At 52.3% G+C, this 69,465-nt stretch overlaps 3 protein-coding genes across 5 annotated transcripts in view; 1 reads left to right on the top strand and 2 right to left on the bottom strand.

Moving 5' to 3' along the window:
* Positions 1–7,254, top strand: part of PI4KA (phosphatidylinositol 4-kinase alpha) — a 113,497-nt gene extending 106,243 nt beyond the window's left edge. The window contains exons 46-55 of the mRNA XM_049619722.1: positions 970–1,042; positions 1,128–1,198; positions 2,254–2,363; positions 2,818–2,922; positions 3,015–3,140; positions 3,580–3,700; positions 4,181–4,340; positions 5,124–5,213; positions 5,665–5,748; positions 6,796–7,254. Coding sequence (XP_049475679.1) covers positions 970–1,042; positions 1,128–1,198; positions 2,254–2,363; positions 2,818–2,922; positions 3,015–3,140; positions 3,580–3,700; positions 4,181–4,340; positions 5,124–5,213; positions 5,665–5,748; positions 6,796–6,847 — 992 coding nt within the window. The 3' untranslated portion in view covers positions 6,848–7,254. The remainder of the gene's footprint in view (positions 1–969; positions 1,043–1,127; positions 1,199–2,253; positions 2,364–2,817; positions 2,923–3,014; positions 3,141–3,579; positions 3,701–4,180; positions 4,341–5,123; positions 5,214–5,664; positions 5,749–6,795) is intronic.
* Positions 7,255–15,098: 7,844 nt separating this feature from the next.
* TMEM191C (transmembrane protein 191C) lies at positions 15,099–18,397 on the bottom strand. Of its 3 annotated transcripts, none has more exons than XM_049620555.1 (10): positions 18,200–18,397; positions 17,769–17,892; positions 17,529–17,579; positions 17,302–17,379; positions 17,112–17,168; positions 16,932–16,991; positions 16,717–16,781; positions 16,561–16,633; positions 16,284–16,324; positions 15,099–15,484 (listed from the first exon to the last, which is right to left on the bottom strand). In XM_049620555.1, exons 1-10 carry the CDS (start codon positions 18,352–18,354, stop codon positions 15,337–15,339), a joined length of 852 nt encoding a protein of 283 aa, XP_049476512.1. In that variant the 5' UTR covers positions 18,355–18,397; the 3' UTR covers positions 15,099–15,336. The 3 variants fall into 3 exon arrangements, with proteins under 3 accessions (XP_049476512.1, XP_049476511.1, XP_049476513.1); XM_049620554.1 differs by lacking the exon at positions 15,099–15,484 and adding an exon at positions 15,958–16,199; XM_049620556.1 differs by lacking the exons at positions 15,099–15,484; positions 17,302–17,379 and adding an exon at positions 15,958–16,199.
* A 10,738-nt stretch (positions 18,398–29,135) lies between these two features.
* On the bottom strand, positions 29,136–56,828 carry HIC2 (HIC ZBTB transcriptional repressor 2). The gene is made up of 3 exons (XM_049620552.1): positions 56,743–56,828; positions 36,520–36,617; positions 29,136–34,797 (listed from the first exon to the last, which is right to left on the bottom strand). The coding sequence occupies exons 2-3, from the start codon at positions 36,543–36,545 to the stop codon at positions 32,973–32,975; spliced, it is 1,851 nt and encodes a 616-aa protein (XP_049476509.1). The 5' UTR covers positions 36,546–36,617; positions 56,743–56,828; the 3' UTR covers positions 29,136–32,972.
* Positions 56,829–69,465: the final 12,637 nt, after the last annotated feature.

Raw genomic sequence — 69,465 nt, 5'->3', positions numbered from 1 at the left:
ACAGGCTGCACAGACTGTGGGCATGGGTGGGAGTGTCACAGGTGTACTGGGCTGAGGGTGCCCACACTGGCTGACCTTTCCTTGACTCTTGTTGAGCCACCTGCCCTGCCCAGTGTAAACAGTAGCTCAGCTCAAAGAAGCTCGACATCCACACAGGCTGCAGTTTCCCTGGTCAGCAGGCTCCCAGACCCCTGCAGCCCATGCTGCCGGGTCTTGTCCTGGAGGCACTGGGGAGCCAGCCAGGACTCCAGGGCAGAGCAGTAGATTGTGCTCCTGGGAGAGAGACCAGAACTGGCCAGAGAAGGATGGTGTGAGGGCATTGAGGGAACAGCATGTTCCTTCTGCCCCTCATTCCCCTGGTGGCAAAGCCCACCTGACCCCACAGCAAGGCCTCGCTTTGCTTCCCAAGAGTCCCAGGACTTCCTGTGTCAGGGCCTCTCCTAGAAGCCCACTCCCTAGCCAGGATCTCTCCCCCGCTTCCTGGGTCTCAGGGAGCACACCCCAGCCCCCCAGGGGAACTGCCAGTTCCTTGACCAGGAATAGGCTTTCTCTTGTCCTCCCTACTTGACATGTGTGCTGAGAGAGGGGAGCTACAGCCAGTGGCTGAGTATAAGAACTGAGGGTGTTCCACGTAAATGGAGGCAGTGTAGAAAGCTCCTGCACATGCCCTGTAAGAGCAGGCAGCTCCCCACCTGGCACTGGTCGGCCAGTCGGGCCCCGAGGAGCAGTGTGCTAAGTCTGTAAAGCTGAGTGTTGGTGTGTCCTCCTGGAGAAGTGTCTCCTGGGAGGTGGCAGCTCCTTTGTTAGATATCAGGAAGGGTCCAGGAAAAGACCACAGATCAGGGAGGATGGACCTGTAATGGCCACAGGATAAAATATCTGTGCCTCAGATGAGGACCTAGAAGCCCCATCTGGGGGCCGGGAGTCATTTTGGGGCTCCCTGTAACTTCGCCCTCTGTCCCTGCACAGGCTGCTACCTGCCCAGCAACCCCGAGGCCATTGTATTGGACATCGACTACAAGTCCGGGACACCCATGCAGAGGTGAGAGGCCGCCTGTCTTCAGGCAGTTCCCTTGCACAAAGTTCTCATTTGCTCCAGCACCCATGTTCCTTCTGTTGTTTTGCAGTGCTGCAAAAGCCCCGTATCTGGCTAAGTTTAAAGTGAAACGATGTGGTGTTAGTGAACTCGAAAAAGAAGGTCAGTGAAGAAACTCTGACACGGTTTGGGATCTAAGTGTTTTCTCTGGATGATGCCAGTTTTAGGGGGCATATTTAGTTTATTACCAGCTCCCTGTGAAAGATGACATCCATCCACGCTGGGTCTGAGCCCTTGTTTAGGAATGGCACAGAGCTTATATACGGTGACAGAGACACCTGGAGACCGGCCCCAGGTCAGCCATTGAGTCCAGGAGGCACCTTCCTGAGGCTGAGTAGCCCAGAGCTTTGGGGGGTGCCGTGCAGGTGACACAGCCTGGGTGGCTTCACCAACAGAAATTTATTCTCTCACAGTTCTGGAGGCCAGAAGTGCCACATTGGGGTGTCGGCCAGGCCGTGCTCCTTCTGAAGATGGGTAGAATCTGTTCCGTGTATTTCTCCCAGCTTCTGGTGGTTGCTGGCAAGTTTGGTGATGCTTGGCATCTTCATCATTCCGACCTCTGCCTCTGTCTTCTCAAGGCTTTCTCCCTGTGTCCCCGTGTCCAGATTTCCCTGATCTGATAAGGGCACCAGTCATTGGATAAGGGCCCACCCTAACCCTCAGTAACTTGACTACATATGCAAAGATACTATTTCCAAAAAAGGTCACATTCTGCAGTTTTGAGTGGGCATGAATTTTAGAATAGGAGGTGTGGTCCCCTGCCAGTATGGGGACATGCCTTCCATGGCCTTCCCTGCACTCTGGCCCCCAGGTCCTCCCAGGCACCCCAGGATGCAGACAGACACACACCTCTACCCTCCAGTTCATAGTGCCCTCTGCTGATCCAAGGCATACCTGGGTCCCCATTTCCAATGAAAAAGGGGCTCTATCTTCAGTTCCATCTAAGCCTAAACATTCTTCAGAAGAGATCCCTGGCCCCGTGGCTCCATCTGCTGACCCCAGTTGTCTCCTGGGCCTCATTTGGCCTCCTTGGGGCTTTGCAGAGACAATCCCCAAGATTCCCAGGGTTCCAGGCAGGTGAGCAGGACTTGCCTTGGCCCTGAGGGCCTCTCCCTGCCTCCAGGCTAACTGGCTTCCTCTCCGCCGCCCACACACAGGTCTTCGGTGCCGCTCAGACTCTGAGGACGAGTGTGGCACACAGGAGGCTGATGGCCAAAAGATCTCATGGCAGGCGGCCATCTTCAAAGTGGGAGATGACTGCCGACAGGTAGTGAGTGGGGCCAGGCCTGCCCTCTTCCCAAGGCTCCGGGTGCATTTAGGGGTCACACCTCACATGCTGAACCACAATCTTTGTTTCCCACATTGGGTTGAGGTGCCACAGAGGAAACCAGGGCTTTCTGCCAAACCCAGGGGTCTCTCCAGCAGCTCCCACCCACTGCCCATCCCCTGGCCGCCCAGAGGGAACTGCCTCGGAGGACAGGCACTCCTGACTTGCATCCCCCACTAGACAGCATGGCCTTAGTCTAGCCTGGTGCCCGGTGGTCAGAGCCCAGCCCAGCATGGTGTGCAGTGAGGCCAGATGCTCCAGACTCCTGCTTGGCCATGGCCTCCCTTTTCTCTCCTTCCCTCTCTCCCTCTTCACTGGCAGGGCTACTAGCAGTCATGTGGACTAGAGCATAGGAGGCGGCCAGCTGACCACCCCTTGTTTCCCTGGTCTCCAGGATATGCTGGCCCTGCAGATTATTGACCTTTTCAAGAACATCTTCCAGCTGGTTGGCCTGGACCTCTTTGTCTTCCCATACCGGGTGGTGGCCACCGCCCCTGGGGTAAGTTCCCAGGAGCCCAGGGGGTGTTCCCGATGCCTTAGGCCAAGACAGGTCCTGCCTGCAGGCCTCAGCACCTGGCCCTTCCTCTCCAGTGCGGAGTGATTGAGTGCATCCCCGACTGTACCTCTCGGGACCAGCTGGGCCGCCAGACGGACTTCGGCATGTATGATTACTTCACGCGCCAGTATGGGGACGAGTCCACCCTGGCCTTCCAGCAGGTGACCAGCGGGGCAGCCCCCAGACCAGAGGTTGCTTGTGCTCTCCATCCCACCATTCCCAGCACTGCTTATGGGCCAGCACCCTGCTTCCCACTTTCCCTGCTTTTCTGAGTGCTTGTACGTTTGGGGGTAAAACAACGGCACCTCATAACCTTCTCTGGGATTCAAAGGAACCTTGAGATGGACTCCCCAGAAGAAAGCAAATTCGTGGGTGTGGGAGGAAGGGGCTAAACCCCTAAACCCCCAGACGCAGTCACTTGTCACTCCTGTTCCCAAGATCTGGCCTGCTGATTTGGGCTCTACCTCTAAGGCTAGAAACAAGAGCCCAGAGAACACCTGTAGGCCCTGGGGTCCCAGGAACAAGGCAGGAAAATGCCCAAAGGTCCTGGGAGGTACAGCCTTAGGGCCATCCGTGAGCACCTGGGCCCTCTCCACACAGGCTCGCTACAACTTTATCCGGAGCATGGCTGCCTACAGCCTCCTGCTGTTCCTGCTGCAGATCAAGGACAGGCACAACGGCAACATCATGCTGGACAAGAAGGGCCACATCATCCACATCGGTCAGCCAGCTCCCAGAGCCACCCTCCTCCTCTCCCTTCACCCCCTAGAGCCCAGGGCAGGATACCAATCCCCATCCCACAGAGGAGCCAAGCATGCTCGGGTCACCCAGCCAGTCAGGGTTCAAGTCCAGCTTTGAGACCAGAGCTGTTGGCCACTAGGCTGTGGGGGCGAGTAGCAGTGGTACCACAGTGCATGGGGCACTCTGGGGTTGAAAACTGGAACCAGGGAGAGCACAGCTCATCTAGCCCCAGGGCCAGTCTCATCTCCGCTCCAGCTTGGCTCCCCACCTCCATAACCTCTTTTCTCTCCTGCCTGCTGTCACCCCCCCGCCCCACTGCCCCTACCATCTCCAAGAAAACATGGCCTGTGGCCAGCTCGTGGGGTATGGGGAGCCTGTGGCTCCAAGCCCTGGCTGAAGCACGCCCGTATCTCTGCCCTGTCATCTGATCTTGTCACGAATGGCTTTGGGGGTTTTGCAGACTTTGGCTTCATGTTTGAAAGCTCACCGGGTGGCAACCTTGGCTGGGAACCAGACATCAAGCTGACCGATGAGATGGTGATGATCATGGGGGGCAAGATGGAGGCCACGCCCTTCAAATGGTTCATGGAGATGTGTGTCCGTGGCTACCTGGCCGTGCGGTGAGCCCCAGGGAGGGGCCAGTGGGGGTACCGAGACAGTGGGGAGGAGGGTGGTCAGGCACCAGTCCTGGGTGCCGCTTGTCTTGCAAGATCCCTCAGAGGTCCCATGGGGCTGTCTCAGGCTCCTTTGTGGATCAAGGGACTGCCGTTCAGAGAGAGCAAGGCAGGTGCGAGAGGATGCCTACTGGTCCAGGCAGCCTGGGCCTTGCTTTCCCATCACCACTCTGCCCACCTGTGCCAGGGTCTCTGTTCTGGGTGTCAGTGCTCCGGGTGTCAGTGTCCCACCACATTTTGTAGTCTCCTGGGTGTGGCCTTGCCTGGCAACACCTTGGGCTCCTCACTGTGAGCACGCCATTCACCCCTTCACCCAAGTGTGAGCATCTGCCACCTCCCAGCTGCACCCTGAAGACTTACTGTCCTGGCTTCAGAGTGTCACAGAGCCAAGGCCACACAGCAGCCTGGACTCCAACCCAGAGTCTGTTGGAGCCTGCGTCACGCCCACTCAGTGCACCTGCCCCACGAGAAAAGGAGGGTCAGGGTATGTTTGCCCTGCACGCCTGCGCTTCCTCAGCCAGGCACAGAAACCATGGCCAGAGGCCTCAGGTGGACAGACCGGGACAGGATGCTCAGCCCATTCAAGGATGTGTGAGCGGCCCCCGCCTGGCAGCTGCAGGGAGGTGGGCTGCTACGTGCAGCTGTTGGGTGGTGGCTGGGCTGCAGGAGTGCAGGCAAGGCCACCCTGCTCAGGCCAGCCTCCTTCCCCTTCCCTCCGTCTCTCCACAGGCCCTACATGGATGCAGTTGTCTCTCTGGTCACTCTCATGTTGGACACCGGCCTGCCTTGCTTCCGTGGCCAGACAATCAAGCTCTTGAAGTAGGTCCTGGGCAGATGCGCAGGCCATTTGGGGGGCAGTTGTCCCCTCAAGGTGGGAGCCTCTCAAGTGCTGGTAAATGTGATCATTATCAAGGCCAAGCATTCTCCTCAGAACCCCAGAGCAGACAGGGTTCCTGGTGAGGCGCTGTCACTGCACCAGGCTGCGGATGTTCCAGGTATCCCTTCATTTCTCAAGGATGCAGTGCCAGGCCCTACCTCCAGCCTGAGGCTGCAGCGGCTTAGCCCTAGGCTCTGCTGGGGAAGGGGACAGGCCCTCCAGAGCCAGCTGGGAACAGTGCCCCTCCCCCTTACAGCTATTCCCAGGAGGGAACAAATTCCCACAAATGCTAAGTGGTCTGTTAGCAAGACCGCATCCCATGGGAGAGTAGCCTAGAGGGAGCAGTTTCCACAGGTGGCAGGGGACAGCCCTGACACAGCCCTCGCCCCCCAGGCACAGGTTCAGCCCCAACATGACCGAGAGAGAGGCTGCGAACTTCATCATGAAGGTCATTCAGAGCTGCTTCCTCAGTAACAGGTGAGTCTCCCCCTTCCACTTTCCCCTCCGGAGCCCGCTGCCACACACCAATGTTCTCCAGGCACCTTGCGTGGGGCCACGCCTGGGCCAAAGTGACGAAGATGCTGCTGTCCCAGGGTACTCTGTACCACAAGTCCTGAAGGGAGCCCTCATGGAGTGACAGGGTACTGGGTTAGAGGGGCCAGGGCTATGCTGAGGGGAACACCCAACAGAGGCCTAAAGGCCAGAAACCATGCCCACTTGGGACCCAGCCTGCGAGGCCAAGCAAGCTGCTGGTGCAAAGGGCATGCAAGGAGGCGAGCACAGCCCAGTGGGCTGGCTGAGGAGCAGAAGAGGCCTCAGCCCCGCCCCTGCTTCCCCACACCTTCCTCACGCTGCTGCCTGGGCAGTGACAGGTGGCCCAGGGTGGAGACAGGCCAATTGGCCATTATGATAGTGGAGCCATGAGAAGAGGTGGGTTCCAGTTCTGAAGGCAGAGCGGCTGAGCACCTGGGCAGTCGGGGAGCCAAGCTTCCCCTCTGGGAGGTGCAGACATGGAATCCGAGGAAGACGGCGAGCCGGCTGGGGTGGGCCTAACAGGAGCAGAGGAACGGGAGGCAGCTCAAGGGCAAGCATGAGGAACATGACAAGAGGGGTGTAAAAGGCAGGACGAGGGAGGTCTCGATTGTTTTGTTGGCAGAGTAGGACGGGCGTGGGTTGCGGGGTGTGACAGGAGGAGAATGAGCTGTCGTTTGCGTGCCACGTGCCAGGCCAGGGGGCAGAGTGTGGGACAGAGTGGTTTTTGGCTGAGGAGGCCCAGGAGGAGACAGCAGAAAGGGGCTCACACAGTCATTGTCACAGGTGGGGAAAGGAGTGTCCCTAGAAGAGAGGCTGGCAGGGAGGCTAGAGGGTCTGCGATTTTGCATTTGCACCTTCAGAGAGGAGAAAAGGGGCACTTCCCAAATGCAGCTCTCCAGGCAGACATGAAGGACGCAGCGGGGAGAGGGACCCAGACCCGAGACAGTCTCCTTACAGCCTCCCTCCATTCTCCCTCCACTCTCCTTCCAGGAGCCGGACCTACGACATGATCCAGTACTATCAGAACGACATCCCCTACTGAGGGTGGAGCTGGACCAGCTATCATGGCTACCCCCCAGCCATCCCACAATCATAGAGCTGAGAGAGCACAGCCCCATCCTGGCTGCTGTGCGTGGTCAAAGGGGGTGAACTGCTGGTGGCCCCATCATTCCATCCACTGGGATTATTTTTATAGGACAAATAGGACAAAAGTCCACCATGCAGAGCCTGGCAATCCATTCCTTCCTAGTGTGACCCACATGTGACATGTGAGGCTGAGATGACTGACAATCCTCTGGCGACACTCTCTGCATGGGTGTGAATAATTCGTTTGCACTGGACACATTCCCAACACATTCCCTAGGTACATGAAGTATTTTCTTGTGTATAAAAAATTATATTCAACTTAAGATTTAACCAATGTGAACAAAATAAAAACCAGCAAAAGTGTGGAGTGCCAGGTGTACCTTCAGCTGAGGGGTGATTCCTGGATATGCTGGGAAGGGAACAGGGCAGTGTTCCCTCTCCCACCCGGAGTGCAGCCCACCGGGAAGCCTCTAGGGGCCCAGGTTAATGCGCTTCACAACTGACTCATCACAGCGCAGATGCACCAACAATCACACTGCATTTTCCTGAACTGCTCTGTTCCGGCTCCTGTTAAAGGCCACCCAACCACCCCATCTGTGTCTCTTGCCAGCACAGGTGTGGCTCCATGTCCTGCCTCTGCTCTAGGACTCAAAAACCTTTGTGCAGCCAGCCCCCAACAGCCACCTACTCCCACCCACTGTGACCCTCTAATTAAGCAGATAGGAAGACCCCAAACTAAAAGAAGAGGATGACACAGGGCAACTGGAAATGTCACTAAAGTTTAAACAGCATTTTTAACTTTAAGCAGTAGATCTAGATGAAGAGAAAACCAGAGAACAATGAAATTACCAAAATAAAGCAAAAGGGGAAGCTGAAGAAGAAGCTCCAGTCAGCTTCCAGTGGGATTCCAGAGTTGGTGATAAACATAAATACTCAGCTTCAGGAAGCACAGTTGAGTCCTGAGCAGTATATTCAAAAAAAATATGGGGTGCCTGGTTGGCTCAGTCAATAGGTAGAGCATGCAACTCTTGATCTCAGGGTTGTGAGTTCAAGCCCTATGTTGGGTGTGGAGCCTACTTAAAAAAGAAAAAAAGAAGTATGAAAAAGCCAATTATGTAAGTTAAAAAATTCAAAAGGGAATGCCCGGATAGATTGGTTAGGCGTCCAACTCTTGATTTTGGCTCATGTCATGATCCTGACAGGCAGGGACACTGTCATGATCATGTCATGATCTCACGGTTCATGCCCCATTCCTCATGCAAAGCCTGTTCAAAAAGCAGTCTACAGGGGCACCTGGGTGGCTCAATCGGTTGAGTGACTTCGACTCAGGTCATGATCTCATAGTCCGTGAGTTCGAGCCCTGTGTCAGACTCTGTGCTGACAGCTCAGAGCCTAGAGCCTGCTTCAGATTCTGTGTCTCCCTCCCTCTTTCTCTGCCCCTCCCCTGCTTGCGCTCTCTAAAATAAACATTTAAAATATTTTTAATAAAAATATAAAAAAAAATTTAAAAAGATACCAGAAAATAGGGTGTAATTTGGAGAAAGATCAACCCGAACATAAGGGTGGGGAGAGCATAGAAAAAGCAGGATATAAACACATTGTAAAATGGTAGAAATATATTCAAACATAGTAGAAATATTTCAAACCACACTCCTTGAAAAGACTTGTCAAATTGGCCTTAAAAAGGAAGTCAAATGCAACATACACGGTTCTGGCATTATGGCAAACTATATATCTTGAAAAATTAGAAATGCTATTTACTGGGCATTCAGGCCCCACTAAATACTGGGCAGAAAATCTAAATCTGTGAGCTGACAAGAAAATAAGGTCTCTTTAGAGACTGAAAACAAATTTAAAAATCTTAACTGGTGGTGGAGGAGAGGGGGCCAAATAAATCTGTTGGTTGAGCATCTGACTCTTAGATTTCAGCTCAGATCATGACCCAGGGTGATGGGATCAAGTCCCACATCAGACTCTGTGCTGAACATGGAGCCCTCTTGGGATTCTCTCCCTCTCTCTCTTCCCCTCTTGCCTATTCTTTTTCTTTAAATAATAATAATCTTAACAGGGGTGCCTGGCTGGTTCAGTCAGTAGAACATGCGATTCTTGACCTCAGGGTTGTGAGTTCAAGCCCCACATTGGGCGTGACGCCTACTTAAAAAATAAGTTAAAAGACCTAAGTTCTATAAATCAGTCTTAAGAACAATAATATCCCTGTTTTGATGACATTGGTGACTAAAGACTAACCCAAGAGCCTGATGCCTCTGAGGAGTTTATTAGGGAAATTTGGTCTACACTTGGGATAGGGTATACTAGAAATAAAGCCATGCCCCGAGGACCAGGAACTTCCTTGATGTGTTTGCAAAAAACCCATCCTGCTTATAGGTGAGCACTGGGTGCCTCTGAGATAAAGAACAAGGTATACACGTGCCTTATACAACCCTATAAGACCTTGTGCTGGAGGCCCTAGTCAGCCCAGTCAAGCAATAAAAGGAAACAGTTTAAGAATCTGGAAAGGAAAAACAAAACTCAGAAGTGGCATTTGTGTACGTGAAAATCCAGATAATAAATATGATCTATAGTCAAGGTGATAGGATACAGATTCATATACAAAAGTCAAGTTGTGTGTGTATGTGTACAACATATATCTCACAACAAAAGAAAACTGTATCATTTAGAGTTGGATCCTAAAACAGCAAATATCAGAAAATAAATCTAATGAAAGAAGAAATACTGAAAAGTACAATTGTTGAGAGAAGACCTAAACGAATAGAGTAACATAGTCATGGATTGGAAGATTCAACATCCCACAGATTATTCTCCCCAAATCGATCTGTAGTTTCACTGCAAATACCAATCAAAATCCCAGAAAGTTTTATGGTGGAAACTGGCACATCTAAAATGTATATGGGAAGGGCGCCTGGGTGGCTCAGTCAAGCGCCCAACTCTTGATTTCAGCTCTGGTCACGATCTCAGGGTTGTGGGATCGAATTCCATGTCGGGCTCGATGCTGGGTCTGGATCCTGCTTGGGATTCTCTCTCTCCCTCTCTACCCTCCCCCTGCTCGTGCTCTCTTCTCTCAAATATTTTTTAAAAATTATATGGGAATACAAAGGTCAAAATACAGCTATTACAATCTTAAAGACCAACAAGCCTAGATATCGAAACTTATCCATAAGCTACAGTAGTTGAGACAATGTGGTTTACAATGGAAGAGAAGTCCAGGAATAGACCCACATACATAAAGACATTGCAGGGCAGTAGGGAAAGAATAGTCTTTTCAATAATGGTGTCACATCAACTGGATATCAGTATAGAAAAACAAATATAATCCTCAGTGCCTGTGTCACATCAGACATAAAAATTCCAGGTGGAATGTAGAGCTGTATGTTCAAGGTAAAGTTTAAGGCTTTTAGGAAAAAATACAGAAGAGAAAATACAGGCTTGATGACTTTGGGACACACAAAGATTTCTTAGAACCAAAACCAGCACTAATCATAAAAGGAAAAAAACTAATTTCAACTATCTGAAAAGGGATGGCAGGGGTGCCTGGCTGGCTCAGTCGGTAGAACATGTGACTGTTGATCTTGGGGTCATGAGTTCAAATCCCACGTGGGGTGTAGAGATTATGCAAACAAATCAGCTTTTAAAAAGTATTAAAAAAAAAAAAACAGCATGCCACAAACCTGGGAAGATGTCTGCAGTACATGTATCTATATTCAAAGGACTTCTATAAGAAACTACTAAAAATCAGTTAAGACACAGACTAGAAAAATGGACAAAGAGCTGAAGAGGCATTTCACAAAACAGATTATCTTGAGCCATTGAATAATAATAAAAGGTGTTCAGCTTAAAATGCAAGTTAAAGCCACAACGTGATACCTACTAACCCACCTGCGTGTCTGAAAAGACAGTATCAGGTGTCGTGAGCATGTGGAGCAACCAGGATGCTCCGAAGCTGCTGGTGGATGTGCAAGCTGCTACAACCACTTTGGAAAACTGACGTGTCCACTAAAGCTGAGAATCTCCTACTCTATGACCCAGTAATTCCATTCCTACATAGGTACCGAACAGGTGCAAAATCTGTACACCGAAAGACACAAATAGGAATGTTCTGAGGTGCACTATTCATAACCAAAAACTGTAACTGACCAAAATGTCCTTCAACAATAGATAAATGGTTATTCGTGTGATAGAATAAAATGCAATAGAAATACAGGAACAGGGCAACTGTCAGTATGGACTACTCTTACTCTTCTAGTATAGCAAACTAGAAAAAAGAAGAAACATCTCCAATTTGATAAAGATCATCTGAGAAAAAAACTCACAGCTAACATGTTAACGATGAAATATTCAAGACGTACCCCCCCCCACCCCAAGGTCTGGAGCAAGACACGAGTGCCCTGCCCGTTACCACTTCTAATAGCATTGTACTGGGGGAGGGTGTGGCCAGTGCAGTAAGGATAGTGGTTGATAGATTGGAAAGGACGAAGGGAAACCATCCTGCTCATGCACAATAACATTGTCTATAAGGTCCTGAAGAATCTACAGAAAAGCTCAGGGAACTAATAAGGGGGTTCAGCAATATCGCAGTACACAAGGTCAATATACAAAGGTCAATTGTATTTCTATATGCTACCAATGAGCAGTTGGAAAATGAAATTTTAAAAAATCTTGACCATTTTTAATAGCATTCAAAAACCTAAAATACTGAGGGGCGCCTGGGTGGCTCAGTCGGTTAAGCGTCTGACTTTGGCTTAGGTCATGATCTCACAATTTGTGGGTTCGAGCCCTGCATTGGGGCTCTGTGCTGACAGCTCAAAGCCTGGAGCCTACTTCAGATGTCTCTCTCTCTCTCTCTCTCTCTCTCCACCCCTCCCCTGCTTGCACTCTCTTTCAAAAATAAACATTTTTAAATTTTTTTTAATTTTTGGGGCATCTGGGTGGCTCAGTTAAGCATCTGACTTCAGCTCAGGTCATGATCTCATGGTTTGTAGTTTTGAACCCTGCATCAGGCTCTGTGCTGACAGCTAGGAGCCTGGAGCCTGTTTCAGATTCCATGTCTCCCTCTCTCTCTATCTTTCCCCTGTTCACTGTCTCTCAAAATAAATATTAAATTTTTAAAATTTTAATTTTTTTTTAATTTTTAAAACAATTTTAAAAAATTAAATATCTAGGGCTAAAAGTAAAGATGTGCGAGACCGTCACACTAAAAAAATACAGATCATTGCTGAGAGAAGTAAAAACTGGACAGAGACATCATGTTTGAAAACTGGAAGACTAAAGTCCCTGCAGACTGATCTCTAAATTCGGTGCATTCACTTCCCAGACATTTTTATGAAAATTGACAAGCCGAGTCTAAAATTTCTACAGACGTGCAAAAGATCCTCACATCATAAACCATAGTTAAGTCTGAAATGGACTGGAGGTTGAAATGTGAACTAAGATACCATGCAAGTGGTGCCTGGCTGGCTCAATCAGAGGAGTGTCTGACTCTTGATCTTAGGGTCATGAGTTCCAGCCCCCACGTTGATCATAGAGATTACTTGAAAAAATAATAATAAAACTATGCAAATGTTAGATGACATGGGTAAGTTTCCTCAATAACCTAGAAGTGAGGAGAACTTTCCTAACCAAAATCCAGAATCAATACAGGCAGGTATGTTGTTACAACCAGTGTATGGATAGCAAAAGAAACACCATGAAGGAAGTAAAAGACAAACAGAAAAGATCTCAAAGTGAAAATGCCAACCGAGGAAGAAGAAAACCCTACAATCCTACATTTTTCAGATATGCAAATGATATGAGTAGTTTACAGAAAAAGAAAGGTAACTGGCACTTAAATATAAAAATATCCGGGGCGCCTGGGTGGCTCAGTCGGTTAAGCGTCCGACTTCAGCTCAGGTCACGATCTCGCAGTCTGTGAGTTCGAGCCCTGCGTCGGGCTCTGGGCTGATGGCTCAGAGCCTGGAGCCTGCTTCCGATTCTGTGTCTCCCTCTCTCTCTGCCCCTCCCCCGTTCATGCTCTGTCTCTGTCTCAAAAAGAAATAAAACGTTAAAAAAATTTAAAAAAAAATATCCTTAACTTTGGGTGCCTGGGTGGCTCAGTTGGTTAAGCGTCTGACTCTTGATCTCAGCTAAGGTCTTGGATCTCAGGGTCGTGAGTTTGAGCCCCACACAGGGCTCCTTAACCTTGATCATAAGGTAAATGCATATTAAAACTGCACTGAAGTGCCATTTCTCACCTCTCTGACAAAAATCCCCACTGTGATAACAGGGGACATATCCAGTGATTGTGGGAATGGAAAGGGCAGGTCTCCAGCACTATCCTGTATGGAGCCAGCCTTGACCCACAATCCCATTTTTAGGAATCTATCTCAAAGACGATCTGGAAAAATACAGAAAAGTGTTAGCAGAAGGCTCCTCATTGAGTTATTGATGTGATATAGCAAATCATGGGAATCCACCCATGTCATTGCAGTTCAGTAAAGGACACAACTTCTCTGACACTGCTCAGAGCCAGGTGCTAAAAGAGGAGCAGAGAAGTCCATGTGTTCACCTAAGAAGGGAACAGGTTGTGACTGGGAAGAGGGAAGAGGTTGTGACTGGATATATTTCACTTAGCTAAGGGGAAAAAAGAAAAGTCCATTAAAACAATCAAATGTTTCCTCTAAGGGAATGCAGGCAAGAGGGTAGAGGGCACAGGGATAAAAGCTAGACTTCCCCAAAACATCTTCTTTCATGGATTTGATTCTGTAATTATAAACTATAAAAAATAAAGACAAATATAAATAAAAAACTTGGAAGAAAAAAAATAACGCAATGCCTAAAAACTGAAAGCAAAAGAAAATCACACTCATGAAGATGGCTATTTTTAATTTTTTAAAGTTTATTTATTTAGAGAGAGAGAAAGCATGAGTGCGGGAGAAGGAGAGAAACAGAATCCCAAGCAGGCTCCGAACTGTCAGCCTAGAGCCCTATGTGGGGCTCCACCTCACGCGAGATCATGACCTGAATGGAAGTTGGATCCTCAACCAACTAAGGCACGCATTTTTCCTTATTTTTAAAACTTCAACCAATGTTGGTGAGGATGTGGAGAAATCGGAACCCTTGTGATCTGCTGGTGGAAATGTAAAGTGCAGCAAGCACTGTGGAACAGAGTAGAGCAGGTCCTCAGAAAATCAAACACAGAAGCACTAATCCAGCAATTCCACTTCTGTGTACACACCCAAAAGAAGTGAAAGCAGAGACTCAAATATTTGTTCACAGAAGCATTATTTACCACAACCACAGGGTGGAAACAACCCAAATGGCCATCTATGCATGAATGAATAAACAAAATGGTTAGCAACAAAATGTTATAATGAATGGCTAAACAAAATGTTTACACCAATTAAAAGTATTAAAGCGGGGGGGGGGGGGGGGGGGGGGGGGGCACCTGGGTGGCTCAGTCCGTTAAGCGTTGGACTCGATTTCTTGCCATGATCTCAAGGTTAGTGGGTTTGAGTATGCGTTGGGCTCTGTGCTGACAGTGTGGAGCCTGCTTGGGATTCTCTCTCTCTGCCCCTCCCCCACGCGCGCGCGCACGCTCTCTCTCTCTCTTTCTCTCTCTCCCTCTCTCTCTCAAAATAAAATTCTTTTATTTTTTTTAACGTTTATTTATTTTTGAGACAGAGAGAGACAGAGCATGAACGGGGGAGGGTCAGAGAGAGGGAGACACAGAATCTGAAACAGGCTTCAGGCTCTGAGCTGTCAGCACAGAGCCTGACGTGGGGCTCGAACTCACGGACCGCGAGATCATGACCTGAGCCGAAGTCTGGCCGCTTAACCGACTGAGCCACCCAGGCGCCCCAAAATAAAATTCTTTTAAAAGTAAGGTATGAGAGGGGCACCTGGTTGGCTGAGTTAAGCACAGGACTCTTGATTTAAGCTAACATCATCCGTAGTCTCACAGTTGGTGAGTTTGAGCCCTGTGACTGGCTGTGTGTTGACTGTGCAGAGCCTGCTTGGAATTCTCTCTCTCTCTCTCTCTCTCTCTCTCTCTCTCTCTAAAAATAGATAAATAAATTTAAAAATTAAAAATAAATTTAAAAAAAATAAACCATCGTATGAGAATATCTTTACAACTCCTAGGCAAGGGTCAAACACAACCAAGCCACCCAGGCACCCCAAGAATGAAATCCATTTAGGACACAGCACGTTAAGTCTTAAATTTGATAGAATTTTATACACAGGATTACATAAACAAATTTAACTCCCAAAAGACTAAAAAAAACACCAACAAATCAATTAGAAAACGATTATTTGGAGGCCACAGCAAAAACCTGTGTGCCGCGCCGGCAACAAGGAGATACACGGAACAATTTTACTACCAAAAAATGTAACGGGTAAAAGTAGGGCAGTATTTGTAACAGGCAAAATGGAACTCAAGGTTCATCATTTCCACTAAGCACAGCATTTCACATGAGTAAAAAGACGAGTCCTCACAAAGACTGCAGTGGTGAGTGTGCACTGCCAGCAGGGCTGGGACTCCCCGAAAGCGGGGCGGACCACAGGAGAGGAATGCCTGGACCGGCACCGGGAAGAACCGACCCTGAAAAAATACAAGAGGTGCTGTGGGGAACTAAATCACCCCCACGCAGCCGGGCCAGAGGAACCACGGATCTCCACGGAGAGGACTTGACCGGCCTGCTCCCCCAACCCCCAGGCTCACTAGCAGGGAAAAAGCAAGTTTAGCAAAAGATACTGGCCAACTTCCGAGTTGGCTCAGGCGTGGCAGCAGGGGCTGTAGGAAAGGGGACCCCTCCCGGAAGCTCCTTGGTGCGAGCCAGCCCAAGGCGCCGGTGTCAGACGAGGACGCACCCTGCTCACTCCCGAGTCGCGGGCTCCGCCGCCGAGAAGCGCCCGGGACAGCCTCTGCAAACTTAAGCACCGCCTGGAAGGCCCAACACCCTCTGCGCCGGAGGTGCCAGGGCCGCTGGGCCGAGGGACACATTACACCCCCCACCCCAGGAGTCTCCCCTCGGCCTCCCCCCAGGCGCCCAGAAACCACACGGAAGACAGAAGTGCTTAGTGCTTGTGGCCACGGCCGGCATGATGCGCGTTAGGCGGGCAGAAGGCCGCGCGCGCGCAGTTGGAGCAGCGGGGACAGAGTGTAGCGCAAACCGCGGAAGGCTGCGTCCGAGTCGAAGCGCGGGAGCCCCCCGCGGAGGGCGGAGGGGTTCACCAGCATCAGGCAGAGCATAGGCAGCGCCAGGAAACCGAGCGGGAGCAACAGCAGCGTCTGCAGCGCGCCCAGAGCCCACAGCCTGCGGACCCAAGGACGGACGGACGGACAGACGGGCAGTGGCGGGCAAGACGCCCAGCGCGCCCGCCGCCTGCCACTGGCTCACCTGAGGCCCGCCCCGCCGGTGCCGCCGAAAAGCCGCCTCTCCTACGGAAAGACGGAGCAGCGTCTAGCTCAGCGCCGGAGCGGAGGGCGCCGCGAGGTCCGAGTCTCTCAAGGAGCAGGAGGGAATCGTAGGGGACCAGTCTCCCGCAGGGCGGGTACGGGGGTTGCGATTCCGTCGGGGGGCGGGCCCTCGAGGGGAGGTGGGACCCCGTGGGTGTGGGTATCTCCCATGTGTTGGGTCCCGACTCCAGCGCGCCCCGCCCAGGGCCCGCGCTCACACAGTCGGCCTTAGCCACCTCTTCCATGAGCGAGCCCGCGCAGTCCTGCATCCGTCGAAGCTGGGAGTCGCACCTGCCAGGAAGCGCATCGAGGTGGACGATCTGCCTCGGTTCCACAGCCACCCCACCTTACCCCCACAGTCCTGAACCCCTTACAGTTCCGGGCCGCCCCTCGAGGCGTCCAGCGCAGCCGCCGCCTCCATCACCTTTCCCTGCAGCTCCTGGAGGGGGAGGGAGTAAGGCGCCAGGACTCGCAGAGGAGATCTCGGGGGTGGGGTGGGGCGGGGAGGGAGAGGAGCAGCTCTGGGGGTGGAGGAGTGGAAGCCACAGTGGAGTCGGAGGTGAGCTGCTCTTGGGACTGAGGGTCGTACCTGCAGGACTCCGCTCTGCTCCTGAAAGCTGGCCCAAGCCTCCTCCGTCCGCTGCACGCCCTGGGATGTGGGGGGCCCTGATGAGACTTGGGATAATAACCCCTCTCCATCCTGCACCTGCCCAGGCTCCACCCACACTCGAAACCGACACTCTCCCTCAAACCCCAGCTCCACTCGCACCTGCCGCAGGCCCTCGGCCTGCTTGGCGTGCTTGGCCTCCACCATCTCCAGTTGTTTCTTCCGACGGATCCAAGGAATGTCAGGAGACCAGCACTCCCGGAACCCCACCCACGCATCCGCTCGGCCCACCCCCGCCCCTCAGGGAGCTGCTCGCACCGCCGCTCCGGCATTGGGGGCCCCACCCAAACACCTGCAACGCCATCAGTTGGGTCCCGAGTTGCTGTTCTGCGCGCTGTTGACTCAGTTGTTCCCCTCCGTAGTAGAAGAGCTAGGGATGGGTCTTGTGAGGACGGGGTTTGCGGGGCTTCAAGGGGCAGGGGATGTCCTTAATGGCCGGGACAGGGTAAAAACCGGGGCGAGGACTACAACGGGACTTCCTAGGGGAAGCTAGAGACTAAGGCCGCCTCCTGACTGTACCTGACTTGACAGCTCCTCCCACTGCTCCTGCAGCTGCCGGTTGTGTTGCTCCTGTGGATAGGGTTGAGGGGGGCAGTCTGGGCCTCTCAGAGACCCCAGGCTCAGCTGCTGGCCCTACCCCAGGCGGGGCGGGGTCCCCAGCAACGGAACGGCCCCACACTGGGTCCCGACCCTGCCCGGGTCCTATTTAGGGCCCCGCCCTCTCCGCAGGCATAGCCCCAGTCGAGGCCCAGGCCCCACCAAGTCTTGCTTGTGCTGCTCCGCCGCTTCCAGCAGCGCGCGCGCGCGCTCCGCGCGCCCCCGCGCTGCCTCGCGCGCCTCCCCTCTCTGGGCCCGCGCCGCCTGGCTTCGCTTCCGCTGTAGGCTGCAGAGGGGAAACTGAGGCGGTGCCACCGAGGGAGGCGGCGGGTGTTCAGACTCCCGCAACCGCCGGGAAAGGCCAGTTACTAGTGAGGCCGAGGAAGCCCGCGCCGGCTCGCCGCACCCTCCCCTTCGTGGGTCCCCTGAGTAGATCTTCCAGGTCCCGCCGGCTTAGAGCGGAGGTTCGGGCCCTGCGGGGAGGCGTAACCGACGGGCCGGCCAGCCGCTCTGCCCAGGCCTAGGTGCCACCACCCGTAGTACTGACCCTCGCGCGCCCGCCTCGTCCCCATCGAGCCCCGCTTCCCGCGCACCTGCGCTCACGCTCCCGCAGGTCCTGCAGGCGCCCGGTGAGGCTCTCGCTCTCGGCCTCAAGCCCCCGCACTAGCTCCTCCAGCTCCTGCTTCCGTAGTCGCCCGTCGCGGTTGTCCTTCTGCAGCTGCAGCAGCAGCTCTTGTGACTCGGCCATGGTGGTTTAGGGGCTCTGCCCCGCCGCCGCCTCCGCCGCTCGCCTAGGGAATCCGGCACGCGGCTGGCGTCACAATGGGCGACAGGGGGCGCCCGAGCACAGCGCACCCTCCAACGCCCCCCACCCCACCCCCCACCCCCGCCCCGCCCAGAGCCGCGGTAGACTAGGGTCAGGCAGGATCGCGCTTCGTCCCTCACGCAAAAAATGTTATGCAAGAGCCAAGATCGGATCAGTAAGGTTAATAAAATACTAATACCTAATGCAGATTGGTTCCCCAATTGAAGATGGAACTTGCAAACTGGTCAGTTTTTCCTGTGGAAAAGACTTCGAAATATATATCAGGATCCATACATATGTTCAGATCTTTTGACCCAATTATTCCACTCCTGAAAATTTGGGGAATAATTAAAAAAGAAAAACAAAACACTAGGCATTAAATGGTTCGTTAAAGGCTTTACAGTAATCACAAAAAGGAAACTTGTAATCATTAGTGTTCTGTTTAAAAATTAAGTGTCATGTCTGGAGATATCTCATCTAGTGAAAAAATATGATTTAGGACTTATGCTAAAATAACTATGATTACCAGGTAAATGGGCAAGATCTTTAAAGGAAGAAGGAGAAGATGTTCTTTAAAGGAAGAAGGTTGAAGTTCCAACTCTTGATTTTGGGTTCAGGTCGTGATCCCAGGGTCATGGGGTAGAGGCCTGTGTTGGGCTCCACGCCGAGTGTGGAGCCTACTTGGGATTCTCTCTCTCTCCTTTTGCCCCTCTCCCCTGCTCGTTTGTGCTCTAACATAAAATTAAAACAAATTTTTTTAGGGGCGCCTGGGTGGCTCAGTCGGTTGAGCATCTGACTTCAGCTCAGGTCATGATCTCACAGCTTGTGAGTTCGAGCCCCGTGTAGGGCTCTGTGCTGACAGCTTGGAGCCTGATTCAATTCTGTGTCTCCCTCTCTCTCTGCCCCTAACTCACTCGCATCCTGTCTCTGTCCCTCTCAAAAGTAAACAAACATTAAAAAAATAATAATTTTTTTTAACTTTTAAAAATGTAAAAGAATACAAAATCAAAAGTTCTTTTGCATGGCGTACAAAGTCTCAGGACAGGTGCTGGAGAAGAGAGCCGAGTCTCAGGTGCTGTTCGAAGGCACCTGGCCACCAGTTCTGACCAGTGCCAACCTGCCCTATAACTCGCTTGCCAGGAAAGGCCTCCAAGACTCTCCTGAAGCCAGGCTCATTCAAGGGGAGGGGAATGGCCCATGATCCCAAGGACTCACCCAAGGGAAGCAGGTCTTGGCTTCCTGGTTAAAGCCCCTTCCCTGCACCGGGTTCCCTCATCTCCGGCCCCTCTCACTACAGCTGTTCCTCTTCCATCCCCTCTCTCCCTCGGAGATGTCACACAGTGTCCTGCAGTTGAGCCCTCCCCATGTGGTGATGCCCATTTGCCACCCTGAGGGGTGACCCCGTCCCCATGCACCCTCACCGGGAGGTTCACCCCCAACACTGCTCCCATGGCCCCCCCAGGTAGTCCTTCCCCCTCTCCTCCAGCTGTTGTCCTAGAAACCTTGAAGTTCTTGATGTCCTAGAAACCTGATTCGTTGACCTCTCTCACCCTCCCTCCAGCCTGTCCCCAAATCCTGGGGCCTGCTGCATGGCAAATTACTGCCCTGTCCCTCCACTTCCACTGTGAGGGGAGAAGCCACCTACCTCATCAGTGCTGTTATGAAGAATAAAGAAGCTGATGTTTGCAAAGCCCTTAGAACACATCTGGCACTAGTAAGTGACACAGAAACCCTTGTTAAATAAGTTTAAATAAAAAACAAGTTTCCAATTTCTGACCTCTTTTAAACATGTTCAATGCTATTCCTCCAGACCAGATCATTCCAAAACTTCCTAAGTAGTCAGCCTGCTCCCACCTCATCTACCCACAGCAACCAGGGGTCAACTGCTCCCCCACTGCCTCCAACACACACATACACACACACTCTCAGCTTTCTGGCAGCTTCCCACAAGTCCATGCCCTCACGCTGCTCAGCCCAGCCTGTTCTTCCAGGCAACCGGCCTCAGAGCCCAGGAATCTGTCCCCTACTGCTCCTTAGACTCACCTACCTGCCACAGGGCCTTTGCACCTGCTCTTCCCCCTGCCCAGCCCTTTCCTCATGTCCTTCAACCCTCCCCGCAATTCCAGCTTCTTAAGAAAGCCTTTCTTGGAGACCCCACCCCAAATCACAACCTCCTATGGCACTTTTCCTGTATCTACCCAGCATGGGTACCCACCTACAATCTGTACTGTGTCCTGCACTGGAATAGGAGCACAGCTAGGACAGGGCCTGGCACACAGAGTTGTTGAATGGGCATGTGGACAGGCCGTCTCCACTGCAGAGATGTGGCATCTTGTCCAAGAGCGTAGGCCACAAACCAGCCATGACCCAGAAGAGCTGTGGCACCAAACCACGTCCTTCCTCTGACCCCACAGCCTGCCCCTTGCTCATTTGCCAAAACCTGCCACACCCATAGGCCTGCCTCTGCCTCCTTGAAAGGACACCCCTGGACCCTGGTGCCCCTGCCATTTTCCCGACCTGGCTAGGTCAGCTGCCTGGCACTGCAGCAGAGCAATAGCCCCAGCAGTACCTTGTGTCTCCTACCAAAGGACAGAGGCTAGTGAGCAGCTGCCTCCCTTGAGCTGCTCTTGAATGCTGCCGTCTGTGTTCCCCTAAGTGGACAGGCTATGTAGGGACATGGGAAGGTGAGATCCCAGGGGTTTTGCTGACAGTCCACTGGCATGAGCCAAGAAAGGGGACTGAAGACAGCGACGTTCACCTCCAGAGGCACGCAGCCTGGAGACTTCCACTGCGGGCCTGCCTGGGTTTCTGGGAACTCACCAACTGGGCTCCTGGTGCCTCCTGTCACCCCAAGATGGAAGCCACCACTTCTCCCTCACCCCCTCCATGGCTACCGCAGGCCCCTGGTGGCCACAACCAACTGTTCCACACACCTCTGCAGTAGCCTGTGGCCAAGGCGACAGTGCAATATGGACATGCGACAAGAAAGCTTGATGAGGAAGGCGGGGTGAGGGCAGGGAAGGCAGCCACCAAAGGGCCCCAGGACGGAGCCTCACCAGCTCCCCAAGTGGCCTGCTGTGGATGAGACGCCTTCACTGCAGGACACAGGGGCCCAGCAGGTGCCTGCTGAGGGCAGAGAGGATCTGAGTGAGCAAGGGCACTGGGCTTACTGCCCGCAGAAGGAAAGGCAGACACTGAGGCCAGGAGGCCAAGCTTGCAGAGCCTGTGGTGTGGACAGAGGGCTGCCTGGCACCTTTGCGGCCACCTAAAGCTGCACATGGCACACCTCTGTTATGGGTTGAGTTATGTCCCCCAGAATCCCTAAGCTTGGAAGACCCAGCACCTCAGAATGTGACTGTATTTGGAGATGGAGGTCTTTAGAGGGGTAATTAGGTTAACATGAGGCTGTTAGGGTGTCCCCTAAGCCAATCTGACTGGGATCCTTATAAGAGGAAACGTGGACACAGACACTCACAGAGGGAGGACAGCCATCTACAAGCCAAGGAGAGAGGCCTCAGGAGAAACCAACTCCGTTGAGACATGGATTCAGGCCTCCAGCCTCCAGGACCGTGAGAAATTACTGTTCAGCTCTGGTTTCTGCGGTGCTCTATTATGACAACCTGAGCATGCGCATACACCCCTTTCCCTCTCCTGAGGATGGGCCAGGCCCACCAGTGGACAGAATGCTGGGGGTGGCCCCCCAAGTGCAGGGCCCACTTGGGGAGGCAATGGCAATGGTGGGAAGGTACACATTGCCGCAACACCCTAGGATCAGCCCAACTGTTTGATTTGGCTTTGGAGGTCCTTCCCCGCCTGGCTAGAGTCTGGGTGCCACCCTCCCCCACCACACACATCTCTCTGGCCACAAGGAAATTGCTTCAGTTCCAAAAATACACCGACTCCTCCTCCTGGCCTTCGTATATACTGTTGTGTCTGCCTGGGACACTCCCCCTAGCCCCCCACTGCCATTGCTTCTGGTTGCAGTCCCCTTCCAGGTGGCCTGACCCTCTCGAGAGCTACAGAAGCCTCCTGTGGACACCGTCCCCCTCCCTTGTGAGTTCTGGGACGTGTTTCATCTCAGGTGATCCAGGGGCAGTACTACCATTTACCCCCAGGGTTGAGTTAACGCAAGAGCTAGTGCTGCTGAGCACTTGGTACAGTGCTGGCTATGGAGGACTTGGGTTAGCATTAGTTTTTATCTGCCTGTTGCCTTCACATGACTCAAGGATCCAAGAGGTCAGGGGCCACGTCCATGCACCGTCAATGAACCCAGCACTCTGGGCCCAACACACAGTCTACTGTCCTGGGCTCCTCAGATGTCACATGGATGCACACCCACCTGACAGAGAGAAGCCAATGGTGACATTCCGTTGGTGCTGGCCCTGATCTCACACCAGGGATGCCTGCAGGTGGCAACCAGCTTTGTCGCCTGTGGCCAGAAAGAAGGGCTGAACATGAAATAGGTTAACACCAAGACTGTTTGTTGACATTTCCTAAACTCACTGGTCAGTGGCATTAGCAGAGACCAGTGCAGTGGGGAGGGGAGCTGCTTGCTCTCCTCCCAGAAGGCCAAGTGCCCAGGACAGGGGGTTCTTTATGGCTGGGCAGTAACTGGTAAGACTTCCAGCAACCCTGCCTCCTACACTGCCTGATGCTGAGGAAGACAGCCTGGGCCCCGAGGGTGGGCCAGCCTCCTATGCTGATGCCAAGGCCTGCCCAGCTTGCCTTTCCCAAGAATCAGACCTTTTCTCTCTGCCTATCTGGTTTCTACAGCATAGAGGCCATCTTTCAGCTTGTTGTGGGCAGAGGACAATCTGGGGCACGTGGCTACCTGTTCTCCCAGGGAGACTGTGCTGACCACACTCCTCCAGCCAGCTGCTAGGTGACTGCCCTCCTTAGCGTGAGGTTTGTACAGGTTCCAGGTTTAGGAAGGGTCCCCCATTGCCTCCCAGCAGGCTCCTTCCTCTTCAAGGCCCAGGACTGTAGGAGGGCAGAGGCCAGCCTGTGCCAAGGGGGTGGTCAGAGCAGATTGGGTGCCAGGCCACTTTAGTGTAGGTCTCACACGTTCTCGTTCAGAGTGGATGTGCATATTACCTGCAGAGGACATGCAGAAGCACAGGTGGCACTTTGGAATCACCAACAGTAACATTTCACAGCACACCTGAGACTAATGACACACCCTGGCTTTTACCAGGTTTGAAGAATGAACCATTCAAAAGTTTCCTGTACATTTGGTGTACAACTTAGCAAATGCTCTCGTAGAAGGTCTTGTGGGAAACATTTCTTGAAATATTTAGCATCCAGGATACTTCCTCATGCACGAAAGTGGAAACAGCCTCTAGTTCACTCTTCCTGACCTTTTCCCCTCCCTCTTGGCACACAGAGCCAACTAGCACGCTCAGTCACATCTTCTGGCCTAATGGCAACAGAGTAGTTTTTCCTCCCTCTTTGTTCCTTTTTTCGGCTCATTCTCAACTACATAGAATTCCTTCACTGCCATCTACCTCAAATGGCTTTTGAAAAGAGGCATGTTTTAAAGCAAACACTCCAGGGGCTCCTGGGTGGCTCAGTCAGTTAAGCGTCCGATTCAGCTCAGGTCATGATCTCACAGTCTGTGGGTTCGAGCCCTGTGTCAGGCTCTGTGCTGATAGCTCAGAGCCTGGAGCCTGCTTCGGATTCTGTGTCTCCCTCTTTCTCTGCCCCTCCCATGCTCATACTCTGTCTCTGTCTCTCAATAATAAATAAAAGTAAAAAATAAAAAAGTTTAAAAACATGTTTTAAAAAAATAATAAACCAAACACTTCATGGAAGGGAACAGTGGTACCTACAGCTCAGAACCTGTCTTTGATCTCTAACCATGGAATGACTCCCCAGCCTGGCCCTGATTTAGAGTCTGCCTGCAATAGAGTATTTCGTCTCACCTTTCACCATTCTCTAGAATGTTCTTCAAGCCCCTAGCGCTAAGAATCTCCAGTTTGGCAGAAGGCTCTGTCAGAAGTGCCACTGCCAGCTCAGTACAGGCAAAAACAGTGTCTCATCTCCCTCCATTCCACACATCTTAGGTAACTATTGGATTGATTCCAAGATGCTTTTTAGGGTTTCATTTTTTTAAATGTTTATTTATTTTTGAGAGAGAGACAGAATCTGAGGCAGGCTCCAGGCTCTTAGCTGTCAGCACAGAGTCCGATAAGGGGCTTGAACTCATGGACCATGAGATCATGACCTCAGCTGAAGTCGGATGCTCAAATGACTGAGCCACCCAGGCACCCCTAGGGTCTCATTCTTGAATATCAGAGCCTGCTAAGGTCACCCAACATTTGAAGAAAGCCTTTAAAATTACATTTTTTAAGTATAAAAACTAACCTAAAGTGGTGATCTAAAAAGGAACTAGACACTATGCAAGGAACAGAAGAAAATGTCAAAAAAATTAAATTTTCCTTAGAGATTACATCTATGAAAAGAGAACAAAATGCAATAAGCAAAGCACAAACACAAGAAAGGAAATTCAAAATAATTGCTGACACGTTTTAAAAATGAGTAAGTTTACTGAAGGGAATGGGTCTCCAGAATGAAACCAATCCACCAAGTGCCCAACCCAATGAATGAACAAACCACCTAGAATAAAGAGACAATACTAGAAGTTTCCAGAGAAGGTTACATACAAAGGGAACTGGACTTCTCATCACACTGGAAGGTAGAAGCCAATGAAGCAACACTTGCAAATTCAACAGGAAAATGAAATCCAACCTACAATTCTATTCCCAGCCAAACTATCAATTCTGAGTCGTTTAAAAGCATTTTCAACATTCAGCTTCAAAAACCTACCTCCCATGTGTTCCTTCTCAGGATGTACCAGATAAAACATCCTATCTACACAAGGAGGTAACCTGAGAAAACAACACATGGGATCCAGAAAAGTGGGCTTCCAGTGCAGGAAAAAAAGCAAGAGAACTCCTGCCAAATTGGTGCAGGAAAACATCAGGTTCCAGAAGGATGTCCCTTGAGGGAAAAAGAATAGACAGCATCTGATTCTGTGGAAAGCTGTACTGGGAAGCATTTCAGAGTTAAAGGGTGGAGGAAGATAGAGACACAAATCAATCTAAGTAACTGAAAACATAATTAACCTCAAGAAGAACAAAATATTGTACAAAAAGATGCACTACACCACTTGGTTCAGCAATAAACAAATACATAGTGATAATGACAAGTATGGATTCAGAAATTGCACACTGAACCAGTTTTATTATTTATTTATTTATTTATTTATTTATTTATTTATAAGAAAGAGAGAGAGAGAGAATGGGGGAGGGGCAGAGAGAGGGGGAGACACAGAACTTGAAGTGGGCTCCAAGCTCTGAGCTTTCAGCACAGAGCCCAACGTGGGGCTCAAGCTCATGAACCATGAGATCATGACCTGAGCTGAAGTCAGATGCTTAACTGACTGAGCCACCCAGGCGCCCCTGCACCAGTTCTTATAAATGAAGTTAAATGAAACTTAGCCATGCCCACCTCCTTATGTTGTTAGTGGGAGCTTTTGCAGTGACAGCAGGGTTGAGAAGTCATTGTAGAGACTGTATGGCCCACAAAGGCTAAAATAGTTACTATCTGGCTGCTTTACAGAAGTTTGCCAACCCCTAGATTAAACTAAACTATCTGGGGGAATTTAAGGGAAGAGGAAGAGGGTATAAATGCACTAAGCTGAACTAAAATCCCCATCTATAGGTCCCAACTCTGAAAAGGATGAGTTAAGACAGCAGTGTAAGCCTACTATTTAGAAATGTGGAGATAAATGCATAAACAATGCTACAAATTAAAAGTGGGGGTCTGCATACATTGTGATGGGGTTAAGGGAACAAAAGACTATTTTTTGTTTTAAGCCTTTTTCTTTTTTTTTTAGTAATCTCTACACCCAACATGGGGCTCAAACTCACAATCCCGAGATCATGAGTCACATGCTCTTCCAACTGAGCCAGCCCAGGCACCCGTGTTAAGCCTTTTAAAGAAGCTTTTGATTATTTAAACTATGTTCAGTTAGTACTCGGAAAAAAACAAAAACAAATTTTATTTTATTTATTTTTATTTATTTTATTTTATTTTGTTTTATTTTATTTATTTTATTTTGTTTATGGGGCACCTGGGTAACTCAGTCGGTTAAGCATCTGACTTCGGCTCAGGTCATGATCTCACCGCTCCTGAGTTCAAGTCCCAAGTGGGGCTCTGTGATGACAGCTCAGAGCCTGGAGCCTACTTAGGATTCTATGTTTCCATCTCTCTCTGCCCCTCCCCTGCTCATGCTCTTTCTCAAAAATAAACAAACATTAAAGAAAATAACAAAATTTGGGGTTCCTGGGTGGCTCAGTTGGTTAAGCATCCAACTTCAGCTCAGGTCATGATCTCACAGTTCGTGAGTTCAAGCCCCACGTCCGGCTCTGTGCTGACAGCTCAGAGCCTGGAGTCTGCTTCAGATTCTGTGTCTCCCTCTCTCTCTCTCAAAAATAAATAAAGATTTTAAACAATTAAAAATAAATAAAATAATAAAGTTTATTTAGAGAGTGTACACGTGCACAAGCAGGGGAGGGGCAAGAGAAGACACAGAATCCCAAGCAGGCTCCATACCATCAGCACAGAGCCCATTCTGGGGCTTGAACCCACGAACTGTGAGACCATGACCTGAGCCAAGATCAAGAGTTGGCACTTAACCAACTGAGCCACCCAGGTGCCCCATGAATTTTAAAAGAATTGAACAGTTGGCACCGCCTGGCTCAGTCGGTAGAACATTCATCTCTTGATCTCAGGGTTAAGTTCGAGCCCTATGTTGGGTGTAGAGATTACTTAAAAACAAATGTAAAAAAACACACTTGAAAGAAGAAATAAAAATAATTCAATGGAGCTTACCATGGTTTAGAGCAGCAATGTCCATATTCTTCTGGAGTTTTGGGGTCTGAGGTCATCCGCTGCTGACCTAGAGCCACTTGAACATCTAAAGTCCAATCAGGGGTCTAAGCTGGCTGACCACCTTCCTGGCCCCAGCCCTGCCCCTTCTACTGGATCTTCACTCATTCTGGGATTCCCCTCTGGTAGCTGGGACAGTCCACCAGGGAACTGGAACCACTGTCTCTGCCCCTGGAAACTTAAGACTATCTTTTCCTTCCTCCCCCCTTTACCCTAAGCAGGAATCAGGAGCAGTGTGCAGTAGAGAGCCCTTGTCTTGCCCTAGCATGACTCTGCTGCTCCAACAGGTGGTCCTGGGCCCAAGCCAGACCTCCCTTCATCTAGGCCACCAGGTCCCTGTCCCTATCTACATATCCACTGCTTCCTGAACAGGCTAACTCAGGCCAACACTGCCCAAAAGGATGTTGACCCTAGGGTGCTGGTTCCCTGGTCCACAGCCCAACCCCAGGATGCACACACATGGCCAAGTGAGATTCCAGACCCTGGGGCCATTTCACCTGAAACCCGCCCTTAGGACAATAGTGTGCAGATGGCTCATCCCAGCTCCCACCCTCCTACGTCTTGCAAGTGCTGGACACAGGAAAGCAGTGTGTCATTTAGCAGAAGAGAACAGGCACAGAACACAGAGGCCCCATACAAGATAGTTTTCAATCAAGCTTTTAATGAAAAGATCATAAAATAACAGTTTCTCATCACTGTACATTAAGACTGCACGCTTCTGAATGGAGAGATCAGTCGTCGGTGAATTGCTTTTTCTATGACACTTGTGGGCTGCGTACCTGCAGCTCTGACCTGAATTTATCCATACTCTCAAAGGAAGTGAACTCGATGCGAAGACGGATAGCGGCGGTGGCCAGTACAGGAGTGCGATCACGGTGCCCCTCCCCCTTCCGGGAAGGAAATAAGAGTAGGACGTGATCCCGCTTCTCCGATTAAACAAAACGGCTATAACCCCATCCCTCCCCCTCCCCCTCGAGGTATTTGCGAATGGGCGGGTGCCCAACCTGGGGTCCCCCAAGGGGGGAGGGGGAAAACAAGTGATGGGTGGGATACAGAGAGGCTCCCCTCAGCACCTGGCCCCACGGGGCCCCACCAAGTGGAGGGGGGGAGCCCTGGGGAACCTCCCTGCCCCAAGTGAGGTCTGTTATGCAGCATTTTTGAGGTCAATAAATTACAGCAATAAATAGCAAGGTGAGGTAGGGGGAGGGGTTCCCGGTAGAAAAATTAAAGTGGGTGACTGAAGCTGGCGGGGGAGAGGGGTCCTAGGAAGGGGGGCCTGGGCAGCCTCCATTCCCACAGCGAACCTCCACCCCCTGATCTGGAATGTCACACTGAGGCTGAGTAGGTCCCTCTCTCCATCCTAGCACTCCTGGCATCAGTTCACAGGTTCAGTAATGTCTGCCCCAACGTGACTCTGGCGAAGAGCAAGGGCCTTGGTCCCTTCTAGGGGTACAACAGGGCTGAGATCCCTGGTCTGTTCTCTGGAGGCCCGGTGCCTCTGCTTTCCTCCCCAAGCCAAGGGGGTGGACGGATGCAGCCCCCCCCCCCTCTTCCCTGAGCCCTGCCCTCCTGGCTGCCCAGGCCTCCCCCACTCAGGACGGCTGTGGGGAGGGCGGTAGGGTCTGCCTGCCCAGCCAGCCCGGCCCAGATCGCACTCCTGCACGCGGTCCAGTCCAGTGAATACTGACGGGGTGGGGGTGGGAGCATAGCGGGGCAGCCCAGCGCCCCCGAGTGGTGACGAACGGGAAATACACACACAAGGCTGCGTGAGGTTCCAAGTCAGTCTGGGTCCGAATTGTTCATTTCACAGGCTGAGGTGTATGGCTATGCTGCGAGTCTCTGAGATTCTTCTTTGCTTAAAGGTTCATCTTCTCTTTTTTACCTTTTTTGCAATCCTGGAGGAGCCCTTGCGATGGCTCGGTCTGGTGGGAGCGAGCGGTGGCGGAGCCGGCCGCTCACTCGCCCCAAGTCTGAGAAATAAATACATTCATCACTGCACAAACATATTGATACAAAAACAACACTGTTCAGAGTGTTTGCACCGTCTGTGTTGGTAAGGACCAGCCCAGGAAGCACCCCCCCAACTGCCGGGGGTGGGAGTGTCCCCTGGGGGTGGGGACCCACTGGAGTTAACGGAGCTGTGCAAAGATCCCGGCTTTTTGGCTTGAGAGGGACCCTCACATCAACCCACCACGAGGGTCACGGGCAGAGTGGGGGACCCTCCATCCTGGGGCCCAAGCCCAGACTCGGGTCCTGTGGCCAGAGTTGACGGCCACCCCCTGCTGTGCCAGCTAGCCAGGACCTCTGAGGTCTGGCCAGGAGGCCTGGGGGGCAGTCAGCATCGGCCCAAGCTCTTTGGTGCCAGCTGGGCTTTGAGAGGCCTCAGGCTGGGAAGGAGGGCTCAGGTGAATCTGGGGGGCCTCCAGGCCTGCCCCTCTGCCCGTGAGCCAACTCAGAAGGGCCTCCAGCAGAAGGTGGGGATTCACTGGGACTGGCCTTACAGCTGCTGAGGTCTGAAACTGTAAAAGTTTATGTAAACAATGAGATAAATATATTAGTATCTTTTTTTTTTTTCTGAGCCCATTGAGGTTCCATACTCATTCAAAATGTGCTTTGGTTTAAAAAATAGGTTTTGTGAATTTGGGTATGAGCTTTTTTTTTTTTTTTTTGTTTGTTTGTTTGTTTATCCTCTCTTTCCTACATGACATCTGCTATTTTCTGTTTCCTGTTTCTCCGAAACATTCAGGAATTAAGTGACTAAAGCAGAGAACTGTAAGCCGCCCTTGGCCTCCAACGGCCTAATTTCCTTGTGAGGCTCTTAACACATTTCCACGCACACATTCGCAAGCACACACTCCACATGAAATCAAAGGAAAAAGAAAACAAAACCAAGTGTTGTGTTAGTCCCACCCCACCCCACAAACCCTTAAAATCTTAAATAGGAAACTAGTGTTTTGCTTTCTTGTTAAAATACAGAAAAGGCTCGATACAATACTCAGGTGGGTACAATACTATGTCGCACGAACGTCGTTGAGTGAGGGGCCTTTGCGCCCAGTCCCTGAAGCTCTGCAAATGAATTACCTACTCTCACGGGTCACCTCATGGATGCGGCTGCCCACGGCCCGAGAGGCCACACACAGGCCAGGCGCACATAAAATTCCCGTGTGGTACAGACTTTGTGTCGTGTGGCTTAAGTGCTGACGGAGTGGGGTGGGGTCGGGAGGGCAGAGGGGCCTGGAAAGCACCGTGCCTCCTCACCTGACTTGTGGGATCACAAGACCCTAGGTCTAGTGCTCTGTTTCCCACCCATAGGGAAGAAGATCCAGCTTGGGGCTGGGGGTGCCTTGAGATGGGCTCAGCCAGAAGCCCTCACTTGCAAAACACACCCTTCACCATTCGGGTCCCTGAACTCAGGCTGTTTTCAGCTGGAGGGTCTCTGGAGGGGTGAGGGTGGAGGATGACTCTGGAATTTTTTGGTCTGAACGTAAAGTAGAAAGGAAAAAAAAAGAAAAGCATGAAGCAAAATGAAGATAAAGCTGCTGGCCTAATCCTGTGGCTCCAGTCAGCTGAGGACAGTGGGACCAACCACGGCGACCTTGGTCTGGCCTTGTGAGCCCGACTCCCAGCCCATGGAGGGGTCCTGTGGCTGGTAGAGAAACCCCAAGGTGAGGGTTGAGGGGTAAAGGGTGGGACTCCAGACAGAGCTGAGCCAATGGGTGGCAGCCAGCCTCTTGCCAGAGCAGCCAGGACTGCTCAGAGAAGGTGCCAAAGCAGGGTAGGTCCCCTCTCCCTGTCCCCCAGGAGGGTATATACATCACTTTGGCCAGTGCCTCCCTAAGCCTCTGCACTGGCTGGGAGGGGTTGCTGCTCTCCCAAGTCCCAGCTCTTGCAGGCCCAGGAGACAGGATGGAGGGGGGGGCTCACTTCCACCTCATCCTGGCCCTGGCAGGGAACTGCAGGGAGCTGGCTCCAGGCCCCGATCTCCCATGGGGCTGGAGCACTCACCTGCCTCACCCAGCCCCAGATCAGAGGCACACACGCAGGCTCCCTGACGCTTCACAACGGACTCAGAACACCCACAGGGTGGACACAGCTAGCCGCATGCTCTGGGGGTAAAGACACATGCGAGCTGACTCAGCTGCTGCAGGAGCTCCCCTCTAAGAGCACTGGGGGTGGAGGGCCCAGTAGGGCCACCTGGGCCAGGCAGAGCCTGGCTCACTCAAACGCGCGTCTTCCTATGCACACTAACAGGAGGAAAACAAGTGTCACGGCCTCAACTGCCAGTCACCAACGTACTGTTCTCATGAATTCAAGAGGTAGCAAAAGGTCAGAAGTCTCTCCACCTTGATTGGGAAGGAAGGAAGGAAAGCGCAATTATCTGTCCACACGCACCGAGCACACTACATACACACACACACACACACACACACACACACACACACACACACACACACACACACACACACACACACACACACACACACACACACACACACACACACACACACACACACACACACACACACACACACACACACACACACACACAGAAAATGAAAAAGAAGAGTACCGACGGCTCTGGCATTGAGTCCAGCCTCCCCCCTCCCCCCACAAGTCCCAGACCTTCCAGTTCAAACATTCACATAAACATTACACTGGTTTTTCTCTTAATAAAAAAGAAGTACCTCTAAACAAAGAATATTCCTCGGAAACTATAGGTAAATCACTCTCTCTCCTGAGGCAGCCGAGGCGGGGCTCGGGGCCCAGGGAAGCCTTTGGCCTAGAAGGGCTTCTGGGGCCTGGAGGGGTGGGCGCCCCTCAGCTGGGGCGGGGGCAGGAGGACAGCTGCCCCTGTACATTCAGTCTGCAGACCCAGGCTCAGCCCCGAGGGGCCGGGAGGAAAATAAACTCTTGTTAGTTTTGGTTTAAAAAACAAAATTCAAAAAGAAAAAAGGAACAGATCAGTAGGAATAACAGCAACCTAGGCCCAGAGGGCTCTTTAGCTGTGGAGAGGTAGGCGGTGGGGGGCCCCCTGACTGTCCCAGCGCCAGTGAGCAGTGACCCCTGGCTCCAGGAAGGAGGGCTCTGTCCCCTCCCCTCCAGCACCATTCCCCGAAGAGCCAGGGTGGCCCGCACACAGACAAGCACTCGTGCATGCACACAGACACCGCCCCTGGCCACGGGGCAGCCCTGCTCCTCCCCAGCAGAGGGAGGCCCCCACTGCCCCCTGCTCTGACCCAGCCTGCGGGAAAGGGGCCAGATGCCAGCAAGACCCCCATGACCCACTCCCATGGGCCCCGCAGTGGCCGTCTCGGGGAGCCAGAGGCCTGGGCGGAATCGGGAGGTAGACTGCACACCAGCAATGCACATGCGGAGCTTGGGCCCATCGGCTTCTCTCCTCTCTCTTCCCTTGGTACAGACTGTCCATTAAAGCTCTGGGTGTGGGGGGGCTGGCTGGAGGTGCCACCAGGAGCTACCCCTGTGGGACCTGGGGGTCCTGGCCCCTCCCGCCTGGCCTCCGTGCTTCTTTCTTCCTTCCGTTGGCTCCCGAGGGCGAGTCTGCAGAGGGCACCCTTGGGCCGGGGAGAAGGGTCTTTGGCTTCTAGGAGCTAGGAGGGGGAAGTATGCATGCGCAAGTGGCTGATGAGGTTGCGCTGCTGGGTGAACTTGCCTCCGCAGAGCTGGCACTCATAGGGCTTCTCGCCCGAGTGCACGCGCATGTGCTCAGTGAGGCGGTACTGGCGGGTGAAGCGCATGCCACACTCATCGCAGGCAAAGGGCTTCAGGCCCAGGTGGCTCCGCATGTGACGTGTCATGGTGCCGCGCTGGGTGAACATTTTGCCGCAGATGTTGCAGGGGAAGGGCCGAGTCAGCCAGTGTGTCTTCTCGTGCTGCCGCAACGTGGCAGGGTCCTTGTAGGTCTTCTCGCAGACGGAGCACTTGAAGGGCCGGGGCTCAGCAGCATAGGCCGCGCTGGGTGCCGACAGGTCCTCAGCCTCCTCCTCGGCGCCCCCGCTGCCTGTCTCGTAAGCACCCTCCTCCTTGATGAACAGCTCCTCCTCTGTGTGTGTCTCCACGTGGGCATTGAGCTGCTCAGAGCTGGGGAAGCCTTTGGCGCAGGGGATGCACACATACAGGTTGTCCCCATAGGACACCGTCTCATAGCCCTCCTGCCGGTACATGTAGTGGGTACCGGCGTGGCCGCTGCCCCCCTCGCTCCCACTCTGCCCGCTGTCCTCACTTCCATCCTTGCCATTCTCCTCCTCCTCCTTGCAGGAGTACGGGGGCTCCGTGTAAGGCCCACTGGGGCCACCCCCCGCAACGGTGCTGGCCAGGATGCCATTGGGAACCCTGTCCCCTAGCCCCTCGCCCTCTTCCCCCGGGCAAGGGCCCTTGGGCCCTGCTTCCCTCCGCTCAAAGGGGGACCCAACCATAGGCTCCTTCTTGCTCCATTCCTTCTTGCGGGCTGAGTGCCGCAGGCTCTTCCGGGGCTGCCCACCAGGCCCCTCCAGCAGACTCAGGTGGTTATCCTCAGACCCCTCCAGATCCATGGGCTCATTGGGGGTGCCCCCCAGCTCAGCATAAGAGGCACTGTTGGCAACAGGAGGGGCAGAGGCTGAGAGGGGCGAGCCGTGCTGACTGTCACTCAGCTGGGCAGGGTCTTCCGGGGTCAGGGGGGGACCGGGGGTGGCAGGGGGCAGGGGAGGGCTCTTCTTGGACAGGTCCAGGCCCAGCTCCTGCTCGCAGCCCCCACTGCTCCCATTGGTGCTGCAGCTGCCCAGGCCAGCCTCCCCACTGGCGGGACAGACGGCCCGGCTCAGGCCATGCACGCCTTCCTGGCTTGAGCCTCCGAGGAAGAGCTCGTCATCTGAGCCTTTGGCCTGGGGGAGCTCCTGGGGGGTGTGGGCCCCCTTGCGTCCGTCCATGAGCCCCGGATACCGTGCCTGGATGACAGAGGCTGTGGACAGCCGCTGGCTGCGGGGAGGCCTCCCCATGCCGGTGGCACTCACCCGTCCGGAGCCAAAGGGCTTGCCGGCTCGCTTGAGTTTACGACGGCAGAGGGCTGCCAACTCGGGCAGCTGGAGGTAGCTGGCGGCAGTGAGGAGAGTGCTGAAATTGGGCTCAGCTGGCTGGTCGCTGGGCAGCAGCTTGCCCGTGTAGATGAAGTCCAGGATCTGCTGGAACACCGTGGAGCTGACCATGTCCGTGTCCAGGTTGATGAGGTTATCGTGCAGGACTAGGGACTTGAAGTAGATGCTGCTGGCAGCCAGAACATTCTTGTGGGCCCGAAAGATGGAGTTCTCCACCATGATGATGACATCACACAGAAAGCCCTTTGTCCTCTGCTGGTTCAGCTGCAACAAGAGCTGCTTGGAGTGGCTGGGCAGCTCCATGTCGGGCCCCATGTCCCCTCGCCCTGCCCACGCGTACCACCTGTGGGCAAGAACACATGGGGCATTAACCACCTGGGAGCCTCATCCAAGGGCTTGGAGACAATGTGGGGTTGCAGTGGTGCTCAGGGGGCCTCACTGGCACAGTACCCAAGCAAGGAACTCACACTACCCATCGGGGCTCATGCTGCCTGAAAAGAGACACTGGCACTGGCCCCATTTGCACCAATGAGAAAAACAGAAACAGAGGACAATGAGCGTCACGTGATGCTAAGCAGAGACAATCGGATGTGAATTTGGTTCCACAACCCAGGGTACCGTCTCCACACTCAAGTCGACCACATGCCCACAGGGGACTTAAAAATGACCAGCAGGGGACTGTGAGGTACTGGGAGGCAGTGCAGTGGGGAATGAGATGAGCAGAAGCTCCCGGGCAGGCTCACTTCCCACATGGGCATATAACTTCCTAGTTTTTAGGGCAAACTAGAAATTAAGTTTGTCAGGCTGAACCTCCCAATGTCAAATAAAGGTTCTTTCTCCTATGCAGCCGCCACCTGTGACCTCTGCTCTGCCCTGAGTGCCTCTCAAACAACCCTAGTGGCTTCCCAAATTTACAGGTTTGTCAACATCACATTCCTGCCTTCAGACACTGCAGCCCAGCCAGAGTCCCTTGCCAATGCCTGCTCCCAGCTCAGGAGGGCCCTGAGCACCCCAGCCTGGGTCGCTAGGTGCTGAGCAGAAAAGGTGGCCTGGCCAAGCCTCTGGCACCATTGGGGCCCTGGGAACGGCAGCCAGCTGGCCTTGTCAGCCTGGTACAGTCACTCATTAAGTAATAGACATACAGAAACCTCTGACCTCCCCGAGAATCCTGCAGGTGGGCTTTGTAAGAGCATGCACATGGTCTCTGGGAGCAGTAATGCTCTGACCATGCACCCTCCCAAATGAGCAGCAGGATCCAAGGCACAAAGTGTGGCTCCATGCTCCCTCTGGCCCCTCACACAGGCAACTCTGTGCCATGCAGTTGACAAATGTGCTTTCACGTCTCCAAAAGTAACTGACTGCTCTGAGCCTCACCCTACCCAGGACCTCCCAGCTTCTACCAGTGTACCCAACCCAGTTCTGCCTCCCTTAGGGCAGAGCCTGAAGGGATCACGCCCATGCTGGCTTTCTGTAACACAAACACTTCCCACTCCCAGTTACCCCACACCTGCTCTGATAGACGGAAACTCTAATAACCATGCACATCCCAAAGAAGGCCTTGGAACTCACCATGAACACACATGGGTAGACAGAGCCACAAGCTAGCACTCAGGGCCTGATAGGAGGCAGCAAGCACGGGCTCAGCCAACCCAGCCAACCCAGCCTTATAAGACCGTTCAGCTGGGGCTCAGAGGCTAGAGCCCAGGTCCCAAGGGAACCTACCCTCTGTCACTCCCTGCTCCTCAGCCAGCCAGTCAGGGACAAAGAGCCCAAGGCACAGCTTCCACACTGGCAGGGACACCCAGCCCCAGGATGCCTGGTGCTCCCAGACTGGCAAGGGGCAGGCCAAGGGCAGGAGGTCCCGTCCTCCAAGAGCCTGTGAGCCACAGCAGCCCCTCCTCTGCAGGCTGAGAACAGTGGGCCCCAACCTCCCCTCCATGCACCCCAGCACTGCATACACACAAAGAACCAGGCTGAGAACTGCAAGACTGTGTGGGCCGCCCAGAAAGCCTTCCCCCATGTCTCCCCCTCCCTCCATCCTGCCAGTTCCCTGTCCCCAGCCTACCGTAGTGCCAGGGGCCCAGAAACCATGTGAGCAGCAGCCAGCGGGGGTGGCCTCCTTGAGCGCGTGGCCTCCCTGGGGGTGCATCAATGCCTGGTCACCTGGGGAGGAGAAGATGGACAGGGTCACCCAAATATACACCAGCAAGGGAGGGAAGGAGGGACAGTGAAGGAGAAGGCACCTGGTGGCCCTGGAGCCCTTATTCCCAGGAAAGTCTGGGGTCTCTCTGGGTGGGACGTGAGGGGCAGCCAGGCAGAGGACGGAGGCCACAGTGCCCAGCAGTCAGGCCTGGTGGCAGGGAAGGTCACAGGTCTGGAGAGCTCACCAGGGCTGCACCCTCCTCCCACCCAAGAGATTTAGGGTACTCTAAGGGGCCACCTAGGCCTGTCAGGGAGCTGGTGGCAGGCTAATTCCTCTGTAATTCCAGGCGGGCAGGCGTGGTGGCAGGAGGCCTGGGCAAGGCCCTTCCCAGGCTGGCCACATTTACATAACAAAAGGTCAAAATTGGAGGCCCTAGTGCAATGGGCTATTTATAAGAACCAGTCTCAACCGCTTCTGGCTCTCCTGCCTCCTTCCCTTCCTGATCTGTTCTTGCCACCCACCCCCCCACCCCCCCACCCCCCAGAGGGCCCAGCCCCCTCCTGCCCAGCCCAGCCTGACCACATGGCCTCCCCTTGCAGGAGTTTCTGCAAGACAGGCCTTTCAATACCAGCCCGCCAAAGCAGCTGGCAGCTGCAGCCAGATGCGGAGGGGCTCCCGCTCCCCACTCCCACCCACCAGAGCTGCAGATCCCTAGGATCCTGAGGTTCTGGCTTTTTGCACCCAACTCAGGCAGGTCTGGGCTCCCTTGGAATGGAGCCAGGGGTGGGGGTGGAGGCCTGCAGCAGCCCTAGGCCCATCCCTGCCTGCCCTTCCCCCACCCCCAGGGCCAGGGAGGCTCAGCAGGTCCCTCAGGAATGTGACCAGACCCGGGGTGCGGGGTGGCTGGGAGGCCTCAGCTCCAGCCTACCAGCTGTCTCTCTGGCCCCTAGCACAGCTCCCCTCTCATGGGGTAGCCCAGGGGTGTGGGGGAAGTGGAGGGGGGGGGGATGGTTGGTCCAGGAACCTACCCATGGCCCAGAGGGCAGCAGAACCAGCTCCGTAGGTCCAGAGGCCTGAGGGCATCTACATTTAATGAAGGTGGCCTGGGCCCCTTGCCTGTGTAAAGAGTTCAGGCTCCCCTGCTGGGTGTTACCAGAAATGGCCAGCACAGAATAGAGCCCAGCCTTGAGAAGAGGGCAGAGACCACCTGGGCGCTGGTGAGAGCAGCCCTGAAAAATGGACAGGGAGCCACACCAATATGTTCGAGCCAACCAGACACCCACCATACAGCCTTGTGCCACTGCCTGCTCCCCACCAGATCTCAGGGCAACCCAAGCCCTGCTGAGGCATCCACACAGTGGCCTCCGCTTCACTATGTGCCAGGCCCTGCAACTAGGGATTACTTGCCCTTGTGGGAGATCAGTCCAACTACAGAAAACCAGGCAGAGAGCAGGCAGCAAAACAGAACTTGAGGGCTTCCACAGGTACCCATCGCTCTAGCCGTGCCAGCCACTTCACAGCCCCGGGAAGGCACATTGACTGACCAAGTCCTCCCAGGCTGGGTCAGACAGGACTCTTCTTGAGCCCAAACTTCCCCACAGGACTGAGTAGGCTTCGCTGCACCCTCCACTGGGTGGGGCCCCGGTGGAGCTGCCTGCTGGGAATTCACAGCCAGCATAGTGGGCCGCCACTATGTCTGTGAGGAGGTGACCCCTGCTGCAGGGCCAAGACCCCTGCAAGGCGTTGCTTCTTTTCTTCCCAGCAAAAAACAGAGTCCTCTGCCCTACTGTTCAACACAGGGTGTGGGAGCAGCAAGCACCTAAGCTAGAGAGGACACAGCGCCGGGGAGGCGGCGGGCCGGGGGGTGGGGGGTGGCAGGTAACTAGAAACGTGGCTGTGGGGACTGGCCCAGTAAGCCGGCAGTGCAACACCCCACTGGGTACATGGGCTGGTGCTCAGCCCTGGCAGGAGCCTGCAGGCTGGGATGAGGATACCTCTTGGCACCAGCTCCTGGCACCCAGCAGCCCCCTGGCAGCAGGCCCAGGCAGCGTGCCTATCAGCCCCAAGGATCCACACCCAGCTCAAAACCGTTGCCTGCCAGAGCACTGGCTCCAGGAAACCCAGGATCTGGGGCAGTGGGATGGGTTTGGGGTGTAGTGTGGAGAATCCCTGGCTAGGCTGACCCCAGCAGGTAAGGGCAGGAAAAACACAGTCCCTGGGGAAAGCCAGCTCTGCCTCCTTCCTTCTTATGAACACAAAAGCTGAGGGTGGGGTAGGGGTGGTAATGAACAGAAAGACCTGGCTGTAACAGCTGGATTACCTTCCCAGGTCCCGGTTTACAAAATGGTCAACATCCACCTACCTAGTTGGGCTGTAACATTTTCTTTCCTTCCCCTCCAAGTCCCTGCCATGGAAAAGCCAAAGGCAATCCCCACATACACACAGTGAGGACAAGTCTAGGGCCCAGACATCCGAGACTTTTAAAAGACACACCCACCTAAGGCAAGGTCAGGCCAATAGAGCTGAGCCAGGGGGAGCTCCCCGCACCTGTCTGCTGCTTCTTCCTGTCTACCCTCCTCAACCAAGGCATGAAAGGCCCAACCAGGCAATGCCATCCAGTAAAGAAACATCTTGGGGGCATGAACACCCAACCAATAAACAAGATTATCTTGGGGCGGGGCGGGGGGGGGGGCGGATGGAAGTACAGGAAAACTATAGCTTCTGTTATGTTCATTTCTATAATATTCAAAATTTAAAATAAGTGTGTATTACTTTTTAAGTTCTAAAAAAAAAAACAAAACCGATGTACGAACATGCATAAGTCTCAAAATCATGATGTTGAGTGAAGGAAACCTTGCAAAAAGAGTACAGACTGCAAAATTCCATTTAAATTAAGTTCTAGAACAGGCAGAACTAATCATGGTAGAAACAAAATCAGAAGAGCCTGTAGAAGGTTTGGTGAGCACTGTTTGGGAAGGTACATGAGGGACTTTCTAGGCCCAGGGTGGCTCTATATCTGGGTTTAGGTTTGGGTTAAGGTTAATGAACTCACTGGTCAAAACTCAAGGGCTCACCAGAAATTTGGGTCCCATGTTATATGTCAATTTTACCTCATATTGAAAAAAAAAATCCCAACAAAGAGTGAAAGAACAGAGGCTTCCAAAGGACATGCCCTTCTCAGCAGCCCACTACCACCTAACATTCACTCATCCTGGGCACACAAGTAGCCCATGAGGGTAGAGTGGTAATGGCAAGAACAGATCCCTGTCCCTCCTGATTCCATCCTGGCTAGGCAGCCATCACAGGTTCTTGGTAGGTATTCAAAGCCCTAGGTCAAGGATACTGACCTGAGATCTCCTACCCTGCATCCCATCAAACACATACTAGACAAAAAGCCAATGAGGATGGCAGGAGGCAGGGCCCATGGCCTCCTGACCCTTGGAGCAGCACGCCATTAGGAACCCCACTTGCCCATGATCCCAGGCAGTCTACATGGCCTCAGGAGCTCATGGGGAGGCTAGAATAGGGTCACCTCCAGGCCTCTTTTCCTAGCATTCTACAAAATGCAGAAGAGCATGCACTAGTCCAGCCTTTCAGAGGCCATGAGAAGTTTTAAAGTGATCTTTGGTTAAGCACAGAGCACAGGAGAACAATTCCAACCACCTATCTCATGGGAACTGCCTAACTCAGCCTGGACACCCATTGTGTCCAAGCCTGGGGTCCAGGAGACCTGGGCATTCAGAACTGCTCTGGTCTGGGATGCCTGGCTGGCTCAGTTGGAAGAGCATACAACTCTTGATCTTGGGGTCATGAGTTCAAGTCCCACGTTGGATGTAGAGATCACTTAAAAATCAAGAAAGAAAAAAAAAAAAAAAAAAAAAAAAGAACTGTCCTGGTCATTCAACCTCCAGTGGTGTGGTGCCCTCTGGAGACCAGGCTGGCAGCCTCACTTCCCTGGGGCCTGGCAGCAGGCGCTGCGTCCCTCCTGGAGAAAGTGGAGCACACCCCATACCCATTTCCAGCCCCACAGATAGGGGGCAAACCCAGGGAGTGTTTCACACCTGGCACTCCTGACCCTCATGAGCAGTATGCCCCAGAAAAATGCTATCTGTTCTACTCAATGTCTGACCTCCTGCAGGCAGGAACAAACCCCCCCCCCCCCCCCCCCCACGCCGCCCCTACTCCAGACACCACTGTGGGCACCTTGACTGAAGGCCTCCAGATTTCAGAAAACTTCTCCACCTTCCTTCCCTGGGCCGGCCTCTTTGCCCAGATCTCCTGGAAACTTTGTCATCCCACCTCCCTCTCTTGTGACCCTCCTTCACTTCCTCAAGTGGTACTTCTCACAGGAGTCTTGGGGCTATGCTGGAGGATAGCCCATCCCAAAGCACCCAACAGGAGACCATCTTTTCTCTTTAACCACACCTGGCCAGAAGTAACAGAGATACAGGAATCTTCCAGCCCCTCATCGCCCACCCAGAGTTCCACTGACAGGTAGGAGGCACAAAGAGTGCCAAGCAGAGGGGCACAGCTGGGCAAGGTACAGCCAGCCACAAGGCAGCTTCCACACCTACAGGGGTTTAGCTCTTCTGTGTCAGAGAGGGCACCAAATATGCTGGCTACTGTCCCCAAGCCTGAATCTGAGGTCAGCACTGGCCTCAGTCACAGCTGACCTGCACTGGTCACCTGGTGCTCAAACAAGTGCCTCTTCCCTGAAGGCCTGGCCCCACCCATGCTGCAAGAGAGCAGCTTGAGGGCATGGTGGAGACAACCTGGAAGGTACAAGCAGTTCAGGATCCACAAAAGCCAAGGCCCCACCCCCAACCCACCAACCAGTCCAGCAGACCAGAAGCCCAGGACTACATTCTCCTGTCCCCATGGCCTGGAATCCTCCTCCACACCCCTCTTCTCTGTATTCCTCCATGAAGTCTCTTCCATCCACTTCACCCGCAGCCTCTCTCCCCTTCTCCACCCACCCAGACAGCACCTTGACCTACCTCAGTCTGCCCCACAGGAGACGGCAGCCTGCCTGTGGGGAAGACTAAGGAATTATCTCTACCTCCAGGGACAGATAAGGTTCTGGGGGTTGAGGAACTTGTACAGAGTCACAAGAGCAAGCAGGTGGCAGAATAAGGGCTCAAAGCCTGATCTAGAGCCGCTGTCAGACTTTCCTTACCCCATGGACAGAGAGCATGCACTTCCCATTGCCAGGCAGGAGTGCCACGTACAGGAACACCACCTTCCATGCAGAGCCAGAAGGAAGGATTTTGGTCTGCACCTCCACCATCACCTTCCCCTGCCCACCACCACCCACCTCCCCATCACAGCAGGGCCTCACTTGGGCTGCATTCTCCTGACCTCATGTATAAGGTCAGTCCAATTCCTTTACTACCTGAGGCCAGTGAGAAGCTTCTGGCTAGAAGCGACAAGGTGGGACCCCGTTCACACAGCCTGCTTTGGGTGCCCAGGCTGTGCATGCTGCTTTTCTGGGAACACCCCTGGCCTCCATGACCTCTCTGGCCTGTTCCTCCAGGCATGGGCTGGTGGTGGGTGGGACTCAGTGCTCTGGGCAAGCCCAGCCGTGTAATCTAGCCCAGCCCTGGATGCCAGCCAGCAGCTCCTGGCTCTTCTCCCAGACCATCCTCCTGGAAAGCAACAGGCTCTGCGAATGCCAGGAGCCCAGCCCTCCCTCCAACGCGGCTTCTACGAAATAAACATTTGGGTTCCATTGAGTGCATTGGTAGCACAATGATCAGGGACCCAGTGCTGGCATCCTTCTCTGCCCCTCAGGCCAGCCCTGTTACCCACCCACCAGCTCACCCTGAACAGCAAGGCAAGTGGCATCCACCTCAGCTGGACTTTGAGTCTGTCCTGAAATTCCCTTAGGCCCTACTGAAGACCCCGTGCTGCCTGTGATGGGCCAAGTCCTGCCTGGGCCCTGACCACCTTCGTCTCCGTGCACTCCCATCTAAGAGGTGGGCCAGCTCCTGGCTAACAACACGGTGAGGAAAAGGCTAGAAAGTGCTAGTGTGAGGAGAGGCCTGGCAGGAAGCTCCACACTGCACAGGCCCCACAGCCTTCAAACCTTGCTTCTCCAAGACAGCCTTGGGTCTTCTTCCTCCTTCCTCCAGGCCTACAACCTCCCATTGCTCCTGGCTTTAAAGCCAACCAGAAGCAAGGCCAGGATGGTCTTGGGGGCCTGCAACTGAATTTCCTCTGCTGGCTCTGACACAATTGGCTAGCTGGCACCAGGAAAGGCAAAGGACAGGGTCCCACTGGAGGGCCAGGTCTAGCAGTGTACCAAGCCAGGCCACAACATTAAGTGCCACCGAGGAGAGGCAGGTGAGCACTGATCGAAGAAGGGGAAGAGCAGTTTAAGATCATGATTATTCGTACAAAAGCTACACTCACCTCCAGGCTCTCTCCCCCACTGCATTCCCTTCAGGAGGGGCCTGAACTGTTGGTGAAAGGCTCACTGGCAGCAACAGAGCAGGAGCCTGGAGGCATGGAGCGCCCATGGGGTGGGCTGGCCAACAGGACAGCAGAGCAGGGAGAGGACATCTGCCATCTCCATCAGGCAAGGAACAAGTGAAAATCCAAGAGCTACTTCAGTCAAGAGGCAGAGAGGCCCCAGTGCACTGGTTTCTGTGGCCCCAGCCCCATTTACCAGCAGCAGCACCACCCAGGGTCTCACAAGAAATGCTGCTGCTCAGACCTCACTGCATAACTTGCATCTGAACCTCATGGGACTCACATGCACATTTCAAGTCTGGGAAGCACTGAGGTGGGTTATAAGTTTTCTACCTCCAGGAAAGCCCAATGCTCTGTAAACGCTAAGTAGTAAACGCTCAGCCGTTGGGGGTCGAGAGGAAGAAGATAGCTCCCAAAGGGAAGACATGATTTCCCAGGTAAATAAGCCCAGAGAGTGATTAATAAAAATGGTGGGCTTGGAACACAAGACAGCGAGGTAGAGCCTAGTCACCAGGCATCTATGGAGGCAGGGCACGGCCAAGGGTAGGGGCTGCCGGGCCTGAGTGGTAGGCAGAGACCTCAACCTCAAGGGAGGAGAGGAGCAGGACAGCACAGTGGTAAATAGGTGGAAATTCCACATGTGAGGAGCTAAAGAGCACCCAGAAAGCCTGGGCAGCCCTACTGTAAAAGACTATCACAGTCGTCTCACCTGGCCCAGCGACACCCTTCAGATGAGGTAACTGAGCCCCAGAGCAAGAGACACAGCTGAGTCACACAGCAGGAGCTGCCGAGCCCATTACTCACTCCACAATTTCAAAACCAATCCTGGTAGTCATAAGAATAACAATTCTTATGCCCACCAAGGACTCTGAAAGAATTAAAGCTAAACAAAGCAAACCCAAACTCCTACCATCTTCTACTTCACATGTCAGACAAGAAAATATTTCATGATCAAAAAGGAGGAGAAACCACCTCTCAATGTAGAGGAGCCCTTCCCTAGAAAGGGTGGTTGACAACCCTTCACCCCCATGGTCATTGTGGGTTGGTCAGAACTCTTGAGGCAAGCTGGCATCGAGGCAGCGCTGCCCTGCCCCATGACACGGCAGGCCAGGATGACAAAGAAATCGCACCCTAAAGGAGAATTAGAAAAAACAAAACCTGATACCAGACAGTAATGATGGGACTTTAATTGGCCGGGCAAAGACTAGAATACTTCCTGAGGAAAAAGAGAAAGGTATTATTTTAGAAATAAGACCAAGGATGAAAACATGCAAGCCCTATGGTCCAGAAGTGCACTCCAAGGTATACACGAACAGAAACCTACCCACCTGCTCACCAAAACCCGGGCAAGCATGTGCACAGCAGCCCTGTTCACAGGAGCCCGACACCTACACGACAGGGGGTAGCCAAAGGTATAGGGACGGTTACCCAGCCATGCACAGGACTGAACATTTACACATACAGGTGTGCTTTTTATAGGTTAAAAATGTTGGTGATGTCACACGGTTTGATTTACGTGCACATACATGAGTCTCTTGAGCATTCTGTTGACCGAAGAAGCCAGACTCAAAACAGACTGTGGTGTGATTCCATTCACGTAAATTGGAAAGCAGGCAACACGGATCCAGGGATGAGGGGAGAGTGGGGAGGGGGAAGGGGTGACTCAAAGGACTCACGAGGGGCTTCTGGGGCTGTGTTTCTCATTCTGGATGCTGGTTACATAAGTATGTCCATCTGTGAAGAACCCTCGGAGCAGTCATTCACAACTACACATATTTCCTACGTACGATATACTTGAATACAATACAGTGCACAGAAACCTTCAGGATGGGAAGCAAGGCCCAGTCTTGGTCCTGATTAGCAAGTAGATCCAAGCCAGGAAATAACCTCCCTGAACCACTAATAACAACAATCACAAGACAAGAAAGAGAGAACTGACAGGACAGAGTGGCCACATCCAGGGCAGAATATCCGTCTTGGAAGAGAGAACCCTACAGACCAGCCAGGAAGCTAGAGGAAATCTAGAAACCACCATAAAATCATGGTTGCCATTCAAAGTAACAACAATGTGATGACATTTTTTAATCCTAGCATCTAGCTGATATTTCAACAGATAGGAAGAACTCCACTCAGGCAAGCCCAGGAGAGGAAATTCAGAGCTGCAGGTGAGGTACAAACAGTATACCTTCCACCAAGGCCCAAGTGGGTCCCTGAGCAGCTAGCTGGATGCATAGGAAGCCAGGAAGAAAGTAGTTGTAGCCTCCACTATAGGGGGTCAAAGGGAGCCACTATGCAGAAGGAAACAAATGACTCAAGGAGCTACAGCCAAAGATCAAAGATTAGGTTGTTTTAATCCAAAAAAAAAAAAAAAAAAAAAAATCAAGTAGAGATACCATAGGCACCTGCTAAAGTTTTTAAAAAGGCCTTTTTAATGGTAAAATTGGTGAACTTCTATAGAGAATCTCACACTCTTTGGTCCTGTGCCCAAGGCTTTTTAAAGCCTCCAGGTGTGGTACTTTACAGAAGAGGTCTCACCCATCCAGCAGTCATCTTGAAGGGTCTGACACAGGAGAGGCCAACAGCTCAGAAAGGGAATCGGACAGAGACCAACTCAGACTTGAAAAAAAACACACACAGTGTCATTCTACTTTTAAAATGGAGTCTCAGTGGTGCTGGAAGGATTGTTTAGCATTAAGAAACTGGGTTTACAGATGGAAAAAAAAGAAAGGAAGGAAGGAAGGAAGGGAAAAGAGGTATTTATCTTCCTGGAGAAGTAGAGCCAGGGGGTGAGGTGAAAACAGGGCTACTTAGGAGGTAACAAAAACTCTGCCCTAAAAACACCCGGAACCCCCACTGGCAGGGGGTAGGATGAAATGTAGGACAGCGCCACCTTGGAACACTCCAAGTAGGGACAGGAACACAGAAACCACAGCTACACCCGACACTTCAGTGAATCTCAAAATAGAGATTAGTGCCTGGCTCTGAGTACACAAAGAGCAAACCCAGTGAACCGCTGTTCAAGGATCCAGACAAGCCCAAGGAAGCTACAAAGAAAAGCTAGGGAACAGTTAACCCACAATCTAAAAGAGTGGTGATTTCTGGGGGGAAGCAGGGATAAGCTGGGGAGCAACACAGGTGGGTGTCCAGGGGCTATTTCTTACATGGGTGGGGGAAGCAAGGGTGTGTGTTGCTCACTAGTTATACCTATATGTGTGCATGTGTAATTTACACCCTCCCATTAACACTTTTGTAAATAACCTGGAGCATAATCTTCAAGTCAATTGAGGAAGCTGGCATGCTCTGTGCAGAAGTCCCAAAAGAAAGGGGAGCAGGACAAAACCTTCTAGAATTCTTCTTTCTTTTCCTTCCTTCCTTCCTTCCTTCCTTCCTCCCTCCCTCCCTCCCCCCACCCACCCCCTCTCTTTCTTTCTGGAACTCAAAACCCTGAGGATCAAGACCTGAGCTGAGATCAAGAGTTGGACCCTCAATCAACGGAGCCACCCAGACACCCCTGGACAAGACCTTCTAGATTCAAGGAGGAGCCAGAGACTACAGCTGTGTGATACTCGCTGAGCACATCACTTGACCCAGGACCCCACACTGCAGAGCCACATGGCTGGGCAAATATGGCAACAATGTGCCAACAAGGGCTTCAGAGAGCTCCATCCCACTGGAGATGCCCAGAAAGTACCACTCGGTCCTAAATAGAAAGCAGGGCCTCCATACCTGGGAGGCCAAGTGTGCCTTACCCAACAGGATGGAAATCCCAGGAACCCTCCCAAGGAATGGAGGGCCAGAGGGCAGTTAACGCCACTCTAATCGAAAATATCAAAGTCTAGCATACATCTCCCCTCTGCAGCCTCTGCCCCCTCCAATTCGGAGTCCAATCAACCCTGAGTTATCTTTCTCAAACACCGATCTCATCCAGTCACTCCCCTGCTTAAAGCTTTCAATGAATTCCCGATGCCTGGATAAAGTCCACACTCCAGCCCGGCCTGCAGGGTGCTTCCCCAGAGAGGACCTGGCCCACCTCTCAGCTTGGTTGGTCCACAGACATGCCTGAGTGCCCCTCTGCGAAGCCAGCCCTGCATTTCTCCTGGAACCTATGTCAGCACTAGCCGCCCAGCTGCTTCCCTCTGTGCACCCACCCTGTGCTCATGTCCTCCCCCCCAGACCCCCTACCCACCCCAAGCAGGCTCCCAAGGTGAGGGACCCTGGGTCCCACTAGCCCAGCAGCCACAGCTACACTGTGCATGAAGGAGACCCTCATAAAGGTTTATTAGGTGAGCAAATGCTGGTCAGAAAGGTTTAGTGTTAAAAGAGTGAAATAATACGTGAGAGAAGACAAGGAGGCGGTGAGAAGGGGGCAACAAGAAAGGAGAGAAGGCTGCTCAGCGCCCTCCCATGTCAGCAGTTCCAAAACTATTGTTTACATTCTTCAAAATTAGGACTCCCAAAGAACCAAAGAACTTTCATGTGGTTTACATGTTACTGTAGTTGGTGCTACTGTTCTACATTTACTGTATTAAAAAAACTGGTAATTAACACAAATACTTGACTCAGAATATCAATAAAATACACGTTAACATAAATGCCACGACGTTAACATAAATACATTAAAAATGCTTCTTTATGAAAAAAAAAAAGATTCCAAAATTTAAAAAAATTAATTAGTGAAAAGAGTACTACTGTTTTATATTTGGCATTTGTTTTACGTTTTAAATCTCTTTTAACATCTGGCTTAAAAGTAGCCAGATTCTCATATCTGTTTCTACACTTAGTCCATTAGGATAATTGGTTTTGATTAAAGTCTATCAAGAAATGTGACTTCACACAGATAAAAGAGAGGAGTATTTTAATAATCCTTTCAGCTAACTGTGGCTATTCTTCACTGACATCACACTAAAACCCGACAAGCAGAGGTTTCTTTTTTTTTTTTTCAACGTTTTTTTTTTTTTTTTTTAATTAATTTTGGGACAGAGAGAGACAGAGCATGAACGGGGGAGGGGCAGAGAGAGAGGGAGACACAGAATCGGAAACAGGCTCCAGGCTCCGAGCCATCAGCCCAGAGCCTGACGCGGGGCTCGAACTCACAGACCGCGAGATCGTGACCTGGCTGAAGTCGGACGCTTAACCGACTGCGCCACCCAGGCGCCCCAAGCAGAGGTTTCTTAAAAGCTGCAATGGAGACTCTGAAATCGTATCTGTGACTATCTCAAATTCGGTTACGCAAAAATCCATTGGTTTACACTGCACTCATATTCACGCAGGATTTTGCAACATCAAGCACTGGTCATTTGGTTCACTGAGTGAATCAGATCTTCCAAATGTCACATTTCATTATACAACACCAAAAAAATCCATGTGTTAATATCACCGCTGATCTTATCAGTGAAGTCTAAGTCAGGCTCACCGTATGAATAGTTTTCCAAAACTCTCATTTTCCCTTAAGGGTTCTAGCTCTGGCAACAAATATCATCAGTTGTTTTCCTTAAAGTGGCAAAGCTCACTTTGTTCATTTGAGAAAATATCTGCACAAATTCTCCAAGTCTGAGTAACCACACCTTGTCTGTCGGTTCTTCTTTCAAGTAAAAACAATATTTCATGAGGAAAAAGCACCTAGTTCAGGGCTCAGCCCAAGCAAATGCAAAGTATGTTTCTGGAGACAACAGTTGTACTCCACAGTAGTCACACATACTCCGCATTTTATCACACGGAATACTAAAGACGTGTGTACCCCAGAGTCTAGATTTACTACTCAGTCATCTGTACTGTCTCCCCCAGTCACTCGTAAGACAGAATGTCTCAGTCTGGAGCACCAACAGTGGAGAACACAACTCTGGGCAACACGTACACCCACCACAGCTTTGCACAGGACAAAGGCCAGTAACTTCTAAGAATTATGAAAAGGGTCTTGGGGAATCCAAGGGGTCTGCAAACCACTCTGAGAACAGCTGACATGCATTAGCTCAAATATTTCTAACAACCCATTTTACAGGCAAGGAAAATGAGTCACAGAGAGGCACTCTTCTCAAAACCACACTTGTTCACCAAATACTCTAAAAGGCAGGGCTGACAGAAACTCCAAACAGGTCTCCAGAGGCCTGCTTACTCAGAGCTGGCAATGCTTTGGGAGCAAGCTGGGCCTTTGCATGCCGCGGGCCCTCCAGAGGCAGTGGTCACAGGTGGTCAGAGAGGGAGGAGGGGGAGGGGTGCTACAGGAAGCAGGATGTGCAAGCTCCGCTGCCTGCTGGGGGCATGAAGTCAAAGTCCCCTCCTGCCGAAAGCAGCTAAGCCAGCCCTGCTGCCCTTATCAGCGTCAACACATGCATGGAATGTGGGACTTTGGAAACAGTCCTTCCTCTCCCCTTTGCCTGCACCCCTCTGGCGCTCAGGTTCATCTACCACAGCCAAAGGACAACCCAAGCCCAGCGTTCAACCCACCTGCACCTGGAGCCTCATGGCAGGTGAGAAAGGCACCTGCTGGAGGTGGCCCAGGGCACCTGAAGAGGCTATGGCTTGGCCTCTCCCCTCATCACCAAGATCACCCATCTACCAAGAAAGAGCCTCACATTGCTGAGAGAGAGGTCACCCTGCCCAATGTCACACAACACAGCACCGCTGGCCCAAGCACCTCTCATTCACTGACACAGTGAGAATACCAAGAGAAGGAAAGGAGCCCAGCTCTGAGTTCCCAGGAACCCCCAAAGCCTCCCTCTCAAGGCTCTTCTGGAAGTGGTTAGCAAAGGCCAAAGTTTCCATAGGACAGAAGAGTCCCATGTGCCAGAAGGGAAGGAGTTGAGACTGGTAGAATAAGGATGACCCAGAGAGTCCCCTCTGTCCCCCAGCTCCTGGAGGGAGGTGGGGAATGGACCCGCTCACCAAGCTTGTAGTGGTCCCTCCGCAGTTATCAAGGGACTACCAGCCACCTCCAGGCTTTGTCCAAGACAGTCATCCTGCCACCCCACTCCAAACGAAAACCTTGACTGTCTCCAGGCCGAGGCACTGCTCAGAGGAAGCCCACAAATACACGTGTTCAAGGCTGCCACACATGTGTGATTGTGTTTACCTGACCCTTAGAAATTCTCTACCCACCTCCTAGCTGTGTGACTTGAAAATAATTGCCTAACCTCTCTAAGTCACTTATACAGTGAAGATTGATAAAATGATTGGCACTGCACGGGTTATGTTCCAAGGATTAAACTCCGAATGCCTCCCACAAGGGCTAGCATGGGGTAAGAGCCTAAAAGTGAGCACCCAACCATCTTCTGCCACACTTTCCTAGCATTCTGTCAGGAATTCTCCCAGTTTTCAGGCAAAGCTAAAGTAGCACCTGTCAGACAGAAACCATCAGCCACCTTCTACTAGAGAGAAGGGCAGGGAAGTCCTGCGGCATGGTAGGAGGAAGAGGCAAAAAGAGCTGAGGCAGGAACCCAGACCCCAGGACCACTCACTCTCAAGACACAACCCGAGTCCACCTACCATGATGTGTACAGGTGGAAAAGAACAGAGAGGGAGGACATGTTGCCTGTGCTCCCAATACCACCTGCTTCTTCCTCAACTACCAGCCACGACTTCTTGATCCCCTCTCCTTCACAGCCACAGCCCAGGCTGGTCTTCCTTCCCTAAAAAACAGCACTTCCTACCCAAGACAACAACCAGAACCACACCAGACTCAAGACACTTGCTCACCTCATTCTGTAAGCTGCCCAGAGCAGGCAGGGTTGTCTTATGTTCCATCTGCCCGCAGATATGCACTAAGCGCCGGGACAGTTCATTGTTCTATTCCAGCAAAGGGAGCTGGGCCAGGCCAGCCAGGTCTTACCTGAAGCTCTGCCTCTCACAGCCACCCCCCACACTGTTTCCTGGCCCCTTATACATACACCTTACCCAGATAACAACCCAGAAAAGCAACCTCAGGGATCAATCTCTCTCCCCCAGGGACCTTGAGGTCAGAGAGAAAAACAGGGGCTCAGGTTCCAGGGATCCCCAGCTATGGCCACAGTGGACTCATGAGGGAGCCACAAGGATCCCAAATGTCACTATGTCAGGCCCTGCCAGGGCACACAGAGGCCAACCAGGGCCCAAGAACACCACCACAAAACCAGAACAGGTAAACTCTGAAAGCCAAGCAGGACCAAGAGTTCTGGAGTCAAGGGCAACAGGCAGCTCCCCAGGGACCTCTGAGGAGCTGTCCCCTTGGTGCACACCAGCCTGTGGTCCCTCCCACTGCCACCAAGAGAAACCATGAAAAGAGCGAGCCCCAGGGGTATCTGGGTGGCTCAGTTGGTTAAGCATCTGACTTCCACTCAGGTCTCACAGCTCGTGAGCTCAAGCCCCATGTCCGGCTCTGTGCTGACAGCTCAGAGCCTGGACCCTGCTTCAAATTCTGTGTGTGTGTGTCTCTCCCTCTGCCCCTCCCCTGCTCATGCTCTGTCTCTCTCAAAAAAAAAAAAAAAAAAAAGAGTGAGCCCCTTCTGTGTCTGGTGCTTCTCCAAGACCCTAGTAACTAACAGAATCAACCTAACTAGTTTTGCAAATAAATTCAATCCCACTGGGCCATTAGAGTAAAGCAGTTCATGACCACCCCAGGTCATAATGCACTGGTCGATTTGGACTCACCACTTGCTTGATTCTACTACCAACAAAGGTTCTTTAAAGCAGTGGTTCTCGATCTTGGCTGCACACCAAATTCATTTCCAAGTCTTAGGAAACATGGACGTTAGAAATAGTCTAGGCTGGGCTGGCCTCTACCAGCTCCCAGATGATCCTGAGGTCCAGAGCTGAGAACCAGGGCACCAGCAGGCAGGCCTCTTCCAGGAAGCAAGGGTAACAGCACACACTCATCACAAGGTAAGTTCCATGATGTCCACAGAGGGTCAGGCCACTGAGGCTCCGGGTCCCACTTTCCTAGCCATCAACCCTACTGTCGCTTCTCATTCATTTCTGGTACGAGAATTCACCAAGATCTGATAAACTTCCAAAGCAGCACAGGTGAGGGAACTGCAAAGGCCATGGGGCAGTTTTTCTCCTTGAAGGACCTATAACCAGGCTGATGAAGAGGCCAAGGGAGCTCAGACTCCAGTGTGTGATGGGAGCAGCACCTCTACTCCGTGGGGGTGGGGGAGTTACTGTTCTCAAAGCACTGGAGTGGCCCCTCCCCACACTCACCTGAGAGAACCCACCCACCCACAGGTGTTGCTGGGAAAGAAGCCTGAGGCCGCAGCAGCAGCAGCCTGGAACGCATGGGACAAGTCTGCACAGCGGCCACACCCGTGCCAGAGCCAACAGCCCTTCCATCTCCACAAGAGGCCAACTCCCCACCTGGAAGCAACCCCCCAGCCAAGCCCAAACACCACCTTTCCTTAGTGGCCCTTAGAATTGCCACGGAATGGATGGAGAGAGCTGGAAGTACAGCACTGGAAGACTGGGCCACCTGCCTTTCCATACCGCACTCTCCCCCCTCATTCATACCCCATGTGCTCACAGGGGTGGCTTACCCTCAAACAGGAAACAGACACCTACTATGCACTATGTATCTCAGAGGCAGCAACAGATGGCTGCCCTGTCCCCTCTCACCCACAGAAGGACCTGCTCTAACTTTAAGGCCACACTCGCCCTCCTCTGCACCCACATGGGACACTACCATGAAAAACATGAAAACCGAGCAGTCTGAAGGAGGGGCTCTGAACCCCTTCCCAAATGTCCCAGGCAGGCTCTTAGAGTCACTCACTCCACTCAGTCCAGCCACACCCTCCCTCAGCAGAGGCACCCCAGCCCGGGCCCTTCCCTCCTAGACTGTGGTGGGCCTGGAGTCACCTCCCGGCTTTCCCTTCCTTATCAAGCTCACTAGGGGCCCACACACAACCCCAACCCCCACGGCTTCTCTGGCTTTGCCACTCCAGACTGCAGCTCTGAGACCTCCCCCAGCCCAGGTCCCTATCCCTCAGGGCAAGGCCCCTCCCAGCAGGAAGCACAGGCTGGCCGTGCCAGGCAGAGTCAAACTGGCCTGGCTTGTTTGGAAGCCCCTAAACCGGAGGTAGGATCCTCTTGGGGAGCGGGCTGTCTGCTGGCCTCTCCCTGCTTGGAGCTCAGACCTCTCCAGACTCCACACTACATGGGCCACAAAGCCTTGGAGTTAAAGGCATTTACCCTCCAGCCCTAGCCTGACCAGTTGCTTGCTTGCAGCCCCAGCAAATTATGTAACCTCCCAGTTGAGTCTCATTTACCAGTCCGTGTAAGAGGAGACTAAGTGGTGGTGTGCTGACCTGGAAGGATTTGGAGAAAACTTAAGTGTGCCCCTATCTCCCGTCCCGAGGTTGACCACTTGTTGGCAAGGCTGTGAGTGCCAGAGGGCAGAGACCAGCATGATCCAGCCTAGCCACAGGAGTTGGGTGCTGCACCCTTGTGTCGTCCTCAGAAAATCTTGTCAAATAAATAAAAAGCTTGTGAAAGAGCCTCTCAGGTGCCTTGCCCGCAGTGGGTGCTCTGGTGCTAGCTTCTCTAACACACAGCATCTGCAGGTTCACGTTCTTGCCTCATTGCTCTCCAGTCTCCCCTGCCACACTCCACACTGCCACGGTCTTCCTGTGAACTCCCCATTAACTCTTCTACGACCAACTTCAACTCAGCATGGCATTCATGGATCTCCTCCACCCCAGAGCTGGGCCCTTCCTCCGTGCCTGGAAGCTACAGCCACCATCCCCGTGGTGCCCTCTACACTCCATACAGCACAGTGCCAGACCTTATCACCCCATCTTAACAATCATTTGTTTGTCCGTCTTCCCCAGGCTGAGTGAGCTCTGGAGGGCAGCGATATGTATATGTAAACTCAAGTTCTGCTCCCATTTTAGACACAGGGACACCAAAGCTCAGAGAGTCAATCACTGTCCAAGGTCACACGGAGAGTAAACGGCAAAGCCTGCATCACGCTCCAGACTTTCTAACTAAGCCCAGTTCCCTCACTGCGCTCTGAGTCCCTCCTCAGCCAGGCTCCAAGAGCCAGGAGGACAAGAACCTGATTTGTTGTTTCTTCTCAATGGTGAAAGCTGCTCCCAGGTGGCAGATACAAGAGCCCCCACCCTCTTAGTGATCAGGTCCTGGGGGCAGTGGCTCTCAGCCCCAGTGGGCAAATCGAGCAACCTTTTGGGTGGGGCTGACAGCTTGAGGCCAACAGGCCAGCAAAGGGGCAACACCACAGGTCCCCTGGGTAAACTGAACTTTATTCCTTCCTCACTCCTCTGACTCTCCAGAACTGCCCAGCCAGCCCTTCTCTGGGGGGCTAGCTGCTGATTAAAAGGCACTGCCCCCGCCCCCAGATCTGACCCTGACAGACAATAAGGACACCGGGAAGGCAGCAGGCCTGTCAGCTCAATAATGCAAAACCCTGTTGCTCCAAGTCCACGACAGCTGACTTCAAGTGGATCGGAGGCTGTGCTTATTAACAAAATGAGAAATCTGATCTACGGAAAGAAAACACTACGTGAGGATTAATCCAGGACTGCAGCTTGTGGAGAAGGCTGGGCTGCCGGCCAAGACCAGGGAATGAAGACAGGATCGTGCCTACCTGTCCCCAGAGCAGGTACTGCGCAGCAGGACAGGACGTATCGCCTCTGCCCCACCTGCGCCTCTTCTTCTCCTTCCAGCAATTGAAGCAATCATTTCAGTTTTGCTTTAATTACAGACCTGGCTCCCTCGGGCTGCTTCTTCCCCTAAGCAGAGCCAGCAACCAGAGGGAGATTTTTCTTTTCAGGAATTGCTTGTAAAAGCTGAGTGACTAATCTACAAGTCCTAACAACTGGCAGGAAAACACTGCAGGGAAAATTCTGGGCACACACCAGCACTCTGAGTCAAACGGCCAGAGAAGCTGGGCAAGAGGCACTCAGCAACTCCCCAAAACTGGTCTGCAGAAAGCCAGAAGCCAAAGGAAGGCAGACCAACCTGGGAGTTCCGACCCTTGAAGCAGGCAGTCAGGTGGGGAGCCCCTCCCAGCCTTCTGAGTCTACTGCCTGCCCATGGGACCCAGAGATTTTCATAACCCCAACTGTACAGGACCAAAGGTTCCCTGGAATGCAGGGTGACCTACTCCTGGGCCAAAAGACTCAGTTCAACCCCCAAGTATCAGCTTCCCATCCCCCCCTCTTGGTGCTAAGAGCCCGCTAAACCAGCAATCTCACCACACAGCTTTGTCTCTAGAGGCCAGCCTGAGGCCGGCCCATCTGCTTTTTTTCAGACCACTTCAGCAACCCTGTTCTAAGTGTACAGTCTCTCCTTGAGCCAGGGCTACAGACCAGCCACATGGCCTGTGCTACTGAAAACGTCTGCAGAAAGGGCCAAGGAGTCCAGGGTTGGCAGATGGGAATGGAGGGGAAGAAGTAAAGCCAGGAGCCAGGAAGCAATAAATGCTACAGCTCCAGAAAGGTCCTGGGTTTGAGTGACCTAGCTCCATCCCTCCAGCCAAAGTCCCTGGACAACAGGCCCAAGTTCAGCCTAGAAGCTCTGGAGGCACCTCCACTACCTGCCAGCTCTCCTTCCCCCCCCCCCCCCCCCCAGGACAAGAGGCACAGCAATCCCCACATCAGTCAACAATCCACCGCCACAGGATTCCTATGGGCAAAGCGCTGCCCCTCCCCCCCCACCACATATGTCAGAGGGGTGGCCTCCCCGGGTTACACCCCTCCTTGCTGTTGGGGCGGTGGGTGGGGGGCGCGGGAACCTAGCTTTCCAGATGTGCTTGGCAACTCCTACTAGAAAAAGACACTGGGGGTGGAGGGGATAGAAGGCATGGATAAATAACTTCAAAAACGTTCCAACCCATCTGGATCAGCACTGGGCTCCCTTCTCCAGGCAGTCCCACGCTGTTCTGGGTGGGGCCGCTGGGCGCATTATCTGACCTCGTTCCCTGCTCTCCAGAAGTCACTGCCCCCCAGGGAGAGGCATCCCTGCCTCCCCCCCTACCCCCACCCCCAACCAACTAGGTCTACGTGAATATGAACCATCTTAGTAGATAAACAGAATGACAAGCTGGGGCCCTTCAGCCCCCTTCCTCTGCCAGCCGGTCCCCTCCCCCTGCCAGCCGACCCCCTCCCCCAAGCCCATCTCTCTTCCTGCCAAGTGGCTGCCTACAGGAGAGGTCTGGGGGCAGGGCAGCGAGCCCACCAGCCGCAGGGCCTGGTCCTCTGGGAGCGGCTCCTCCAAGGCCAACCCTGCCCCTGCCCAGGCCGGTCTTCCCGCAGGGAGGGGGCAAGAAAAGGGGACCGCAGGCAGAGGAGCACCGCAGTTCTGGAAATAGCAAAATCCCCTATGAGGGGCGGCCGCAGGCGCTGGGCCGTTTGCATAATGGAAGCCCGCCCGCCTGTCAGGCAGCGCAGCTCTCCCGACGCTGTTCGGATTAGATTGCTAATGAAAAGGCACAAAGAGCCAGCGCCCGCTCGCCCGCCGACCCCCGCTCCGCAGACCCGCGCCCGGCCTGGCGCGGCCCCGGGGCTTTGTGCCCGGGGTCCCCCGCCGCTCGCGCCCTGCCGGGCACTGGGACCACAAAGCCCCGGCGGGCTGGGTCCAGCCAGCGGTCCCGCGTGCGCCCCCGCCCAGACCCGGCGGGCGCGCGCCCGCCCACGCCCCTCTCCCCGGGGGCGCGCCCGCCCGCGCCCCCCGTTGCCCCTGACCGCCTCTCACCTCGTGTGCGTCGGCGGCGGCGCTCCGCCCGCCGGCCGGCCGGCCCTGCCCGCGGCCCCTTGTCCTCGGCGCCCGGCTTGCGCCGCCTGCGCCCGCCCCGTCCGCCCGCCGCCGGCCCGGCTCGGCTCCCCGCCCAGCGCGCCCCGAGCGCCGCTCACAGCCGCCCGCCCGGCGCCATCTTGGAAGCTTGTGACGTCGGCGCCGCCCGCTCACCCCTGACCCACATCTGAATGGGCGAGCGGCGGGGCGGGGCCGGGGGCGGTTTGGGGCGGGGTCTCGTTGTGGGCGGGGCAATGGGGGGCGGGGCGGAGCCGGCGAGAGGTCCGAACACTGGGCAGGGCGGGGCGGTGGGCCTGCTGGACTGCGCCGTGGGGGGAGGGGCGCGCAGGAGGCACCCGGGACCCAGACGGTGGGCGCCCCGCCTGACCCAGACCCCAGGTGCAGGGGTAGGACCGCGACCTCACCCCGAAACAACCGGACCGCCCAACCCCCTGGGATGGGGACTCTGGACCCCCACATGCCCACGCCCAGCCCACACACGCAGAGTTGATCCCCTTTGAGCCTGACCCTGACCCCTTTGAAGCCCCCCCAACCCCTAGCGACCTGCGCCCCACCTCCAGGACACTTTCGCGCCCTGGCTCCGTGCCCCCCGCAGGGACCTCGCCGTCAAAGGCGCAGCCCCCGGGGACTGCAGGTGGCGTGATCTGGGCTCCCAAGGAGGCCCAAGTTATTTGTGTCCTGTAGGGAAAGGGACTCCACCCCCACCCCTGACCCCCGCGACCCCTCGGGTCCCCGCTCTCGCAGCCCCCCGGGCTGGCCCTACCTGCTCAGAGGACGTGGAGGTCTCGAGCACTCGGTGTTCAGCCAGCCCCTTCCGGTGACCACAAACCCTCACTGGCCCCTGGGGTCAAGCGACGCGCCTAAGCTGGCCCGCCTGGACCCAAGCTCGTGGCCCGATGGCCTGCTGAGGGACTGGAGCTGGCCCCGAGCGTGGCCGCTTCTCTAGGGGTTACTTAATGGACCTCTCTCTACTTTGAACACCAAACAAAAGAACACACCACTGTCAACGTCTGAGAGAGGAACCCAGACTTGCCATGCAGAGAAGTTGTGCCCTAGCACTAGCCAAGACCCCCTCTTGAAGGCTGGTTATGCGACCATTCTTTCCAGATTAATGCATAAATTTAAAGTATATTAAATGTAAATGTATATTTAATGTAATGTGTAAAATTAATGTAATCCTAACAGGACTTGACAAAATTCTAAGTTCACCTGAAAGAATAAATAACCAAAACCAGCTCTCATTTCCCACAAATGAAGGTGGACTTGCTTTAATAATACTTAAATTATAAAGCTACCACAGTCAATTCAGTGTGGTACAAACCAAGAAAGAAAGGGGACAAAAAGCCTAGAAACAGATCCTAGAAATGGTAAGAACATAACAAATGAAACGAGAAATATCAAACATCGGTAAGGAAGAAAAGGCATATTCTGTGATCGAAGAAACTACTGAAAAAATGTCAATACTCTAATAACCAAAGACATGCAAGTTAACACTACAATATACTGGGGCACCTGGGTGGCTCAGTCAGTTAAGCGTCCAACTTTGGCTCAGTCATGAACTCATGGACCAGAACCATGAGTTCGAGCCCCCATCGGGCTCTGTGCTAACAGCTTGGATCCTGGAGCCTGCTTCAGATTCTGTCTCCTCCTCTCTCTGACCCTCCTCCATTCATGTTCTGTCTCTCTCTGTCTCAAAAATAAATAAACATTAAAAAAAATAATAAACTACAACATACCGAGGGTTTGGTTTTATTTTCAGGAATCAGTTTCAAATTATAATCTTCAAACACGCAGGGGTCTGATGAGTAATCACTCTCATATATTGTTGGAAGTACATAAATTGCTTCAAAATTTCTGAATGTGAATTTGGCAGTATGAGCCAAGTATAAAAATCTTTTCAAATGATCAATACCCCCTTGGAGCAGTAGTAATCCATCTTCTGGGACTCTGTTTTAAAGAAATTAACCACATTTGCAGACCATATGCTTGATGATCTTTCTAACCAGATCATAAGCTTGGAACCCCAATGCCAAGAACACACCTGAGACTTAATAGGCACTCAGTAGTCACTTGTTCTATTTGCATTTGAAAATTAATGTACAATCAATTTTTTTCAAGTGTCATTTATAATAATGAAAAAAATCATACACAAAGTAAATGTCTGACAACAGCGGATTGGTCAAATATCCCACAAGAGAAAATGTAAGGGAGCCACTATAAATGGTGTTTACAAAGATGTTTTATGATCTGGAAATGTGCAAATGATATTAAGAATAAAAAGTGCATGGGGCACCTGGGTGGCTCAGTCAGCTAAGTGTCTGACTTCTGCTCGGGTCATGATCTCACAGTTTGTGAGTTCAAGCCCCGCATCAGGCTCTGGGCTAACAGCTCAGAGCCTGGAGCCTGCTTTGGATTCTGTGTCTCCCTCTCTTTCCTCCCTTCCTCTACTCGCATGCTCTCTCTCCAAAAATAAACATTAAAAATTAAAAAAAAAAAAAAGAATAAAAAGTGCACAAATATATATAGGTACATGCAAAATATTGAAGAAAACACACCAAAATATTTACAGAGGTTCTCTTTAGGGGTTGGGATTTTTTTTTCATGCACATGTATATTTTAGTGTTTTATTACAAAAGGAACATTTCTAATAGGAATAATTCTAGCTACATTTTTTTAAAGTTCCTCATTCTCCTTCCCCCTCACTCCCATCTGTTTTCTGAAGTAACATTAGCAGTTTGACATGTACATCTGACATCAACAGGTATCTGTTCACATGTTACACAACAATCTTACTTTTTTAAAACTACAAAATAATATACCATATAAATGGCAAATCACTTTAGAACTTACAGGACATCTGTTCTTTGTCCCTAAGAAGCTATCACAGACATCTTTCTAGTTCATATCACACAATTCACTTTTTAATAGCTAACAGATTCCAGAGTATGAGGGTTCCATAAACACTTCCCTTAATCATAGCTTTTCAGATTACTTACAGTTTAGGGTCTATATATATATATATATTTTTTTTTAAGATCTTTTTTTTTTTTAAACAGTGTGTGTGCAAACCAGAGAGAGGGACAGAGGGAGGGAGGAAAGGAGGGAGGGAGGGGGAGAGAGAGAGAGAGAGAGAGAGAGAGAGAGAGAGAGAGAGAGAGATAAAAGCAGGCTCCACACTCACACACAGCCCAAAGCACAGGGCTTGATCCCACCACCCTGGGACCATGACCTGAGCCAAAACCAAGAGTCAGACAATCCACTGAGCCACAGGCACCCCTAAAGATTTTATTTTTAACTAATTTCCACATGTAATGTGGGGCTCAGACTTATGACCCGAGACAAAGAGTCTCATGCTCTTCCAACTGAGCCAGCCAGGGGCCCCAGTTTGGTGCTTTTAAAAAACAATTTTTAAAGTCATTGAATATATATTTTTACATCCTTCTGCCTTCACTTGTGCAGAATAGTTTACTAGAAATAGACTCTATGGGTTAAATGATATGTGAACATTTTCAATTTGGATAGGTCCTACCTGGTATACTTCCCAAAAGGTGTAGCAATTCATATCAAGCCTGTTAAGGTTTTGTTATTCCTGCTTCTTTAACTTTCCTGAACATTCCAAGTTTTCCATATTTAGTACATAGTCCCTTTAAAATCAGAAAGACGAGAGTGCCCGGCTGGTTCAGTCGGTGGAGCATGGGACTCTTGATCTTGGGGTTATGAATTCAAGCCCGTGTTGGGTATAGAGATTACTTTAAAATATTTAAAATAAATAAATAAAATCAGAAGGAAAAAAGAAAAATCCAAGGAGGGAAGAAAGGATTTCTAAATCATAATGTACTAGACTCCTACCATCTCTGTCCTGAGGTTTGCATGGTCTCCCCACATCCAGTGTTCACCCTCAAGCCCATTTCCTGCCAAGCACTTAATAAAATCCAAGCATGCTTCTAGTGCAATAGTACATAAGCACTTAAACTTTAAAATTTGGGGGAATGTTTTCGATATAGTAAATGAAAATGGCAGGTTTCAAGATTTTGTTCTCACTGAAAGCAACCCCGTAAAACTCTATTTGGGTGGAAGGTAGTATGGAAATATAAAAACCACACAGTAATGAGGATAGGAGAACCATTGAGAACTGGATTTATTTTGCACTCCAGCTCCCTCTGTGTGTCTAGTATGGGACCTAACCTCTCTGAACATCTTTCCTCATCAGTCATTTGAGAATAATAATGGCACCTGCCCATGGGGCTCTTGTGAGGACTGATTAAGATGAAACTGTCAGATAGAGTACAGAATCAGGCTCTGGCAAGCTCTGGCAAGCCCTGGATAAAGTAGCTCTATGATTGCTATGTCATGTAGTATGGATCAAGTAAGAACAGTAGAGCTGATGTGTCACTTTTACCATCATCTTTTCTCAATTAAAAAACAAACAAAAGGAAAACAAATGATACAAAATATCCCCAAAGGGTAAATCACAGTGCCTTAACATGATAGCCAAGTTTAACAAATATAAAAAACACAGGATGCTGGGGCGCTTGGGTGGCTCAGTTGGTTAAACATCCAGACTCCTGATTTCAGCTCAGGTCATGATCTCATGGTCACAAGATCTAGCCCCGAGTCAGGTTCTGCGCTGGGTGTGGAGACTGCTTAAGATTCTGTCTCTCTCTCCCTCTGCCCCCCTCCCTGGCATGCTTTCTAAAATAAAATAAAATAGAATAGAATAGAATAGAATAAAATAAAATAAAATAAAATAAAATAAAATAAAATAAAATAAAATAAAATGAAACGAAATAAAATGAAATACAGGATGCCTAGAGGTGCCTGGGTGACTCAGTCGTTAAGCTTCCAACTCTTGGTTTCAGCTCAGGTCATGATCTCTCATGGCTTTTTGGGTTCAAGCTCCACATCTGGCTCATACAGAGCTGGCAATACAGAGCCTGCTTGGGATTCTCTCTCTCGTCCTCTCTCTTTGCCCCTCCCCCATTTGCACTGTCTCTGTTTGTCTCAAGATAAATAAACTTAAAAAAAAACAAAAAATTTTAAAAATACAAGATGCCTAGTTAAGTTTGAATTTCAGATAAACAACCTATAGTATTTTAATGTAAGTATACCCCATGTAAAATCACATCTCACTGCCCCCATCCCAAGAGCAAACCACATTGACAAATTGTCCGCTCCTATACACACCATGATTTTTCCTCTCACCTCTGGCCATTAGCACCCAGGGCTCCTCCTGCCTGTGTCACCCTTCCTCCTTCTCCCCACCTCTGCCTGGCCAACTCCTCCCCAGCTCAGACATCAACTCCTTCAGGAAGTTTCCTCTGCCCCCAGCCTGCTCACCCTGATGCAGTCCTGATGCTGCTGATGGGCAGTTTCCATGACAGCAGAAAGACTTTGTCTTGTTCATTCTTGTAGACCCATTACCCAGCTCATGCCTGCCACCAAATAGTCAGGCTCCACTAAAAAGTCAAATGAATGCATGAATGAATTTCCTTCCAACTCCCACCTCATTCCCTCCTACCACCATGCACCCTATCTACTGCTTCCCGAGCCATGTAGCGTTAATTTATTCCTTACCATAGAGGATATAATGTGAGTGGTACACACAGGAGATAGAATGGCACTGCAGAAACCTGGTATTCAGGTTACTCAACTGGGAAGCAGAATATCCCTTGCAAGAACATCAGCCTCACCAATTCCTGGTTGCTGTGATTGGCTCCCAACACTGAGTCCTTATTCTACATGTGAGCAAAGCACTGTACACACATAGGCTTGCTGTTTCTCATCACCACCTATGAAAAGGATGCTGTTATGATCCCATTTTATAGATTGGAAAACTGATGCTCAAAGAGGTTAAGGTCACCTGTTCAAGGTCACACAGCTAAGCTCAAACCCAAGCCCCTCTGACAGGTAAGAGCTTGGTACAGCCTCTTAGAACAGTACCCCATCTGAAGAAAAGTCCCCCCACATATTCCCTAGAGTGAAGACCATGCCTTGCTGGGGAGAGGCTTCCTCACTACCCACCTCCCCTCATTTTGCCATCCACAGCCCCAGGCAGAGCCAGACACCCTGAGCCCAAGAGAGGCCACACACTCCATTGTCCTTTAATTGACAGTTGCTGATACCGTGGATGATGAGGTGGGCACCATGCTAGTAAACAGCCCAGTGGTGGTCCCTGGCCCTGGAAGACCATGGTCAAGGCAGGAGATGAGAGAATATTATTCAGAGGAGGGTTGGATCCGGGCAAGGAGATGTGCAGACTGCTTTGCAAGGTCATAACGGAGAAACTGACTGCCCTGGTTTGTAGGGCCAAGGAAGAGGTTTTGCCTATGCTGTGCCCTCTACCTGGCAAGCTATGTTTCAGCATCTGCTGCAATGCTGCTCCTAGTACAACTTCATCGGATTGGTCTTTCTAAAACGGTTGCCCTTCATTGTCTGTCCTCACTCCCTATCTGCTTCTCAGGTCTTGCACCACCTGTGAAGACCTTACTGATGTAGGTGCTTCTTTGCTCACATCTCTCGCTCTCCCTACAATGGGAACTCTGCTCAAGCCACGATCATCTGCTCTCCACCGCTGCAGAAAGTAGCTAGGATGGCAGCAGGCACCTACACAGTCAATACATATGATTTGGTGCACTCTTTGTCAGCCCAGGCCAGCAGCAGGAGGCTTGAACATGCTTGCACTGGAAGCGTGTAGACAAGTCCACTCCACCTGCAACCCAGGGAAGGCTAAAGGGAAAGCAACACAGCCCTGGAACCCAGCTGAAGACAGTGACACTGTCACCAGACAGACTAGCCAACGAAAGTGAAAAGTTTACTATTGGCCAAGACATTCTCCTAAGTGGAAGAAGATGTAGAACAATATGTAAAATGTAATCACATTGATGGTTTTTAGAAATTCTGTATGTTTCCGTTTCTATCTATGCTCATAAATCCCTAAAGAAAGTTTGGGTGGGAACCTCAGGGGAAGAGGGGAAATGGGGGGGGGGGAGGATGGAGTCTTCACATGTAACTCCACATTTAATCTCCTATATTGTTGAAATTATTATATCACCTCTATGTATTACTTTTTTTAAGGAATTAATTTATTTATTTTGAGAGGGGAGGGGCAGCGAGAGAGGGAGAGAGAATCCTAAGCAGCCTCTGTGGTCAGCAGAGAACCTAACGTGGGTCTCAAACCCACAAACTGTGAGATCATGACCTGAGCCGAAATCAACAGTCAGATGCTTAACTGACTCCCCCCTCTACGTATTACTTTTGTTATTTTTTTGGAAAAACCATTATGAAATAAAGAAGAAAGAAAGATTTCAGTGAGGCTTACCATTCTTGGAAAACTGTCTGTCTTCTACTTGGTTGCAAGCCCACCCAGGCCCTGAGCCTCCCCCTTTCGATTAACCTCCCACTAAGCCCTTTGGTTTCTTGGTTGCCTCTACCATTAGACTGGCATTGTCTCTTCGGGGGTCTTTCTGCAGGATGCTGAGACCCCTGTGCCTGAATAGCTGCTGGCTCCACTGAATGGATGGATGAAGGAGGAGGCCCAGTCCTGGCTCTGTGAAGAGCAAGGTAGAGACAAAGTTGGTGGGTCTGTGCTTCTGGGGTAAGCTCAAGGAGAGGAGGTTGGACCTGGATCCAAATCCTGGCTGTAATGGTGACCAGCCAGCTGCCCTAGTACTGACCTCTATTGGCCTTAGTTTACCCACCTGTAAATGGGGCTGATAGCTGTATCTGCCTCATTGGCTTGTATGGGATAGGCAGAAGCCCACCAGAGCCTTAGCAGATGGGGAGAGGGGGGTAAAGTGGGCAAAGTATCTCAGGGCAAAAGGTGAGGCCAAGGTGAAGCAATGCTCATTTCCCTTGTGAGGTTCCTCTCCAGAAGCTGAATGGGGAAGGAGTTAAGAGGGCAGTCTCCTCTGGAATCTTAGCAGGGAACAGAGTTGTGGAGCACTGAGAAGTACCCCGGGGGTCTCTGCTCATGTAGCCATGGAGGTAGAAGTGGACCAAGGCTGCATAGTGGGGAGGGCTTGGAATTTCCAAATTCCAACTTTGCAGTTTTCTTTAAAACTTTTTTGAATGTTTATTTATTTTTGAGAGAGGGAGACAGAGTTTGAATGGGGGAGGGGCAGAAAGTAAGGGAGACACAGAACTTGAAGTGGACTCCAGACTCTGAGCTGTCAGCACAGAGCCCCACTTGGGGCTCGAACTGACAAACCGTGAGATCATGACCTGGGCTGAAGTTGGACGCTTAACTAACTGAGCCACTCAGGTGTCCCCCAACTTTGCAGTTTTCTTTCGGGAAGGCTTCCCTCATCACCAGGGTTCATGTGGTAGTGGGGGAGGGGGCCAACTCCACCATGGCCAGTACACGGAAGCCCCTGGGCTGAGACAGTAGCCTCTGGTCACAGTCACGAGGGAGGCTGGGCCCAGTGACTCTTATCTTGCCTGACCTTGTGCAGGCTGACCACTCCCTCCTTCTAGAAAATGTGGCCTCCTGCCCTTTCCAAGGCCTCTTTCTCCTTAAATCCCCATGGTTCTGGGGTGGAGCCTCAGTGCCCAATTCTGCTTGGCCTGACCCCCTGGCTTGCTTTGCTGGCCCCAGCTCACGGCCACCTTCCCGATGCCTTCCCCTGGAGACCCTTGGGCATTTCTGGCCCAGCAGGTTTGTGCCTGCCCCACTGTCCCCTCCCTCCCTGAAGCGAAGCTCTGCAGAGCACCCTGTTGCCCAAGCCTTAACTACTGGCCACTCCCCAGCACCTCCTGCCCTCCCCCCAACCAACTCTACCAATTTGAATTCCTGGCTATCCCTCCCTCTGCTCTCCTCCCTAGACCCAGGCCCTGCCCCCAGGCTGAGGGAGGAATCCTCCAGATAAGGGCAAGGGGCAAAGGGACACACCTGGGTTCAGACCCTGACTCTCCTATCAACTGAATGACCTTGATGAATGACCTCCTCTCTCTGAGCCTGAGTTTCTCCATCTGTAAAAGGGAGAAATAATTACACCATCTGGATAGGGTTGCTTGTGAGCAGGACGTGAGCTAAGGCACATGGTGAGGGCTCATAAAGGTCAGTTCTCATTTGGAAGCACCCAACGATAGCTCCAGGCCAATACTTTCCTGGGACTGTCTCAGTTACAGCCATTTGGTGCCCCTGTCCTAAATTAGGAACGTGCCAGCCCACAAACCCCAATGCCAGGTATTGAGGGTGAAATGTGGAGTTAGACCCAGTATGATGGGAGAGGCAATGGAATGAATGAGTAATTTACTTATTTACAGGGATTATGCCTGGGGGCTGTTCATGCTCAAGGGAGGGGCAGCTAAACCCTGTGAGGGTGGGGCCAGATGGAGAAGCTGCCCAGAGACTGGATGGAGGGCACTTTTGAAGGACATCTTGGAGTAAGCTGGCTGAAGGGGCAGAGCAGCCCAGCTGGAAGGCCAGTTTTAGAGAAGAGGAAAGTAAAGTTGAGAATCACAAAAACTGCCTGAGGTTGCCCTACCTGAAGTAGGTGATCCAGAATTCGATTCGGATTCAGCCCCCACCTCACTCTCAGGATGAGCAAAAGGGGCCAAGCCCCCAAGAGGGCACCCTCTAGCCAAAACACTCTGCTCAAGGGGTGTGGCCAGTGGGGTCTCCCAGGCTGAGGTCAATGTCCTAGAGTTTCAGGCAGGCAAGTACTAGCCTGCCAGGTGGTCAGTTGCCAGAGGATTTGAAGAGAGTTCACGTGGGGGTTCAGGTACACAGGCCTATAGCCAGGTATCAGATGCCAGGGCTTTTGAGACAGGGGGAACCTGCAAATACTGGATATTGCAGCCCAGAGTAGATCCATTGCAGACCCACCCACCTCCTGGGACAGGGACAGCTGGGGCTGAGCTCAGAGGCTGACTGCACCTGTGGGACCAGATGAGGTGTCAATAGTGCCACCATGGCTCCAGGAACCCTTCATGCCCTGCTTCCTGGAGGCAGCTCCACCTGGTTTCACAAGACCTTAGGTGGAACCTCTGATCTCCCACATGCCCCCACCCATCAGACTTCCACTGGGGTGAGATAGGCAGAAGGGGGTGTGACCAAAAGGTGGAATGAGCTTAAAATGGGCCTCAGAAGTATCTTTGAGTTTTTTTTTTTTTTTTTTTTTTTGAGTCCTGATACTTTGAAAATTCACAGTGACAAAGGGCTAGAGGGAGCAGGTCACCAATAGGTAAAGGGGGAGGGACGGACTAGTTCCAGGGGGTTCAGGCAGGACAGGGGTCCCTATGGCAGGTGGGCCTTGGGAAAGGCTAAAAGGAGTCCTTTGGGCATCCTCATGCTGTTTTTGTGGCAGCTGCTTTTCTCTTGCCACTGGGTCTCTCTTTTCACATGTGAAATGGGATAACCCATAACCATGTTGTGGGGAGTGGGAGCAAGAAACAAGGTCCCTGATGAGAAATAACTGAAAGCCTTTCCTCCATGGGGGGGGGAGGGCTGGTGAGGTGCTGAGACTTGCCCTGACCAGAGGCCCCTGGGCAGAAGTGGACAGCACCAGGACAGGCTTGGTGACCCTTGCTCCAGAACTTTCCAGGCTCCCTGGATGCTGCCCCTTTGCCCACTCCTTAGGCTCCTCTGCCCTCTGGCCAGCTGGGCTTTCCATCCTCCATCCCCTCCTGAGCAGGCCTGGGCAGGCTTTGGGCCTCCAGGTGGTCTGGTCAGTTGGGGAGGGGCCCCAGGCAAGCCACAACCAGGCACCTGCTCCTTCCTAGCCTACCCACCTCGTTAGACCTGCGTGGCTTCCCTGTGCCTCTGTTCCAAGTCTTCAGGTTCTCAGGGCCCTTGCAGGAAGCAAGCTGGACCCAGCCCCATCTGCCCCTGCGACCTGTGTCCTTACCAGCTTTCTTGGTCTTCCTTTGGGTCTTGACCCTGGGCTGAGAGCTCTGTACACAAGATCTGCTCAAGACAACCACTTGCCCTCACTTCCAGCCCTGCCAAAGATGAAGAAACTGGGGCACCTGGGTGGCTCAGTCGGTCAAGCGTCTGACTCTTGATTTCGGCTCAGGTCGTGATCTTGAGGTTTGTGAGTTTGAGCCCTGCATCAGGCTCTGTGCTAACAGTGAGGAGTCTGCTTAGGATTCTCTCTCTCCCTCTGTCTCTGCCTCTCCCCTGCTGTGCTCTTTCTCAAAATAAACAAACATTAAAAATATATATATTTAATTTAAAAAATAGCCTTCAAAAAAAGATGAAGAAACTGAGGCTCAGACAAGCCTTCCAGCTGTCTGCTGGCAGGCCAGGGTTTGGACCTAGCTGGCTGGGTTTCTGAGCCCAGCTGTTCCACCACTCCCTGGCCCTGCCCCCTCCAGGCCACCAGGGCTTGAACTTCTTTATTCACTCACTAAAACTTCCTGTGGCTTCAAGGGAACTAGGATTTGTAGGAACAGGACTGTGAAAAGAGTTCTGAAGAGTAAGGCTTTCCTATGGCCAGGTGTCAGACCTGCCAAGCCTGACACTGGGGTGCCCAGAAGGACAACTGTTGGCGGTAGGGAGGAGGGGCTCCTCTGGGTGTATTGGGGAGAGGGAAGGGAGAGAACAGGGATAGGTGGGGCCTGAATCCCAGGCCTTCCGGTTCAAAGAGACATTTCTGCTTACCCTGACACCAGGGCACAGGGCCTGAGAAGGCAGGTGTGGGTCCAGGCAGGTCTGCCCAGGTGTACAGTCCCTGGGGAACAACCCTTGGTTCACCCAGGCTGCCCCCTGGTGGCGGAAGCAGGAAGTTCCCAGGGACTTTGAAGCCCTTCCAGGAGAGGGGGCCTTCACCAGAGGATAGGTACCTGTCCCAGTCTCTTTCTCCTGCTCCCTGACTTTCCCCCAAATATTCAATCACTCATTATTCTCATGCCTCCGGGCCTTTGCTTCTGCTGTCCCTGCTGACCGTTCAAGCTGAGGAGGGGTAGAGAGAGAGGGGGAGAGAATCCCAAGCAGGTTCCACACTGCCAGTGCAGAGCTGGATGTGGGGCTCCATCTCACGAACCATGAGATCATGACCTGAGTGGAAATCTAGAATTGGAAGCCTAACCAACTGAGCTACCCAGGTGCCTCCAAATAAAGAAACTTTTAAAAAATTAATAAAAATAAAAAATGGTCGAGATGGTAAATTTTGTTATGTATATTTTATCACAATTAAAAACAAATTGTGAATCGGTCTGGGTTGCCTCCACAGGCTAGCTGCAGGGCGTTCTGAGCATGCCTTCTCACTGTAAAATGGGTGGATATAAACATTAGAAGGGATGATTTACCTCCCCTGTGGATGGGGAACAAGGAACAGTTTCCTTCCCAGCCTGAGACCTGGAGCGGAGCCTTCCACTCATGAGTGGTGTGTGTGAACACCACAGCTGCCACATTCCTGTGTTTTCTGAGGATAAGGCAGCTGTGTGTCAGGTTGAGACAACCCCTGGGCCCGCTCTTTCCTAATTCCTGCCTTCAGCCCCTGGGACAGATGGTGGAACCCTCCGGACCTAATTTGCCAACTCCCCAAGGAAACTGCTAGTGGCTCCAATCCTTCGCATGCCCAGGAATGCTTCTGGTCATTTCCTCCTGCACCCAGGATGGCCGTGCCCTTCCTTTGACATCATTGCTGTACTCAGGGAAACAAAAGAGTATCAAACAGAAGCAGAGAAGGATGGGGGCATCTGGCTGGCTCAGTCGGAAGA

The sequence above is a fragment of the Panthera uncia genome (genome assembly GCF_023721935.1).
Source record: "Panthera uncia isolate 11264 chromosome D3 unlocalized genomic scaffold, Puncia_PCG_1.0 HiC_scaffold_8, whole genome shotgun sequence".
Classification (NCBI taxonomy): Eukaryota; Metazoa; Chordata; class Mammalia; order Carnivora; family Felidae; genus Panthera; species Panthera uncia.
The sequence above is the reverse complement of the archived record's forward strand: the minus strand, read 5'-3'. Positions and strand labels throughout refer to the sequence as shown.

Bases quoted from the DNA above. Each gene is read 5' to 3' on its own strand.
- TMEM191C (XM_049620554.1), bottom strand. From the start codon at position 18,354: ATGGCCGAGTCACAAGAGCTGCTGCTGCAGCTGCAGAAGGACAACCGC. The intron at 17,380-17,528 runs GTACAGTCAGGA...ACCCATCCCTAG, and splicing joins GGGAGGAGCTGTCAAGTCAG to CTCTTCTACTACGGAGGGGA. The intron at 17,169-17,301 runs GTGTTTGGGTGG...ATCCGTCGGAAG, and splicing joins CCCAACTGATGGCGTTGCAG to AAACAACTGGAGATGGTGGA.
- HIC2 (XM_049620552.1), bottom strand. From the start codon at position 36,545: ATGGTTTCTGGGCCCCTGGCACTACG. The intron at 34,798-36,519 runs GTAGGCTGGGGA...TCTTGCCCACAG, and splicing joins TCTGGGCCCCTGGCACTACG to GTGGTACGCGTGGGCAGGGC.